The sequence below is a fragment of the Nicotiana tabacum genome, chromosome 2, assembly GCF_000715075.1.
Source record: "Nicotiana tabacum cultivar K326 chromosome 2, ASM71507v2, whole genome shotgun sequence".
NCBI lineage: Eukaryota > Viridiplantae > Streptophyta > Magnoliopsida > Solanales > Solanaceae > Nicotiana > Nicotiana tabacum.
Window position 1 is genome coordinate 101,747,228 of NC_134081.1, and position 72,089 is coordinate 101,819,316.

General features: G+C 37.1%; 3 protein-coding genes and 5 non-coding genes across 8 annotated transcripts; 7 read left to right on the top strand and 1 right to left on the bottom strand.

The window, feature by feature from the left end:
* Positions 1–23,412: 23,412 nt before the first annotated feature.
* LOC107784041 (uncharacterized) lies at positions 23,413–43,292 on the top strand. Its single transcript, XM_016605096.2, has 19 exons — positions 23,413–23,803; positions 28,558–28,632; positions 29,894–30,044; positions 30,137–30,205; positions 30,415–30,584; positions 31,731–31,868; positions 32,506–32,631; positions 33,379–33,477; positions 38,022–38,142; positions 38,313–38,376; positions 38,783–38,837; positions 38,926–39,050; positions 39,968–40,041; positions 40,879–40,928; positions 41,571–41,657; positions 41,976–42,026; positions 42,103–42,186; positions 42,698–42,748; positions 42,952–43,292. Exons 1-19 carry the CDS (start codon positions 23,480–23,482, stop codon positions 43,033–43,035), a joined length of 1,998 nt encoding a protein of 665 aa, XP_016460582.1. The 5' UTR covers positions 23,413–23,479; the 3' UTR covers positions 43,036–43,292.
* LOC142174192 (small nucleolar RNA snoR113) lies at positions 25,094–25,188 on the top strand. The gene has a single exon (XR_012703539.1). It is a non-coding gene; the product is annotated as a small nucleolar RNA snoR113 (small nucleolar RNA).
* On the top strand, positions 25,476–25,570 carry LOC142174194 (small nucleolar RNA snoR113). Its single transcript, XR_012703543.1, has one exon. It is a non-coding gene; the product is annotated as a small nucleolar RNA snoR113 (small nucleolar RNA).
* Positions 26,470–26,564, top strand: LOC142174193 (small nucleolar RNA snoR113). The gene has a single exon (XR_012703541.1). It is a non-coding gene; the product is annotated as a small nucleolar RNA snoR113 (small nucleolar RNA).
* On the top strand, positions 27,217–27,311 carry LOC142174191 (small nucleolar RNA snoR113). The gene has a single exon (XR_012703538.1). It is a non-coding gene; the product is annotated as a small nucleolar RNA snoR113 (small nucleolar RNA).
* A 2,144-nt stretch (positions 43,293–45,436) lies between the features above and the next one.
* Positions 45,437–46,298, top strand: LOC107784040 (uncharacterized). Its single transcript, XR_012702078.1, has 2 exons — positions 45,437–45,574; positions 45,864–46,298. It is a non-coding gene; the product is annotated as an uncharacterized LOC107784040 (transcript).
* Positions 46,299–51,929: 5,631 nt separating this feature from the next.
* On the bottom strand, positions 51,930–54,704 carry LOC107784039 (uncharacterized). The gene is made up of 2 exons (XM_016605094.2): positions 53,853–54,704; positions 51,930–52,069 (listed from the first exon to the last, which is right to left on the bottom strand). The coding sequence occupies exon 1, from the start codon at positions 54,538–54,540 to the stop codon at positions 53,863–53,865; it is 678 nt and encodes a 225-aa protein (XP_016460580.1). The 5' UTR covers positions 54,541–54,704; the 3' UTR covers positions 51,930–52,069; positions 53,853–53,862.
* A 13,298-nt stretch (positions 54,705–68,002) lies between these two features.
* Positions 68,003–69,024, top strand: LOC107784037 (fasciclin-like arabinogalactan protein 9). The gene has a single exon (XM_016605093.2). The coding sequence runs from the start codon at positions 68,065–68,067 to the stop codon at positions 68,818–68,820; it is 756 nt and encodes a 251-aa protein (XP_016460579.1). The 5' UTR covers positions 68,003–68,064; the 3' UTR covers positions 68,821–69,024.
* The last annotated feature ends 3,065 nt before the right edge of the window (positions 69,025–72,089 follow it).

The following is a 72,089-nucleotide window of genomic DNA, read 5'->3' on the forward strand; positions in this document are numbered from 1 at the left end:
TTAGAAGTGTTACTTACCTCAAACCGTGTAACTCTTTACTCTGCTATGTCTTTGCCTCGTGAATTGGCCTCCAAACACCTCGAATCTATCCATAATTAATTCGATTCAGTCAATAACATTTATTGGAATTAATTCCATAAGATAATACTAATTTTCCAACAAAATTCGAAATTTAGCTCAAAACTCGCCCGTGGGACCCACGTCTCAAAACCCGACAAAGGTTACAAAATCCAAAATTCCATTCAACCACGAGTCTAACCATACCAATTTTACTTAATTCCGACATCAACTCGACTCTCAAATCTTCAAATTAAACTAAGAGAGTTTTCTAATCTTTCTAACTTAATTCACCCATTAAATGTTAAAAACAACTATGGATTCGGGTAATTTGACCAATAATGAGTTAAGAACACTTACCCCAAACACCCATGCAAGAATCTCTCCAAAAATCGCCTTCTACCGAGCTCCCAATTTGATTTTATGTTATGAACTCAAAACCCCCGTTTTGGAACTTTTAATTCTGCCCAGAAATGCCTCATCGCGTTCGCGACCATAGCTTCGCTTTCGCGAAGCACAAAAATGTGCTGCCAAGATTCCTTCTTTAGCATAGAATAAATCATAGTCATAGGGTCTTGTTCGTAGGTTCAAACAAGGCTCGTTTTTTATGTAATTTTGTTTAAAGCTTGTGGGGGGTTGGTATGACCGGAAGATTTCCTCAAAGTACTTACTTAGATGTTTTTAGATTATAATTTTGTTGAGGGTAGCCTTTAAACAGGTTTGGAATTTTTGAAGGCCTTAGACTTTTGAGTTCGGATTTTGTCTAATAGGCTTTGTACCCCGGGCTTCGATACCCGAGCCATCGAGGCTTTCCTAGGACGACCGTACCCGAGTGGGAGTGGCCGTAGCTTTTAATATTTTAGGCACTACCCAATAGGTTTTTATGTCCCCGGGCTTCGATAACCCGAGCCGTCCGAGTTTGCCTTGGACGACAGACCCCGAGTGGGGGTGATCTCTTTGATCTGGATAGAGGCGGCCCTTGGGCTCAATATCCTTAAGGAACAAAATATAATAGTCTTAAGGGACAAAATTTTGTATCCGCAAAGTAGAAACTTTCTTTTATTTTTGTGCGCAACATACAAGATTGCAAATGTGTACAAGCTTAGTTTTATGGCTCAAGTGGTCTATCTGGGCACAGTTCATTTGACCATTTGGCTCTTACAATAAATCCTATCCACCGAACCCAGACTATTCAAGCACAAAGTTTACTTCCTTGCTAAAATCATTATCGAGGGGTAATGGCCCCTAGTATTCGAGGCCGATCATAGAAAGGGTCCGGTTACTGTTGATGTGATCCTCAACTCCAGGTTCATAACTGGTCTTTAATTCTAATTTAGCATGATTTACCATTGCCTCATTAAAACTCTTGCAGGAAAACCCATTTGGGACAAAACCGGTTCAAGGAAAAAAGAGTGCAACGAGTGCTTTCAGGCCTAAAAGTTGCATCATTCTTTGGTCGTTGCCTCCAAGCGTTAGTCCAATTCATAACACATGTAAGGAAAAGAATGAATGGGGCTGTACCTTAGCAGCAGTATCGTTTTAAGTGGGTTACGTTCCAGTTGTTCGGTAGTCGCTCACCGTTCACTACTTCGAGTTTGAATGATCCTTTGCCGGTGACCTCGATAATTCGATATGGACCTTCCCAATTTGGTCCCAGCTTCCTTTCGTTCAGGTTCCGGGTGTTTAGTGTCACCTTTCTTAATGCCAAGTCCCCGATATTGAAGTGTTGGAGGTTGGATCTCCGGTTATAATACCTTTCGATTCGTTGTTTTTGGGCAGCCAACCGGACGAGTACAGCTTCGCACCTTTCGTCCAACAGTTCCAGGCTCGTGCTCATAGCCTCATCGTTTGACTCTTCGGTCGCATATTAGAACCTAAGACTCGATTCTCCTACTTCGATCGGTATTAGCGCTTTGGCATCATAGACCAGCGAGAACGGGGTGGCCTCGGTACTAGATTTTGAGGTTGTATGATATGCCCATAGGACTTCGGGCAAAATTTCCTTCCATTTTTCTTTGGCGTCGGCCAACCTCTTATTAAGATTTTGGAGTATGGTTTTATTCGTAGACTTCGCCTCCCCATTCCCACTAGGGTGATAGGGTGTTGATAGGATCCTTTTGATCTTATGGTCTTCGAAAAATTTACTCACCTTACTGCCGATGAACTACTTCCCATTGTTGCACACGATCTCGACCGACATTCCGAACCGGCATATTATATGTTCCCAAATAAAATCAATAACTTCTTTCTACCTGACTTTCTCAAATGCTTGGGCTTCCACCCATTTATAAATATGATCAGTCATAAATAATATAAATTGAGCCTTACCGGCAGACCATGGCAGGGGGCCGACGACGTCCATTTCCCATTTCATGAATGGACGGGGTGACAAGACCGAATGTAGTAGCTCCCCGAGCTGATGAATCATCGATGTATGCCTCTGACACCCGTCACATTTTTGCACGAACTCCTTTGCATCTTTCTCCATGTCAATCCAGTAGTAGCCGACTCTGATTATCTTACGAACCAATGATTCGGCGCTCGAATGGTTCCCACAGCTGCCTTCGTGAACCTCTCTCAAAACATATTCGGTATTTCTCGGTTCCCAGATATATGGCGAGTGGTCCATCGAATGTTCTCCTAAATAAGGTGTTGTCCTTGGACATGCTGAACCTGGCTGCCATTGTGCGTAGAGCTCTCGATTCTTTAGGATTCGATGGCAGCTTTCCGGTCTTCACGTAATCTATTTACTTGTTTATCTAGTCTCAGGTTAGGCTTGTCGAGTTTATCTCGGCGTGGCCTTCTTCCACTACCGATTTCATGAGCCGTACAACCATTCCCAAGCTGAATTCATCGTCATCAACCGACGATCCCAAGTTAGCAAGAGCATCAGCTTCGTTGTTTTGGTCCCTAGGTATATGTTGCAAGGTCCATTCCTTAAACTGATGTAGCATTACCTGTAGCTTATCCAGGTACCTTTGCATTTGTTCCTCTTTGACTTTGAAAGTCTTGTTGGCTTGGTTTACCACGAGGAGGAAATCGCACTTAGCTTCGATCACCTCGCCCCCAGGCTTTTAGCCAGTTCAAGACCTGCAATCATGGCCTCATACTCGGCCTCGTTGTTAGTCAATTTTACAGTTCTAATAAATTGCCTAACTATATTACCCGTCGGTGGTTTCAACACGATGCCAAATACGGACCCCTTTGCATTCAAGGCACCGTCCGTAAAGAAGGTCTAGATTCCGGAGGAAGTCCCCGAGTTCAACAACAATTCCTTTTCAACTTCGGGCATTAGAGCCGGCGTGAAGTCGGCCACGAAGTCCGCCAAAATTTGAGATTTGATGGCAGTTCGGGGTTGATATTCGATATCGTACCCGCTAATTTCTAAGACCCATTTGGCCAATCGTCCCGAGATCTCGAGTTTATGTATTATGTTCCTCAACAGGTAAGCAGTCACGACACATATGGGATAGTATTGAAAATACGGTTTTAACTTCCTAGAGGCGCTTAGCAAAGCGAACGCCAATTTTTCCAGGTGAGGATACCTAGTTTCAACCTCGCCTAGAGTCCAGCTAACATAATAGATAGGAAATTATGTACCTTCCTCTTCCCAGACTAGGACTCCACTTACCGCTATCTCGGAAACCACTAAGTACAAGTACAAGTACAACTGCTATCTGCCTTCGGAGTATGAAGCAAATGCGGGCTCGAAAGGTACCGCTTGAGTTCTTCCAAGGCTTGTTGGCACTCTGGGGTCCATGAGAAGTTATTATTCTTCTTCAATAACGAGAAGAATCGATGGCTCTTATCAGAGGACCGTGAAATGAATCGACCCAATGCGGCTATGCGCCCGGTTAACTTTTGAACAACCTTGACATTGTCCACCATGTAATGTCCTCTATGGCCTTGATTTTATCGGAGTTGATCTCGATTCCCCGGTTAGACACCATGAATCCGAGAAATTTCTCGGACCTGACTCCGAATGCGCATTTCTCCGGGTTCAGCTTCATATTGTATTTCTTCAATAAGGTTTCCTGTAAATATTTCAAATGGTCCTCTGCTCGCAGGGACTTAAATAATATATCGTCAATATAAACCTCAATTGATTTTCCTATTTGTTCTTCGAACATCTGATTTACTAGGCGTTGGTGAGTGGAACTGATGTTTTTTAGTCTGAATGGCAATACGTTATAGCAGTAGGTGCCGTATTTAATAATGGAGGAAGTTTTTTCCTGGTTGCCCGGGTCCATTCGAATTTGGTTGTACCCGAAATAGGCATCGAGAAAGATGAGGATCTCGTGGCCGGTCGTCGCATCGATCATGCGATCGATGTTGGGTAAAGGAAAAGAGTCCTTGGTGCATGCCTTGTTCAAGTCTTTGTAGTCTACACACATTCTTAATTTATTCCCCTTTTTAGGGACTACCACTATATTTGCTCACCAATCTGGATACTTAACTTCCTAAACGAATACTATTCTAAGAATTTTAGATACCTCGTCTTTGATGAATGTATGCTTGACTTCGGATTGGGGCCTCATTTTCTATTTAACCGGGTTAAAATTCGGATCTAAACTCAGCCTGTGAACAGTTATTTCTGGCGGGATCCCTGTCATGTCAAGGTGGGACCAAGCGAAACAATCTATGTTAGCTATAAGGAATTTAATGAGTTTTTCTTGAGCTCGAGGCTTAACCCCGTGCCCAGGTATACCTTACGATCGGGCAAATGTTTGATCAGTATGACTTGCTCCAGTTCTTCGAGATTTGATTTGGTGGGATCGAAATCGTCGGGAGCTATGAAAGATCTGGGAACTCCGTAGTCGTCGTCCTCGCCCGTCCTCTGTCTTTCTGGTTCGATCGGGGCCGGTGATTGCTATTTGGTCTCTTTCTTGGTGACCAAGCTCGGATCCTTTGGTGTTGAAAGTGCGAATATGAGGACCACCTCGTCGACCGCGAACATCTATTTTGCAGTCGGTTGTTCTCCGTAAATTGTTTTAATCCCTCCCAGCATTGGGAATTTCAACACCTGGTGCAGTGTTTAGGGCACTGCCCTCATTTTGTGAATCCATGGCCTACCCAATAGAGCACTGTATCTCATACGTAGAACTTTGTTTCTTGAACGGTTCCGACGATGTTCACCGATAGCGTTATCTCCCCTTTAGTGGTATCACATGCCATGTTGAACCCGTTTAGAACTCGGACTGCATGTACAATTTGGTCTTGTAGACCTAGCTATTCTATGACCCTTGATCTGATGATATTTGCTGAACTACCTGGATCAATTACCACACGCTTAACTCGAGATTTATTTATGAGTGCATATATTACCAAGTGCATCATTGTGTGGTTGTACGATGCCTTCAGCCTCCTCACCGTTAGGGATACAGATCCTTCTGTCATGTAATCCGAAACCCTTTTCCCCTTGTGATGGACACTTTGGTGCGTTTCAGCATCGGTCCCTGGGGGACGTCGACCACACCAGTAATCATATTGATGGCGTGTTGAGGTTCCTCTTGCTCGGTCTGCTTTGGAGTCCCTATTACTGAAGTGAATTTTGGCTCTAACGCTGAGGAACTCCCGGAGGTATCCATTGTCGAATAACCAGGCTACTTCCTCTCTTAGTTGTTGGCAATCTTCGATTTTGTGGCAGTGAGTGCCATGATATTTGCATATTAGATTGGGGTCCCTTTGAGCAGGGTCGGACTGTAGAGGTTGAGGCCACTTCATGTCTTTGATGCGTCCGATGGCAGATACGATGACAGCAGTGGTGACGTTAAAGTTATACTTTGATAGCCTTGGCGCTTCCTTAGGCGCGACGGATCTGTCAAAATCGCTTTTGCTCATGAGACCCCGCCTCTTTTAACTTCGGTCATTCCTCCTTTCACTTCTCACAGGGTTTTGTCCAAACACGTTACCTCTTCGATCTCCATTGTATGGTTGATACCGGTCCCTATTCTATCTTGGTTCATGATCAATGTCTCTTTTGGATCTGTCACCAGCTCTAACGTCGTAAACGGACCCGGAAAGGGCCCTAAGCTAATCATCTTCGACACTAATTTTTGATTGGTACCGGTTATGGACGATGGCCCAAGTTACCGCCAGATATTCTATCAGATTTTGCTTCAACTACTGTGAGGCCAATGAGCTTCGAGTATTGAGTCCTTAGGTGAAGGCCCGAACGGCCCAATCGTCCGCGACTAGAGGCAGGTCAATTCGTTCCATTTGAAACCGAGACACGAATTTCCTGAGAATCTCATTATCTCTCTGTTTCAGTTTGAATAGGTCTGACTTCCTCGTCTCGACCTTGATGGCCCCGGCATGCGCTTTCACGAAGGAGTCTGCAAACATAGAAAATGAGTCAATAGAATTAGGGGGTAAGTTGTGATACCATATCATAGCTCCATTTGACAAAGTGTCTAAGGCAGTTTCAGCAGGACGGACTCGGTGTCATCATCCTCCAAGTCATTCCTTTTAATGGCGCATGTGTAGAAGGTCATATGCTCATTGGGGTCAGTTGTCTCATTGTACTTAGGAATCTCGGGCATGCAAAACTTTTTTGGGATTGGCTTCGGAACTGCGCTCGGAGGAAAAGGTTTTTGAACAAACTTCTTGGAATCCAGACCCTTCAATATCAGTGGTGCTCCTGTGACTTGGTCGACCCTAGAATTATAGGTTTCCACCTTTTTGTCATTGGCTTCGATTTTCTTTTCCCCCGATTCTACCCGTTTTGTCAGTTCCTCAAGCATCTTTATGATCTCAGGGTTGGTCCCGGGTTCGGCTTCATTGGCCTTTCTGCAATCGGTTCATTTCTGCGAGTGTTCACCCGGGATAGTTTGGTCTCGACTCTGCTGGAGGTGCGACTCTGGTTCTGCAACTAGGCTATCGCTGCTTGTTCAGCCTGCAACATTTCGAAGATTACTCGCAAGTTAATTCCATCGCCTTCACCATCGTGTGTATTTTGGGCTATCGAACAGACTCCCCCGCCGATGCTGTTCTCAGGATCGGTAGGAAAATTCGCATTGATGGCCACATGTGAGTTAGCATCGATCAGGTCCACAGTCGGAACTCTGTTGGGGTCAATAGGGGACACCTCGTTACTGAGTGCCATATTGTTGTTCTCGCCATGGTGGCCAGACTCAGCATCCACGTTCAGAGGAACAGATTGGGAGTTCGACATTTTAAACTATGACCTAAAATTAAAAACACTTAAAAGAACAAGTGTAAAATAGAGTGTGTTATGGAGATTTGTATCAAATTGCCACTATTATCCTTAGTCCCACAGTGGGTGCCAAACTGTTTACCCTAAACAATGGATAACAATTAAATTTGTTAGTGATTTTAAGCATATGTGGATTAATTTAATACGAACGGTAAATATTTCTATGTTGAACAGATAAAAGATGTAATAAATTGTCAAACCACTCGAAAGCAAGGGAAAAAGATGACTCTGGACTCGACGGCATCTGCAATAAGATATCGGTCTTCGATCCCAAGGTTATAGTAATGGAACATTGATCAACAAGTGTAAGAACTTTGAATAACAGAAAAATAATAGTATATTGCCTTGGTATGCATGCTACAATGTGTTTAATGAACAATCACCTACTCTAGGTACAATTCCATAAAAGGTAAAAAAAACTTTCGTTTAACCAATCATAGGATTTCTGCCGGTACGTGCCGAGATCTGCGCCGTGATACCCGGCCGGTCACGGATATCACGGCCCTTTGTTGATCGTTTTCGGTTGCTCGATAATGTTCTCTGAAGTCTTTTGGGATTTGGACCGATCCCGGGGTCATGGCCCCGATATTCCCGAAGGCGGGTATCGTGTCCCCGAACCCTGTCTCGATGAGACTCTCGATTCCGGCTCCTTATCATCACGTCTCTTGCTTGATTCACCTTATCAGAAACCAGGGTGTCCTATAGGCCTGGGTTCACCCGTATATAATTACTAAAAAGTGATGAACTTGTATGTGAATGGCATGGAAGATATAGAGGTAAGTACGAAGATCTCTACATGCTAACTGTAATATACTATGATTATAGACTCAAATCTAACCACAAAATCAGAAAGGAAGTTTACAGTATTCATTAAACATTTAAAGTAATAGGTTATCATCAAATTCAAATACGAGCTAAAAAAGCGCATCTATTTCATTTAGTTTGTCGGAAGCATTTCGAAAGAAGTAGATGAGACGTATTTATGAGGATAGACTACCACAATTTGATTGTCAACTACAATGCTAACCAATTCATTTCATCTTTGCCAAGCCATACCAGTAAAATCAATTTGTTTGTTTTTTTTGCCTAAAAGGGGAAGAGTACTTTGATGTATATCGAGCCAAACTTGTCATATTAAATAGTTTGTGATAGTTTTATGTAATGGCTCATGTTATCTACACGGTAAAATCAAAGGAATACATGAAAATTTCAGTCATTTTGTCATGTCCCGAACCTGGGTCTGGACGTAACACGGCACTCGGTGCATGACTACATATAACCGAGCGAACAACTGTCTGGTTGAATCAACATATGATATCATAACATATTAAATGCGGAAGATAAACTAACACATATTGATATACTGTAAGTCTGAATTATATAAATCAATGTGCGAAAACATTGACACAAATTTGTAACATATCTGTAGTCAACATTGCTTAACATGAAAAGCATGTGATTCTTTCTAACTATTACTCTAGTCTATGAAACCTCTAATGAAGTACTGAAAACACTGGATGTCTGTAAATATTGAAAGACTTTAAAGTAATGATAATTCCCCGAAGAACTGGGGCTCACCAATTAGCTGGTACGAGAATCCTAGCGATGTGAATTATCTGCCTAAAAATTGTTACTTGCATCGTGAGATGCAGGCCGCGGGCAAAAGGGACGTCAGTACATAATAAATATAAATGCTGAAATTGAAACTGAGCTAATAACTGAAAACTGATAACTAATAACTGAAATGATAACTACTGAAACTGAAATGATAACTAATAACTGATAACTGATAACTGAAATGATAATTGATAACTGAATAAAGGAAGTAAGGATATGTATGCTCCCTCTTCTGAATGATGAACCACCTGTTTATCTGAATAAACTACGGCCTCGAGCCCAATATATATGTGCACAAGCTACGGCCTCAGGCCCAAGTATACGTATACATAACTACGGCCTCAGGCCCAAAAATGCATAAAGCATAAACTACGGCCTCCGGCCCAATCATGCATAAAATATAAACTACGGCCTCAGACCCAAACATGCATAAAGCATAAACTATGGCCTCAGGCCCAAATATAGGTGTTCAACATTCAGGGATTTAAATTCAGGAACTGAGAATCATACTGCAATATGTGATGCTGGAATACTTAATCATATTGAGTTGCATGATACTAGAATACTGAATATGACTAGACTGAGATATGTATTCTTGAACTAATTATGAACACCGAAACTTCAATTGCTTATGACATGCTGAGTAATCTAGACTGAGACTCATGGGCATCAAACCCAAGTATATATTGATTACGCACTGAGCTCACAACATTTAGAACGAAAGTCAAGAATGAATTATGAAGCTAGAGAATATAAGTTCTTCAACTATTCAAGGAACTAGGCTTAACTATATTTCCGAGGTAATTAGTAATGTCGTAAAAGAAACGAAGTGTAGGGAGAATTATTAGCATTACCAAACATAGAGAGTTAGCCTTACATACCTTGACTCTGGTCCTTTTAAGCGTATCATAATGTTCGTCACAACTTTCAACGATAATCTATGGCAACATATATCAAAAGGAACCATTATTAGCACTAATGCTCATGTTTTAGTCACGTAGGCATTTTATCAAACATCTTATGGGCGTAAAGCCTCATAGCTCTTAGTAATTGGTCTTTTCTTCACCAATTTCTCATTCTACTACTTCTAGGTGATTCTAAAATCCCAAATAGATGTAACTAACACCATTTCTCATCACCCAAATATTTACAACAATCATAAGTCAACAACCCAAAAACCTAGCATAGTTCATATGATTCTCTTTATCAAACCCATTTACTATTCTCCCAATAACTCATCAATACATAGCTATAAATTATTAGGGAATAGACATTACCTTTTTGACGTTCAATCCTCTTGGATTCGAGTTCTAGGTTTTCTTTTCTCAACAATGATGTCTCGGTTGAATATCTAATGATTTGAAGGATTTTCCCATATTAATAAGGTGTTGGAGAATTGAAATTAACTTAGTATCGTCATTAGAACTTACCTTGGATGATGGAGGGACCTTGGGGAAGTTAGGTTCTTGAGAGCTTTCCTTTCTAGAGTAAGTTTTCATGTTTGGGGTGTGGGGGACGAGGTAGAGCTTTTAAATAAGTGAACACGAGCCAAAATTGAGGAGGAAAAAAAAGTAGCTCGGATAAACATCGTCGACGCGGGGCATCATCAGAGGCACCAAAATAACAGTGCAAGGCGCCATCAGATGCGCCAAAACTACAGTGCCTTGCACTGTTAGGGGCGTTAAGGTTAATGCCCTAGGCTGCACTATCATGCCCTAGGCTGCACTATCAGGGACGCTGAGGTTAATGCCCTGGATAGTGCCTTGAACTGTCTATGGCTGAGTTTTTATGGCCTTGCACTATCTATGGTTGTGAATTTTCATAGCCTTGCACTATATAAGGTTGTAAGAAGGACCTCCCACAAACTTAGTCGATTCTATCAAATTTTATGCACCTCACTCTCGGTCTTGATTCCAAAACAACTATTTCCACCTATACTCATCCTGATAGGATATCTGTCATAGGTTGCTTTCCATCATCGACCCATGACCCCTTGGACGCACCCCGTGGCATCCCGGCAAGCCTCCCAATGCCTAGCGCCACGGTCGGCCCCATGGTCTCAGCAACGCCAAGTGACAAGCGCGCATGCGCCTCTGTCGCCCCACCGATAATCAGTGCCAGCGCCCAGCGGCTGGCGAATGCCATCAGTGCCGCGCGCACTGACAATGCCGCGCGCACAAACCATCATGTTGCCAATAGCGCCGCACGCACAGACAGTGCCCCGCGCGCAGACCCTATGCTAAGCACCAGCGCCCAGTCGCTGGCAGATCCAAATAGTATCGCACGCGCCAACAACAATGCGCGCGCATACCCTGATGCTCATGACAAAGTTGCTTCCATCAGACTTGTTTCCATAGAAGACTAAGTCCTTTTCATTGTAACTATAGAGTAGTTTTACTTCATTCATTTTCAGTGTGCTTCTACAGCTTTCTTAGGTCAACTCATGTAACTTTAGTTTATTTTTTTTAAGCATTATTAAGGGGGACCAAAGCATTCAAACAATTCTCTGTACTGGTGTCTCTCCCTCCCCCCCCCCCCAACACCACATTGCATCTTGTAATAGCTTTCATCATCATCAATAAAATCATCAGCTTTCATCATCAATTGCTTATTTTTCGCTACTCAATTGCTCACGACATTGGTTTTCCCGTACGGCACTGACAATCTAGTCTAGCGTACGGCGTGGACCTCAGTTGGTGCATAGCAACCGCACTGACATCGGTTGCTTAGCCTTACATCGCCCTTCCAAGGAACTTCAGGAAGGCGCCGCATAACAGTTGGTATCAGAGCCTAGGCTAGACATCGGACGAGGGAACCCATTGCCATCATCATCACCATTTCTGACCATGGTGAATTACGCGGATCGCATCACGACCCTAGAAGAGATGGTTGACGCATTACGGCCAATCGTGGATATGTTGCCTAATCTAAAAGCCAGCTTAGTGCAAAGGTTGGACGACCTGGACCGTAGAATGCGGCAGGTAGAAATTGAGATAGCAAACATCAGTCGCGACTCTGAGGAAGACCGGCAAACGGCTGCCGTCGAGGCAACCAAAATTCATGGCAAATTCGAGGACCTCCAACAGGAGCGTGCTGAGGATTTAGCCCATCGGGAACTAGAGGCAGATAGACTGACCGTTATGCAGCGAACCATAGACAACTTGACATGCCAGCTCAATGTTGTCAATGTTGCCCTTCAAAGCCTGCTCAAAGGAGGCGAAAACCAAATCAGGGGTGCCATGAACATCACCCCCATGCCACAAAAGCTGAAAATTCCGGAGCCCAAGCCATACAACGGAGCCCGGGATGCTAAAGAAGTGGAAAACTTCATCTTCGACATCGAACAATACTTTGATGCCGTGGGACAATTGGAAGAATCCAAAAAGGTAGCAACTGCTTCCATGTATCTTCAGGGTGATGCAAAACTCTGGTGGCGAGTCAAATACGAAGCCATCAGGGCTGGTGAAGATACTCTCAAGACATGGGCAGAAATGAAGGCCGCCATACGCCTACAGTTCTTCCCCGAAAACGTGGAATACAATGCACGGAGAAAGTTGCGTGAACTCCGCCACACCAAGTCAGTGCGGGACTACGTGCGTGAATTCTCCGCACTCATGCTAAACATACGGGATATGGGGGACAAAGACAAACTGTTCACATTCATAGAAGGTTTGAAACCTCATGCTCGTATGGAGCTGCAAAGACAACGGGTAGATACCCTGCCCAAGGCCATTCAAGCTGCAGAGTGCCTTGGAGATTATCAGTTGGAAACTCAGAAGGATAGGCCCCAGTCGCCTGTCCGAGGGGGATACAACGGGAGCCAACCTAGCAATGGTGGCCCCAACAGAAACGGAGGAGATCGAGGTGCATCCAAATCTAAGACTCCTTCCTCAAGCAGCAACAGTGCTGCATCAGTCAACAACAATCAGGGGAGAAAGCCCTCATCAGAATGTCGTCATTGCGGCGGGGAAAATTGGAACAATCAATGCCCTAATACCCAAATCAATGCTCAACAGACTGTTGACGATGATGAGTCAGATCAAGACGGCTCAGTCGACGCAGAACAAGTAGGGGCCTTCAATGTATTTGTTGGCTCCATTCATGATACCTTGGCGGGAACTAGTGCTGGCAACCCCAAGAAGAACACATTCCCAATCGACAAAAAAGGGAAAGGAAAGGTGGACGAGAGGCCTCCCACATCACAAAAGAGGACCTTAATGTTCGTTGACATGAAAGTAAACGGCAGACCTATTCGGGCATTGATAGACACGGGTGCTAGCCACAACTACCTGGCCTTAACTCAAGTGCAACGCCTCGGTCTAGCAGTGCAAAAATGCAAGGGTCGTGTCAAGGCTATCAACTCTCCATCTCAGCCAGTAAGTGGAATAGCCAAAGAAGTGCCAATGAAGATTGGCCCATTCAGGGGAATATTCGACCTACGCATAGCTATCATCGATGACTTCGAACTGATAGTGGGATTGGAATTTTTCAGGCAAACAAACACCATCCCGGTACCATATGCCAACATGCTCCTAATGATGGGAGACAACGGGGCCAACCCACGTACCATACCGTGTATACCCATAAAGTTGGCCGCTGGAAACATCTCGGCCATGCAGTCAAAGAAGGGAACCAACAGACCTGAACCTACGGTTCCGGCTGCCCTCAAATTCATCAATCAAACATCAGGTCATCGGCGTCCAAAAACTCATGGCGCCCCTCATTGTGTGAAGACTTATCAAGTATTCCAAAGGGACAAGTCGGATCACTCAGCACAAGTGTGACTCTTGGAGTCGCTGCCTGTCCCACAGAGACCTTGGGAAAGCATTTCCCTGAATTTCATCACAGGATTACCCAAGGTCGGAAATCATGCAACCATCATGGTGGTAGTAGACCAATTTTCCAAGTATGCTACCTTCATCGCAGCCCCACAGAACATATCGGCAGAAGATACAGCTCGACTCTTCTTCTCTCATGTTGTCAAACATTGGGGTATGCCCAGCAACATCATTAGTGACTGCGACCCACGCTTCACTAGCAAGTTTTGGACCCAACTCTTCAGTTGCCTCGGATCCAAATTGAGTTACAACTCAAGCCATCATCATCAGCAAACATATGATCAAACAGACCGGTTCAATGACATGCTGGAGGAATATCTCCGCCAATTTGCAACCGGGTCACAAACACATTGGGTGAGGCTTCTGGATGCTGCTCGGCTGTGTTTCAATTCACAAAAGTGTGCCCATACAAACAAAAGCGCTTTTGAAATTGTTACCGGATAGCAACCGCTACTCCCACAGAATGTGAATGCACCAAACATGCCAACATCCCATCGACCTGCCAGTTTCTCGACAGAATGGGAGCAAACTTTGAAGATAGTGCGGAGCTATATTATCAAAGCCCAAGACAGGGCAACGGGGTATGCCGAACAAAATCTTCGCTTTGCCCAACATCAAGCAGGGGACAAAGTGATGGTAAGAACCCCGAGGCAGAACTTATTTGCAAAGAGGACCCAAGATCCTCGCCTATTGCAAAGCTACATCGGGCCTTTTTCCATTGAAAGGTGCATCGGGAAATCCACATACTAGCTGAATACACCAGCCTGGTGGAAAATCCATCCAGTCTTCCATGTCAGCCGCTTCAGGCCATTTCAGAAATACATGGAAGATCATTCAGAAAGCAACCTCACAACACCGAGGGGAACAGACCTCCCAACTATCAAGAGCCTGACCAATCATCATCATCCTGCAAGTAAGGCTCCAAGGACGTCGCCAACTCAGGTGGGGGAGAATGTCATGGGCTGCTTTCCATCATCGACCTATGACCCCTTGGACGCGCCCCGTGGCATCCCGACAAGCCTCCCAACTCCTAGCGCCACGGTCGGCCCCATGATCTCGGCAGTGCCAAGTGACAAGCGTGCATGCGCCTCTGTTGCCCCACCGATAATCAGTGCCAGCGCCCAGCGGCTGGCGAATGCCATCAGTGTCGCTCGCACCGACATGCCGCGCGCACAAACTGTCATGTTGCCAATAGCACCACACGCACAGACAGTACCCTACGCGTAGACCCAATGTCAAGCACCAGCGCCCAGCCGCTGGCAGATCCAAATAATGCCGCGCGCGCCAACAACAATGCGCGCGCAGACCCTGATGCTCATGACAAAGTTACTGCTATCGGACTTGCTTCCATAGAAGACTAAGTCCTTTTCATTGTAATTATAGAGTAGTTTTACTTCATTCATTTTCAGTGTGCTTCTACAGCTTTCTTAGGTCAACTCAAGTAACTTTGGGTTTTTTTTAAAGCATTATTAAGGGGGACCAAAGCATTCAAACATTCAAGCATTCAAACAATTCTCTGTACTGGTGTCTACCTCCCCCCCTCCCGACACTGCATTGCATCTTGTAATAGCTTTCATCATCATCAATACAATCATCAGCTTTCATCATCAATTGCTTATTTTTCGCTGCTCAATTGCTCACGACATTGGTTTTTCCGTACAATACTAACAATCTAGTCTAGCGTACGGCGAGGATCTCAGTTGGCACTTAGCAACCGCACTGACATCGGTTGCTTAGCCTTACGTCGCCCTTCCAAGCAATTTCAGGAAGGTGGCGCGTAACATATCCCATGTTTAAAGGTCACATTAACACTCATTTAATGCATCCACAACTAATTCAGATTTACGGAGTGTTACACATTTATGGGAACATAAATACAATTGAAAATGTAACTGTGACGAACCAACACCTGAAACATGAGACATGAGCTGCACTCTAGCATTTCGTACAATATATATATAGTATGGCGATGAGTCAGACACCGGAGTTTGGATCTTAAAAACATCTCCTGATCTCATGAAATTCAACTACTATTAGCTGTTAAATATTTTTTTTCAGTTTAGACAAAATAATATGACTTGTCAAGACTTTATTTCTTGTAATTCGGTAGCATATTTAACAAGGAATAAACCATAACCATGCTTTTGGAAGGCTATATTAGTACTAAATAGCATAACTCTTTGCGGAGATATTTAGCAAATATCTGAGTTAGCTAATGCTTGGTAATACTGGACAGTACTTCTCATTACAAAAATTACACCAGTACAAAAAATTTCTCCTGATTTATTTTACTTTTAATTAAACCATGCATCTGACGGATTACACGGCTAACCCATCTTTGGAAACATCATATGCAACGCCATTTCGGTCAGCCAAAGTCAAGCGAGTCTAAGAGCTTCCTAATTACCCAAACCAACAAAAGCATTCCAAAAATTTCAATTTTCACATAGAGAATATGTTTGTATTCCTCGTTTCAAAAAGATATGTACATAAAAATACGAATATGTTTGTATTCCTCATTCCAACCCCATAAAAAAAAATGGCCAACAATTTTACACAATTAAACAATTTCAATATGGTAGAACTGGAATTTTGAAAATAAAACTAACAATAGTAAACGCGTGCAGACAAAAAAAAAAACTTGAATAAATAAAGGAAAAACCCAGACAAAACAGAACTGACTGTATAATTGTATAATAAATTGAGCAGTGCAACAAAAAAGATTGAAATGAACGAAAAACGGAGGATTAGCTGGGACAGTATCAAAATATGAAGAAAGAAGAGTATAGAGGCAGGTCGTTGAGTTTGATCTAATTGGAAGAATTTGATTTTTGTTCTAGATGTGTAAACACTGGGGCGAATGTGATAGTATGTGTTTGACTCGTGCAATTATGCGGTGCAATCATAAATCAAAAGAGACTTCTTTTTATGTATATATATATATATCCAGTAAAGTAGAAGTACAGTTCCAAAACACCCTTACGCCCCGAAGCTCCTCTCGTTAGCAGCTTATTTATAAGTTCCAACAACATTCAATCACTTAACTACAACTCCAAAATACCCTTACGATCTGAAACTCTTCTCGTTGGTGGCTTATTTATAAGTTCCAACAATATTCAATTGGTTAACTATAGCTCCAAAATATTCTTACGACCCGAAGCTTCTCTTGTTAGCGGCTTATTTATAAATAGTAAAATATATAGTTATACTTCAATGTATGATGCATGTCTATTGTGATATATTCTTCATGAGGATGTCGATACTCTCTATGAAATGTTTAAGAATAGTCATTGGCAATTTTTCAAAATTGTTCGGTAAAATAGAAAAATATCTTCATATTTTATCTTATATCACTTTCATTTTTAAAACAAAATAAGAATCTTTTTCTTTTGGTCAACAGACCAAATAAGAATCAATCAACCAAAAAATATATATATCAGAAAAATACATTTCAAAATTTTTTCCATCATTTTCTTCCATAGTTTAATAAAAATATATTTTATAACTTGGGTGTTGCCTAATGTGAAGTGAGTAAGAATCATGTTCAAATTTCAGTTAGAGTTAAAAAATATGAGTGGTTTCTTTCATATGTACAAGCCTTATAGCTTGTTTGGCCAAGCTTCTCCAAAGCCAAAAAGCACTTTTTTTTTCAAAGTTGAAGTGTTGGCCAAGCTTTTAGAAGAAAAAAAATGCTTTTGAAGAGAAGCATAAGCAGTTTTGGAGAAGCAGAAAAAGTACTTTAAAATACACTTTTTTGAAAAACACTTTGGAGAAAAATACAATTAGAAACAATTTTTAAAAGCTTGGCCAAACACTTATTGCTGCTTAGAATTTTTAAATTAATTAGTCAAACACAAACTGCTTCTCACCAAAAATACTTTTAAAAAAAACACTTATCAAAATAAACTAATTTTTGTAGTCAAACAAACTACTAGTCGAGGCGCGCCTAAAATACCATTGTTACAAAAAGAAAATAATGTTATAAAATAAAGACCGTAAAGTAAAAACAAGTATAGAGAGAAACTGATATATTATTCAAACTTCAAACTTTTGTACATAATGAACTGAAAACTCATCTATTTATAGAAGAAAGGAAGCTGATATGTAAGCTGCTACTGCAAGCTACTGTGTAAGCTGCTATTCCAAGCTGCTACTGCAAGTTGTTGTGTAAGTTGCTGTTGTACCAGATATAGATAATCTTCTACCAGGGGTAATATTTATCCATAACGGAGTACCAAAATGATAAGCTTCTTCAGGAGGCTTATTTCAAATAGAGTACTAAATAGATAAATATATTTACGGCGGAGTCTCATATGGATAAATTTCTTCAAGAAGCTTATTTATAACGGAGTACTAAATGAATATCCATAATATAATATATTTATAACACTCCCCCTTGGATGTTCATTAAAAGATAATGGGCCTTATTAAAACCTTACTAGGAAAATCCCGTGGGAAAAAAATCCTAGTGAAGGAAAAAGAGTAATACGCATTGCTAGCTGCCTCATTAAAAACCTTATAAGGAAAACCCTGTGGGAAAAAACCTTAGTAAGGAAAAAATAGTACATCGCCTATTTTACTCCCCCTCATGAAAATCTTATTTCAAATATTTGAGTCTCCGCATTCCAATCTTGTATACCATATTCTCAAAAGTTGAAGTTGACAAAGATTTAGTGAATAAATCTACCGGATTGTCACTTGAACGGATTTGTTGCACATCAATATCACAATTTTTCTGAAGATCGTGTGTGTAGAATAATTTTGGTGAAATATATTTCGTTCTATCTCCTTTTATAAATCCTCCCTTCAATTGGGCTATGTATACAGCATTGTCTTCGTATAAAATTGTGGATCTTTTATCACATTCCAAATCATATTTTTCTTGAATAAAATGAATCATTGATCTCAACCATACGCATTCCCTACGTACTTCATGAATAGCTATTATCTCGGCATAATTTAAAGAAGTAACAATAATAGATTGCTTTGTGGAGCACCATGATATGACAGTATATCCACATGTAAACCCGTACCTGGTTTGAGATCGGGCTTTATGGGGATAAGATAAATAACTCGCATCTGCATAACCAATAAGATCTGCACTACCTTTGTTAGCATAAAACAAATTCATATCAAGAGTTCCCTTCAAATATCGCAAAATATACTTAATCTCATTCCAATGTCTCTTTGTAGGAAAAGAGTTATATCTTGCTAGTAAATTAATAGAAAATGTTATGTCAGGCCTAGTAGCATTAGCAAGATACATAAATGCACCAATTGCACTGAGATAAGGTGTTTCAGGACCTAGGAGTTCCTCATCCTCTTCTGGAGGTCGGAACGGGTCCTTATTCACTTCAAGTGATCGAACAACCATTGGTGTACTCAATGGGTGCGCTTTGTCCATGTAAAAGCATTTTAAGACCCTTTCCGTATAGGCAGATTGATGGATAAAGATCACGTCTGCTAAATGTTCAATTTGCAGACCAAGAGAAAGTTTTGTCTTTCCAAGATCTTTCATCTCAAATTCTTTCTTAAGATATTCGATTGCCTTTGGGAGCTCTTCTAGAGTTCCAACAAAATTTATGTCATCAACATAAACAGCAAGTATAACAAATTCAGATGCCATTTTCTTTATAAAAATACATGGACAAATAACATCATTTATGTAACCCTCTTTCAGCAAATATTCACTGAGGCGATTATACCACATGCGCCCAGATTGCTTTAAACTGTACAAAGATCTTTGTAATTTGATTGAGTACATTTTTCGAGATTTTGAATATGCTTCATGCATTTTAAATCCTTCAGGGATTTTCATGTCAATTTTATTATCAAGTGACTCGTACAGATAAGTTGTAACCATATCCACTGGATGTATTTCAAGCCTTTCACGTAAGGCTAAACTAATGAGATATCGAAATGTTATGGCATCCATAATGGGTGAATATGTGCGACAAGGCGAGCCTAGTGTCTTTCAACTTCATTTTTGTCATTTCTTTTTCGCACAAAAAACCATTTATAACCAACTGGTTTTATACCAGCACGTGTTTGGACTACTGGTCCAAAGACCTCTCTTTTAACAAGTGCGTTCAATTCTGATTGAATTTTCCCTTGCCATTTTGGCCAGTCAAATCTTTGTCGGCATTCTTCGACGGATTGGGGGTTCAAAATCCTCACTATCTTCCATAATGTTAAGTGCAACATTATATGCAAACATATTATCCACCACTATTTCAGATCGATTTAAATTAATCCCATCACCAGTAGAACTTATTAAAAGTTCCTCGCTCACTTGAGTCTTGGGTTCATTGATTTCTTCAGGAATCTCAGAACTAATCAGATCTTAGGTCTCTTCAGGAGATCCCTTCATAGTATCGTTATCATTTGTCGATTTTCTTTTTCGAGGATTTCGATCATTAGAACCCAAATGCCTACCACGTTTCAGGCGTGCTTTAGGTTCACTAGCTCTCATGCTAGTAGATGGTCCTGCTAGGACACCAATTCGGATATGCACATTCTCTGCAGGGATACATGACTTAGTTATCATATTCAAATCAGTAAATGTGTCTGACATTTAATTTGCTATATTTTGTAAATGGATGATCTTCTGGACCTCTTGATTATACATAGGGGTACGTGGATCAAAATGAGATAACGATGAAACTTTTCACACAATTTCTCTTTTGATTTTCTTTATCTCTCCCCATAATTGTGGGAAATTTATTTCATCAAACCAACAATCTGCAAATCGAGCAGTAAATAAATCTCCCGTCAATGGTTCAAGATAGCGAATAATATAGGGTGATTCAAACCCAACATATATTTCTAACCTTCTCTGTGGGACCATCTTACTACGTTGTGGTGGTGCTACTGGCACATATACAACACATCAAAAAATTCGTAGATGGGCAATATCTGGTTCATGACCAAAAATTAATTGTGACGGAGAATATTTATTATAATGTGTCGGTTTGAGACGGATAAGTGATGCTGCATGCAAGATAGCATGGCCCCAAACAGTAATGGGCAGTTTTGTTTTCATAAGTAATGGTCTTGCTATCAATTGCAGACGTTTAATAAATGACTTTACAAGGCCATTTTGAGTATGAACATAAGCTACAAGATGTTCAACTTTTATCCCAACTGATAGACAGTAATCATCAAAAGCTTGAGATGATAATTCTCCAGCATTATCAAGGCGAATAACCTTTATAGGATAATCTGGAAATTGTGCTCTTAATCAAATTATTTGGGCTAATAGCTTTGCAAATGCAGGTTGCGAGATGATAGTAGGCACACAGAGACCATCTTGAATATGCATTTATTAGGACCATAAAATATCTAAACAGCCCACTTGGTGGGTGAATAGGTCCACATATATCCCATGTATACGTTCTAAAAGGGTAGGGGGATTCAATGCCAACCTTCATTGGTGATCTAGTGATCATTTTGCCTTGATAACAAGCATCACAAGAAAATTCATTATTTGTAAGAATCTTCAGGTTCTTTAATGGATGCCCACTCGAATTTTCAGTAATTCGTCTCATCATTATTGATTCAGGATGGCCCAAACGGTCATGCCAAAGCACAAAAATATTTGAATCAGTAAACTTCTGGTTTACGATAGAGTGTGCTTCAACTGTACTAATCTTTGAATAGTATAAGCCAGAAGATAGAGTTGATAACTTTTTTACAATGCACTTCTAGACAGAAATATTCTTTGTAATGCAAAGATATTCCATATTCATTTCATCTATCATCTCAACATGATACCCATTTTGGCGGATATCTATAAAACTCAACAAGTTTCTTCGGGACTTGGAGGAGAATAATGCATTGTCTATAATAAGTTTTGTTCCCTTAGACAGAAATATAGTGGCTCTTCCGGAGCCTTCAATCAAACTTATATTATCAGAAATTGTTGAAACATTTGCTTTTTCCTTATGCAAATAAGAAAATTATTTATGATTTTTGAATATGGCATGGGTTGTTCCACTATCAATTACACAAATATCTTCATAATTGGTCTTTGATCCAAACATAATTTGAGGATTATCCATATTCTTCAAAATGACACAAACAGAATAAATATAATAGTAAACATCATTATCAAAGCATAACTTTTATTTATGTACAACAATTACATAACCATACTATCTACTACAAACAACAAAAATTAAAATATTTACGTCTCTACAGATTCATCACCGATCACATTACTTGTTTCTCCTTCTGGGAGTGCAAAGTAATCAGCTACATCCAAATGCATGAAGTCTAAATTATCTTCAGAAATAAAATTTGATTCAACATTTTTCTCTGTCTTCTTCAGGGAGGCTTGATAAAGCTCAACCAGGTGCTTTGGCGTACGACATGTACGTGACCAATGCTCTTTTCCTCCACATATATATATTTTCTGGCTTTGCTGCTTGCACTGCTTCATGCTTTTGTTCCTTCCTTTTCCACTGCTGGTAGTGAAGAGGGTTCTTTGGTGCATTATTATTACCATGATTAGAGTTTCTTCCCCGAACATGGCCATGACCACGACTGGGGCCACGTCCTCTTCCACACTTAGCTTGGTGGAAGTTCGTCTCATTCACTTTAGGGAATGGACAAGAACCAGTAGGTCGGCTTTCATGATTTTTATTAATAGCCCATTATGTTGCTCGGCTACAAGAAGATGTGTTTTGAATCCCATCTCTCGATATTGCTGATGCAGTAGCATATTCGAGGCATGAAAAGTGGTGAAAGTTTTCTCCAACATATCATGATTAGTAATATTATCACCACATAGTTTCAATTGAGAAATAATTCTGAACATAGCAGAATTATACTCACTGATAGATTTAAAATCTTGTAGCCTTAGATGAGTCCAATCATAACATGCCTGTGGAAGAACGACCATCTTTAGGTGGTCATATCTATCTTTCAAATTATTTCACAGTATGACTGAATCTTTAATAGTGAGATATTCCATTTTCAAGCCTTCATCAAGGTGATGGCGTAGGAGTATCATTGCTTTGGCACGGTCTTGGTTTGATGCTTGATTTTTGTCCTTGATGGTGTCTGCCAAACCCATCGCATCAAGATGAATTTTAGCATCAAGCACCCAAGACATGTAGCTTTTGCCCGATATATCCAAGGTTACAAATTCAAGTTTAGAAAGATTTGACATTATTTAGAAAAAGAAAGTTCGTACCTCTGATATTTTCAAAGTATTTGCTTGAGATGGCAGAGTCTCGTGCCGATAACGTGTTATAAAATAAAGACTGTAAAGTAAAAACAAGTATAGAGAGAAACTGATATATTATTCAAACTTCAAACTTTTGTACATAATGAACTAAAAACTCCTCTATTTATAGAAAAAAGTAAGCTGCTACTGCAAGCTGCTGTGTAAACTGCTTGTAAGTTGCTTGTAAGCTGCTACTATACCAGATATAGATAATCTTCTACCGAGGTAATGTTTATCCATAACGGAGTACCAAAATGATAAGTTTTTTCTTGAGGATTATTTTCAATAGAGTACTAAATAGATAAACATATTTACGGCGGAGTCTCATATGAATAAACTTTTCAGGAAGCCTTATTTATCAACGGAATAATAAATGAACATGCATAATATAATATATTTATAATAAATAATAAATTATATTTTTACTATTTCTACTTTTCCCTAAAACCCTAAACCCCTATAAACAGAGGACTCGGATTTAGCAAGGAGCAGAAGCAGCCATTTCTCTCATCCGAGTTCGAAATGGTCGGTCTGTTGCTTCGGTCTCTCTGGTCCACTACTAGAAACTCCTTCTCCTCTTCTTCCCATTATTCCCGTATCAAACCCTTATCCTATGCTCGAGCTTTTTCCACCGCCACTGCCACCGCCACCGCTGCCGAGTCCGCCCCCGGCGGTGCTCTGGATCCTGGCCGGCTCAGGAATGTCGCGGTTATAGCTCACGTCGATCACGGCAAGACTACTCTCATGGATAGGCTCCTCCGCCAGTGTGGCGCCGATATACCTCACGAGCGTGCCTTAGACTCCATTGACCTCGAAAGAGAGCGCGGCATCACTATTGCCTCTAAGGTATAGGACTCTATATATACACACACACACGCTAACCTTGCTACTTTGTGTATGTGTTAAAAGGTGTAATCACTGCATTTAAATCTGGATGGACAAAAAAGTGCTTTTTGAATAATTAACTCTTTGCGTTTGTTGGGGCTAATCATAGTTGCTGCAAGCCTCACTAGGATTCTCATGCTAGAAGAAATGCGCTAGATCAGTCAAATCTTTTAACGGGCTAAATCCAAATCGTGTCATTGAAAATTAAATTAGAAAATGTTAATTTAGTAGTTTCTTCTGTATTGCTTACCTATACTAAGCTATATGTGTGTATGTGCAATATATGTACATATATGTGGTTGTGTCCATACATATTGGATGTATCTGCTAGTGGACTTGAAATGTTGCTAGAGAGTTTTTTTTTCGTGTGTGTGTGTGTGTGTGGTGTTTTGGGGTGTGTGTGTGTGTGATGATGGCCACGAGGAAGGTGCTGTTTCGTCAGTTTTGATAGTTCGAAAGGAGGGTCTTTTTTATAGCATACTTGTTACAGTGTAGCTGGAAATGGATTTGGTCCGTAGTTTTTATATCAGTTGATTTGATTAGGAGGGGATTTGGGAGGGGGGTGTGATGGTGGACATGAGGAAGGTGCTGTTTCGTCAGTTTTGATAGTTCGAAAGGAGGGTCTTTTTTATAGCATACTTGTTACAGTGTAGCTGGAAATGGATTTGGTCCGTAGTTTTTATATCAGTTGATTTGATTAGGAGGGGATAGATATTGTGGAATAAAGACACATAAGCATGTAAAAATGGTTTAGGAAAAGGTTCACTTTCTGCCGCCCAAATAAACGACGAAGGTTTTATCTCAGAGTTGTCTGTGCTTTTTCAATTTGTATTACCATGGAGCTCCCTATGTGCTCTTCCTTAAGTATTCACTGTCTTCCCTTAATTGATAGCAATATTTTATGTTTTGTTCAAGTCACCCAATTGTCCCTTACACCTATTAAATTAAGATAAAAACCCTTGTTGCTAACCATCAGATGGAATTATCACAGTAATTAGACCATGAATTCCTCTGTCATTTGAAGATGCTTTATGAGTTTGAGTCACTACTCACTATAGTAGCTTGTACCCTGATTCAACCAGATTTTTGGCTTAAATGTTCGTGGTATTCAGAGTTGCTCTGTGATTTTGAAGATGCATGTTTTTTCCCCGGTTTTCATTAGATGCATATTGGTTTTCAAATACATGAGGTGATGTAGGATATCAGAATTGTAAGGTTGTTACTATGTGAAGTCCGAACTACTGTTTCCACTGGCAATGATGAAAAAAAGGCCGGACTTACGGCTGCTACCATGTGGTTGGTAGTAGAGAGATGAAAGTTACTGCTAGGTATATTTGCTGAGCCAGATATGGATGATATTAATCTTAGAAAGTTTTAGCTACTGAGTTGGTTTTTTTCTCCCAATCTTTTGCCTAGTACTTAATTTCTATATTGATTTGATTTTTTCCTTCTTAGACTAAGAGGTTTCATGATGACCACCAATATAATTCTTTAGCTTGACAGTCGTGGATTAGGAACTTCTCTGTGATTTTGATTTTTCAAGATGTATATTGTTTTTAAAATACATATGGTGATGGAGGATATAAAAAATCTAGAGCTTGTTACTATGTGAAATGCAAGCTACTGCTTCCTTTGGCAATGATGAAAGAAAGGCGAGACTTACGGCTGCTACCATGTGTTTGGTAGTAGAGTGATGAAACTTACACCAAGGTATATCTTCTGAGCCAGATAATCAGATATGGATGATATTGGTCTTAGAAAGTTCTAATTAATAGGGTATGTGATGGTGGACATGAAGAAGGTGCTGTTTCGTCAGTTTTGATAGTTCGAAAGGAGGGTCTTTTTTCTGGCATACTTGTTATAGTGTAGCTGGAAATGGATTCAACTATAAATTTTAAATTGGGGCCGACTTGGTCCGTAGTTTTTATATCAGTTGAATTGATTAGGAGGGGATAGATTTTGTGGAATAAAGACACATAAGCATGTAAAAATGGTTTAGGAAAAGGTCCATTTTCTGCCGCCCAGATAAAAGACAAAGGTTTTCTCTCAGAGTAGTCTGTTGCTTTTTCAATTTGTATTACCATGGAGCTCCCTATGTGCTCTTCCTTAAGTATTCACTGTATTCCCTTCATTGATAGCTATGTTGCGCAGACTCTCCAAAATGCTGCCGCACCCGTGTCGGATCCTCCTAAAATACACTACTTTTGGAGGATCCGACACGCAGCCGGCGACATTTTCGGAGAGTCCGAGCAACATAGATTGATAGCAATATTTTATGTTTTGTTCAAGTCACCCAATTGTCCCTTACACCTATTAAATTAAGATAAAAACCCGTGTTGCTAACCTTCAGATGGAATTATCACAGTAATAATTAGACCATGAATTCCTCTGTCATTTGAAAGTGCTTTATGAGTTTGAGTCACTACTCATTATCGTAGCTTGTACCCTGATTCACCAGATTTTCGGCTTAAGTGTTCGTGGTATTCAGAGTTGCTCTGTGATTTTGAAGATGCATGTTTTTTTTCCCGGTTTCATTAGATGCATATTGGTTTTCAAATACATGTGGTGATGTAGGATATCAGAATTGAAATGTTGTTACTATGTGAAGTCCAAACTACTGCTTCCACTGGCAATGATGAAAAAAAGGCCGGACTTACGGCTGCTACCATGTGGTTGGTAGTAGAGAGATGAAAGTTACAGCTAGGTATATTTGCTGAGCCAGATATGGATGATATTAATCTTAGAAAGTTTTAGCTGATGAGTTGGTTTTTTTCTCCCAATCTTTTGCCTAGTACTTAATTTCTATATTGATTTGATTTTTTCCTTCTAAGACTAATAGCCTGTTTGGCCAAGCTTTTTTTTGGGCCAAAAGTGTTTTTTTTTTTTGCCAAAAGCACTTTTGGCCAAAAATTGAGGTGTTTGGCCAAGCTTTTGGAAGGAAAAAAAGTGCTTTTGAGGAGAAGCAGAAAAAAGTAGCTTCTCTCCAAAAGTACTTTTCTGAGAAGCACTTTTGAGAAAAATACACTTAGAAGCAGTTTTCAAAAGCTTGGCCAAACACTAATTACTGCTCAAAAGTGCTTTTCAAATTAATTAGCCAAACACAAACTGCTTCTCACCAAAAAGTATTTGAAAAAAAGTACTTTAGAGAAAAACACTTTTCAAAATAAGCTGATTTTAGAAGCTTGGCCAAACAGGCTATAAGAGGTTTCGTGATGACCACCAATATAATTCTTTAGCTTGACAGTCGTGGATTAGGAACTTCTCTGTGATTTTGATTTTTCAAAATGTAGATTGTTTTTAAAATACATATGGTGATGGAGGATATAAAAAATCTAGAGCTTGTTACTATGTGAAATGCAAGCTACTGCGTCCTTTGGCAATGATGAAAGAAAGGCCGGACTTACGGCTGCTACCATGTGGTTGGTAGTAGAGTGATGAAACTTACACCAAGGTATATCTTCTGAGCCAGATATGGATGATATTGGTCTTAGAAAGTTCTAATTAATAGTTTGTTTTCTTCACCCTTATCTTTGTCCCCGTTCTTAATCTGTATATTGCTTTGCTTTTTCCTCAAACCGAGAGGTATTATGAATGCCCCGATATGATACCCCTTTTGTCCACTTTATTGTGACGGTTGACTGTGCACCTATTTTAACAAGTCTTGGAAGACCTGTACACATCAGCTAAAAGTACTGTCATTTTTATGGGTATCAAAATTTGAAGTAATATTGTATCCTCTTATGATTTTTAGGTTGTCTTTTTTATGGAAAATTTATAGCAAATTCTTGCTCCTCTTTTGTCTTATCGTTAAGCATTTTGGACTTGCAAGTTGTTAGACCACTTTTAAATGTATGATCGAGTAGTTCGAAGAGGGTAAAATTGAAAGAAAGAAAATGTAGTTTCCCTAAATGGGAAGGGTGTCAATGTTTTTGTGGTAAGCTACAAAGGAAATAACGTCATATAAAAAGAAAAAAAGGGAGTAATAGAAATATGGTGCGCATATAGAATTAGAAGCTGGAATAAAGTGCATGATTCTTTTTTTTTTGGTCCTTTCCCCTCCGAATGGAAAGTTTCCGTGGAGATTTCATTGTGTTCTTCTTTGCGGAGTCATTGACCAAGTTCATTCTTTGGATGAGATGAATTTTTGGATGACGATCTAATACTGAAAAGTTTATAGGCATTAATTAACAAAGCAAATACAGATTTAGGATAATGTGTGATGTGCTTGGGTAATATTGTATTTTATCTACATCTTCTACGCTAAAAATAAATGACTTGGTTCAGTTACAAGGTTAGTTTATTTATTTTCAGTTTAAGCGAGATGTTCATTGATTATTCTCTTCAAAAGAAAGTATATGGGTTTAAAAATTATAAAAGATTTAACAGTTGTTGACAAATCATGGTGAAGGAGAATTTTTTTTTCATCTGAATAATTTGAGGTCATCAATTTGGGAGGAATGAAGTTTAGACCAAGGGGTCTAACTTAAAGATGTCATTATACTTTCCGAAGAAGAGGTTATGATTGTCTTATTTGGGGGCCATATTCTTTTGATTTAATTTTTTTATTTTTGTGACTACAAATTGGGTCAACATGTTAGTTTAAACATTGTTTTGATTAGGTAGCACTCCTGGTGTCCTTTCAAGTGAATCTCCTTTAATAGAATTACTTGGACCAAAATTTGGGTGAGCTCTGATATGCTTTTAACACCTTTAAGGTTACATCCATCTCGTGGAAGGACAAAGAGCTTAACATGGTGGACACTCCTGGACACGCGGATTTTGGTGGTGAAGTAAGTATTTCTTTTGTTGTAAATTTTGTGATTTTCCTTATGTAAAATCACCGATATATAAATCACGTTGAAGTTGCCACAAGAATTGGTAATTTACTATTACCTTGGGATCAAAGTGTGTAAAAAGTGTTAAAGATAAATTGAACATTACATATAAAAAGCGTGAAAGTGTTGAAGTTTTTGAAAATTATTTGGATTTTGAGGGAAAAGCTAAGTTGCTCGGACTCTTCACTTTCAGTGCCGCACCTGTGTCGACACGATGTGGGTGTGGGTATGGGTGTGGGATCCGTGTCGGATCTGGTCAACCGATGGAGAAATTTGGGACAGACACAATGATTTTTGAAAACAAATCAAAAGCTAGGGTGATATGGAAGAAAATGGAATACCTTGTATATATAAATTTCTATGTCAGTCCTTTTCTTTTTATCTCCTTCTAAAATTCTACTCTTGTTCAATATTTTCTCCTTCTTAGAATACCTTGTAAGTTTTCCACATAATGTCTCATAATTTAGACATATTTTTATAACTCTATTTTTAAATAATTGAATTATTTTTAGCCGAGTCGCCGCACTCGTATCTGGATCCGTACCCCCGAATCTTTAAATTTAGATCATGAAGGATCTGACCTCTAGATCCGCACCCGTATCGGACACCCGCACCCGAGTACGAGCAACTTAGGGGAAAAGTGATAAATTGAGTAGAAAACATTGGTCTGCTTCGAAATAGAATTACCACTGTAATTTCTTTCTCAAGTAAGAAGTTTTCCGGTGTCGGATTGTCCATAATCAATAAATGGATCAGCTGGTATAGTGTTAAAGAATCACAATAATTTCAAGAATTTGGGAAGTCCGTCAGGCTCCAGTTGTAGCTGTTATTCTAGTCTTCTTCTCCTTACATCCTTTAAAGTAAGATTGCTGTAAAAGCAATTTCTTTGTGGTAAACTTTAATTTAAATTTTGGTAGGTTGTAGAAAAGCTGATAAGACTGGATATTGAATGGGAGTGAAATATAAGAACAATAGTCCATTTTACCCTAGTGACTTGGCAATAGCTTTTCTATTGTTTTATGTCATCTTCATCTAAAAAAATATGGAAAGTGGATAATTGGTGCAGTTGGTTGCTGTCAAATGCCATCAACTTTGACTTTGTCATGCAGTGTTTTACTGTTTTGACGGAAGTTTTTTTTTGAATTTATACTGAGTGTCACCTCATATTTTTAGGTTGACATGACAATTATAAGCTTTACTTTTCTTTTGCTTACAGGTTGAGAGGGTTGTTGGGATGGTTGAGGGAGCAGTACTAGTTGTTGATGCTGGTGAAGGTCCACTTGCTCAGACAAAATTCGTTCTTGCCAAGGCCCTAAAATATGGTTTACGCCCCATTCTTCTTCTCAATAAAGTAGACAAACCTGCAGGTATTATGGTTTCTAAGGTGATTCTCAATTTCTCTGTCATCACAAGCTCTTTTAGTAGTTTCATATTTAACTGTTCAACTGTACATGCGCAGTGACTGAAGAGAGATGTAATGAAGTCGAGAGCCTTGTATTTGACCTTTTCGCAAACCTTGGCGCTTCAGGTTCTAGACACATCGCCTTTATAAAATTTCGAAGTTCCTTTTTCCAATCTTTTGCTTGGGCTCTCTCTCTCTCTCTCTCTCTCTCTCTCTCTCTCTCTCTCTCTCTCTCTCCACACACACACACATGCAAACTCTATATCTTCTATGTGATGGATTTTAAATTTAACCTCCAACTATTTTCTGATCAAGCTTGTATTCTTTTGTTCCAGAGGAACAATTAGATTTTCCTGTTCTTTATGCCTCGGCGAAAGAAGGATGGGCATCTTCCACATATACAAAATGTCCTAATGATGTGAAGGATATGTCACAGTTGCTTGATGCGATTATTGGGCATGTTCCTCCTCCAAGTGCCAGCATAGATGCCCCTTTTCAGATGTTGGTTAGTATCACATTTGGATAACTTTGTTTATGAATCTACATCTGCATGAAATAAATGATTTAGATGAATAGCTGCATATGCCACTGTGCAGAATTTAAAGCGTAGCAAGTGCAAAAGCTGGTAATAGGTCTCATATATTAAAGCTTACATACATTTAGCTCTTGTACAATTTCCTGCACTTAGTTAAGATATCTTCATTTTTTCAAATTACTTTTAGCCATGGCCCATGAGTAAGAAATTCATCCATCTTTTTTTTCCCCAAGAGATTGTAGCGTGAATTCCTTCATATTTGGATGCATTGTCGGTGAGTAAGTGCAGATGAATGTTTGTTCTGAGAGCATTATTTTGTAGGACAATTGAAGTAATGGCCAATAGAATATTTATTTGATGAGTTAGCAATAGAGATGGAAGAGAGAAGCGAACACATGATCATATGGCTATGAGCTTATAAAATTCAAAAAGAATCGGATGCTCACTGTTAGAGTCAAAGAAATCTTGGAGGCCGGTTTATGCGAACAGATTAAATAGTTTGGGCTGTTTTGTTATACAGAGCTAAGCTAGATGTATCTATGATGGATATAACACTGCAAGATGAGTTGGGAACGAGAGCTTTATACGTGGAAAATGAGTTGTTTAAACAATCAATCAAAGAAGCCCAGCTTAGGAACAAGTCAGGCAGGCTGGTATATAGCCTGGAAAGCAAGCATTTAACAGTAGGCGAGAAAGCAATCCAAATAGAAGGAAAAATGTTGTTTGGGGGTGGGGGGGGGGGGGGTTCAGGTGTTAAGGGGCTCAAGATTTAGGATTTATACAAGAAGAGCCAATATTCCTCTGACCAATCCGTTAATTACGTACAACAGATGAGGTAGTTTTAAAGCTTGTTATAGTGTCTAGATTTCTGGTACTATCTTCTTTGCAAGGTGATCTCAACTTAAGAAATAAGTTCTCCATCTTTTATGTGACTCATTGGGTCCAAACATTTAGGTTGGGGTTCCTCATTAGATGTACTGAACCATTGACGCACCAGGTTGATATCTCTTTTTTCTGGTCACATTCTTTTGATGATTTTTATTTCTGAATCATTTCAGAATCTTTGCAGTTCTATGTTTTATGAGCATTGAGAAGATGCTTAACAGTTGCTTTCAGGTTTCCATGATGGAGAAAGATCCTTACCTTGGTCGTGTTTTGACGGGCCGTGTATCTTATGGAGTTGTTCGTGTGGGTGATAGAGTACATGGGCTTAAGAAGACAGAAGATGGAACTGTAAAACTTGAAGAAGGAAAGGTTTGTTGTCTAAAAGATTAATGGAAAATCTTTTATCTGTTCAAACTTTATTATTATCTTAATATGTTTTAAGATGCTAGAGTAATATTTGAAAAATCCAATAAATTACTGTATGTGGAACCATTAAATTAATTTTCAAAGTTTCAAGTTTTGTCAAAGTTCGAGTTAGTCAACCTAAACTGAAATCCAAAATTGGTTACTTTTTGGTGTCAAATAGTCAAAATCATGTAATAGAGAATTAGGTGTTGTTTTATCATGGGATATTATGATATTGTTTTTTGATACTTCAATTAACGTAGGAGATTAATAACTTAAAGAATCTATTGTTAGAGGAGTGTTGATTGTAATGTCGATGCCAGCTTTATTTTATGTCAAGTTTTTAGAGGAAAGCTATAATTGGAGATAGCTCATGTAGATCTAGATTAAGGTATTTCATTTTATGGTTTACTAAGCTAAGTATCCGGACAACTTATTCAAGCGTGAACAATTAGGATTATATTCAGGATCCTACTATTTATTTATTTACCTACCTATTGGTGGAATAGGAAGTCTGAACTAGTGCCATGCCTTGATATTATCCGCTAATGTTCACTTTGTGTTCTTTCCATGTTTAATGGTCAAACATGCGACTTTATAGATTGTAAAGCTGATGAAAAAGAAGGGTATGAGACCAGATCCAGTTGATAGTGCTGGTGCAGGTGACATAGTGTCAATGGCAGGGTTGTCTAGTCCGACAATTGGACACACAGTTGCAAATGTGGAGGTATGTGAATTTGTTATCACTTTGCGATCCAATGAAATTTTAATTGTTTTATGTGGCATACCTTCCTTTTTAATTTGTTCCAAAAAGAATGCCACCTTTTCTATATTTAAAAATGGTTAACTTTAAACTTCCCAATTTACCTTGAATGTGATAATCAATAGCCACACAAATGTTTATGGCTTGTTTTAGACTACAAGTTTCAAAAGTTTTTCTTTCTTACTTAAATTACGTGCACAGTCAAATATTGCCACGTAAAATTGGGACGGAGGGAGTAAGATTTATTAAAAATAGACAGGTAGCTCCTTTTATAAGTCTTAAGTTGTACATCTTTAAAACTAAAATCAAAGTATTGAGATATCCAACGTAGATGATTGTTGAAGTCTAACAAGCTACTAGTGATCACAAAACAACTACTATGCTTCGGTCCCAAACATGTTGGGATCGGCTATAACAAGCTACTAGTGATAAGGTGTGTAATTCAATGTACATTCTAGTCAGTTGATTCAGACCAAGCAAGAGTTGATATCTAATTCATTATGTTACTGCTGTTTTGCTTCCTTTTCCTTTATATGTTGACTAGTCTTTATTATGTTTGTCGGTTGATACATTTTAGTACTTGTGACTTGTTTAACTATATTTTCCTGTATGTGTTTCCTAGCTTATGTACGCACGGTATGTGGTTCTTGATCGGTGTTACATTTTAGTGACCCTGAACTCTTTGTGAGTTTAACTTCTCAAATTTGATAGGTTATGACAGCATTACCTACTGTTGAGCTTGATCCCCCTACCATCTCCATGACTTTTGGTGTCAATGATTCTCCCTTGGCTGGTTCTGATGGTATTCATGTAAGTCTGTAATTTTGTTCCACTCATTTCATATCTGTGCGATCTCTGTGTCTAGACGTCTAGTTGCATCTGCTTTCCATCTGCGACTGCTGTGGTGAATGATAGTTGATACTCTTTTGTCCCTATAATACTCCGAGAATGTGGTTATCAAAAATACTTGGAGAATGTCTCTAAAAGAGACGCCCATCTCATGCACTATTTTTGTGTTTAAGCATGTATGATCTTTGTATGTTTGATCCTAATTGGGCAGCCCGATGCACAGAGCATCCCGGATTCACGCACGGACCGCGGGGGCCGCACCCAAGGGGTGTGACGTAGATAACCTACCCTAATGTAAGCATTAGTGGCTGCTTCCACTGCTAGAAACCATATTTTATTTCACTTCTGTTTTATGTTAATCATTACTTTTGATTGTGACCGAGGTTGATGAGTTGTAGTTGTGAGCTAGGTTCTGAAGGTGAGGTCTCTTTTAAACTTAACGAAAATATCAAATGCTAGTGTTAGGTCCCACATTTGTTGAGGGCATTAGTTGTGGTCTCCTTATATGATATTGGGGAATTCTCCTTCACGAGCTTACTTTTGGGGGGTTGAGTTTGGTCCAAGGTCCATTTTTTCAGATGGTAATTAGAGCCAGGCACATCGGTCCCTTTTATTGTGTTTCTCAATTTTGGGCCCCCGTGTTACGTTATCCAAGTTCTAGCTGTGTAGTCCTAGGTGTGTGGTGGAGTCAGTGTTATCAAAGGTACGCTTAAAGCGCACTTAAGCCCTGAAGCGAGGCTCAAAACATGTTGAGCGCTTCGCCTCGCTTAGCACGTGCTTTAGTGTTGTCATCAAGGCTCTAAGACATACTTTTCCTTGCCAATAAGCGTAATCTTAAAGAGGTGACATTAAATAATTGATATTTTACTTTATCGTAAATTTTCTTCAATTTCTTTGTCCATATATTTGGTATTCATGCTTATAGATATTAATCTTGGACTACACATACATATTTGTAGTTTTTCTCCATTTGCGACTTTCTTCATTAAAGCCCCAACAAACCTTAGAGTTTTTTTGCGCTTTTCGCTTTTGATAACACTGGGTGGAGTGTTAACTCCCACATTGGTTGACGGAATGGGTTATAGTCTCCTTAGATGGTCTTGGATGGTAATTGTGTGCTTGACTACAACAAAATCTCCTCTGCCATTATCTTTTTCCTCTATGTTAAATTTAATAATATTGTCAAGTTTTGTTTAGACCACCGTCTATAATTAGCCTTGAAAGATTTTTTCAAAATGAAAAGGAAAAGAGCATGATGGTCACCGTCTATAATTAGCCTTGAAAGATTTTTTCAAAATGAAAAGGAAAAGAGCATGATGGTCTGAAATAAAATAATTCATTAGTTAGAGTATAAAAATGACATTCTTCATGTTCTATGCCAGTTCTGTTCCCTTTCCTATTTACCAGTTAAAAATGAAATTGATATTAATTCTTCCTTACATTCTCTAACAAAAAATCTATGTGATACTAAAAACGCGTCTGTATGGATGGTCACCTGATTTATGGAAATATCCTACCAAAATCACTTTTATTTCTTTTAGGACAACAAAGTCACCCAATTATTATATTTTGATCCAAAAAATAAATACCACACATTTAACATGTCATGTCATATTTAAATCCTATTTTTTAATGATAAAACTCATTTAACCCATGACCCTTATACCCATCTAACCTACCCAACGATTATATCATACAATTTAATGAATTAATTATACTGCTATTATTATATTTTCTTCAAATATTCTTTTATCTCAATTTTGTACTTTTTTTATTTGAAATGATTCAAATATTTTGAACTATTCTGTTTTCCTCCTCACGTCGCCCCATTGTTTTTTTATTACTTCATATGTTTCAATTTAGATGATCTAGTTTGACTTGGCACAAAGTTTAAGAATAAAAAGAAGACTTGTGAAACATTTTTATTTTTTGATGGGTAAGAAGACTTTTGAAACATGTGATCCTAAAAGCTCAAGGGTCAAATTTTGCCATGACATTTGTGTGGCTATAAAAACTTCTCATTAAGGGTAAAGTGGGTAAAATAAAAAATTTAAAGTTAAAGTGTTTCAAAATATAGAAATGTGTCATTCTTTTTGGAACAGACTAATAAGGAAAATGCGACATTTTAATTGAAAAGAAGGGAGTATTTGTTTTAATATTTCTTGTTTTTATAGTTCTATTCTTATACTCCTAAAATTATTAATTTACTCTAGTTTATAATTGGCAAAACGACCTCGTAACCACTTAAACTTGCACCGGTATCCCGCTATATGAACTTTTATTTTTTCCATTTGGACACCTCTACTTGATGAACTGAATACTAATAAACACATCCGACTGAGCGTGTTCTTCACTCGTTGTGACATGACTGACACGTCATATACTAAGCCTTTTATTCTTTGACATGTGTAATCTGTGAGTCCTACTTTAAAAGAAAAATCATTTTGCCAGATTTTTATTCTCCTCTTTAAAAAAATTAATTTTTGTCTTCTTCTTCATAGTCAAAGCTCTTGTCGCTCCACCACCATTCCACCATATTCAATACTCGGCCATCATTATTTTTTTTTCCATTCTCTTCATCTTAAAAATCTTTTCTCAAAAGACCTCTTAAATCAGTAAAATTAGCCATTGCCTCAACAAGTCACCATTGAAAGGCTGAAAATTTTTATTTGCCATGGACAATCCCTCAAACAAGAAAAAATTAAAGATGATATTTATTTTAATTTTTTGCAGTGAAGAGGTTGTGAGGTTTTGCAGACATGAGTGGGTTGCTTTAAGGGTGAGCACCCTCTACTTCCAACCAAGAGGTTGTGAGTTCGAGTCACCCCAAGAACAAGGTGGGGAGTTCTTGGAGGGAGGGAGCCGAGGGTCTATCGGAAACAACCTCTCTACCCCAGGGTAAGGGTAAGGTATGCGTACACACTACCCTCCCCAGACCCCACTAGTGGGATTATACTGGGTTGTTGTTGTTCTTTTTGTAGTGAAGCTTTTAATGAAGAAAAATGGATGTCTATTTGGATTCCTAAGGATGATGTGTTTTTGGGTATTTTTCAGCAGTTTTAATGGGGAAGGAGACAAAGGTTAGTAGGTCTAGGAGATATTGTGATGTTTGGGAAACCAGACTATTGGTTTATTTGAGGTATTTTTATGGAGCATAGGTGCACCATTGTTGTACGGTGAAGAGCTTCAAAGACTCTAATGGAGATGGAAAAAAAAAAAGAGAAACATAAGGACACGTGATTTCAGGGGAAAGAAAAGAAAAGAAAAGAAAAGAAAGGGAAAGGGAATGGGGAGATGGGGTGTCGGGTGGGTTTTTGTGAATTGTTTGTTCTTTTTTACTTTTTATCATTTCTTTTCATTTTTAATTACTCAAGCAAATTGCTTTCACGCGTTTGATTTGCGTGATATGCACACACTGTTGCCACGTCACACATATTGTTGCCACATAGGTTTGGTCAATGGTCAGAGGTGTTTATTGGTACTCATTCCGTCAAGTACAAGTGTTTAAATGGAAAACTTGTAAGTTCATTTACCGGGTTGACAAACGGGTAAAGTTTAAGTGGCCCGGAGGCCATTTTGCCTTTATAATTCTATTCTGGTCTATCAATGTTGTTTGAAATGATTAGTTTACTATAATAAACATGTTAACTTTTGTAAATTTGTTTAATTTAATGAGTATATAGTGTTGAGTATTTTGCTATACATTGAATTGATTTTTGTTAAGTAAAATTTCAAAAGTTCTTGAAGTTTAATAAATTGACAAATTTGAAAAAGTAAATAGATATGTTTTTAACTTTTATTACTTTTTAAATTTTTTAATTGTCGTCAAAATAAAGAGGTAATGAACGTCAAGGGGTTAGATTAAATGAGTTTTATTATCAGAAAATAAAATTTTAATATTACATGGCATGTCAAATGTATGGTAATTATTTTTTGAGTCAAAATGCAATAGTTGAGCGACTTTGTTCTCGTAAAAGAAACAAAAGTGACTTTGGTAGAATGTTCCCATAAGTTGGGTGACCATCCAATGAATATACTCGTTATTGTACTATGCAGCCTTATAACTTTTTCTGGAAATTAGAGACATACAGTTGGGACAGAGAGTGAAGATGTTACTTTGCTTCTCTTTGCTGTTAAGTTGCAAGAATTTGGCATCTTGTAATGCTTTTGCATGCAGAGGAATTGGTGGGGCTTGCTAATGTCTCAATTTGCTTTTTTATTTGATATTTGGGTGAGAAATAGTGAACCTATATATTGCTCCTTGTGTAACCAATAAGAATTTTATTCCCATAAATGTCTACCATTTTGAGATAGAGCATTTTGGAACCAGTGTCCATAAATTTATTGAATTTATGAGGACAAATTTGTCAGTTTTGGCTTTCAAGAATTCCGTTAGGTATCTTCGATTTTTGTTTGTGAAAATTGCCTGGGAAATAGGATTTGCTAAAACCGCAGCTTCTTCTGTCTGTTTTGATGTCATCTAAAAGGCCTTGAAATTTTTATAGTTGACTGGAGGGAAAATTGGTGACCGGCTGCTAGCTGAAGCAGAAACAAATCTCGCCATAAATGTTCTCCCCAGTACGTCAGAATCATATGAAGTGCAGGGTAGAGGTGAACTCCAATTAGGTGAGTTGTTTAGGTGTAACAATTTCTAACAATGTTAATATTCTTGCGTATCTCCTCCGATATGCTTAAGGGACAATAATTAAACCAGATCAAGCATGCCACCTGAAATATTTCTCTCTAGAGTTTTACATACAATCTAACTCTTCTTTCTGTTTTCTTGTCCAAAATAGGCATCTTAATTGAGAACATGAGACGTGAAGGATTTGAGCTCTCTGTCTCCCCACCTAAAGTCATGTGAGTTTCTTTGTTATCGTTCTAGGCTGGTTTGCTAGGGAATTACACTTTGATATGCCTGCATACTCTTAATTCTGTACTGTAAACTTGGTGACTTGGTAAATATTGTTATGATTACTCAATACTTCAGGAATATATAGAGCATTTAGCCAAAAAGAGCAGGGGGATTATGGAATGGTCTGTAGATTGAAGTTTACCATAACTATACAAGCATGTTTACATGCACATCCCAGTACATACATGATACACATGCATATATATGGTAGACATGTATAGCTTCATTTAAGACAAGTATCTTTTTGTGTCTTGAGTTGTCTAATGATCACCCTGCTATTAATATCGATTATTTACCAGTAATCTAGGCAATACACTGATAATTTTGCATTTGCAATGTCTGTATGCATAGGTACAAAGTAGAGAAAAGTGTGAAGCTTGAGCCAATTGAAGAAGTGACTATTGAGGTGCACAAGTCAAATGCATAAGCTTATTATATTTTTTTACTTAATTAGAACTTATGCCAAACCTCTAGGCCACGTTTTCTATTTCCAGGTTGATGACGAGCATGTAGGTTTGGTCATGGAAGCACTTTCTCATAGGCGAGGTGAAGTTACTGACATGGGCCCTGTTCCTGGCAACACGGGAAGGACAAGAATGTGTCTTACATGTCCTTCAAGGTATTTCTTTTCACTTCTTCTTTGCAGGTTTTATTACTACATCGAGTAATGATGATACGTAATTAGAAGATTGGTTTTACTCCCCCCCCCCCCCTCTTTGTTTTTCCAAGAGTATTCTGCTCATCCTTCCCTTGCATTACCTGGATACATCGTGTTACTGATATAATTTAAAATGCCAATAATGATTTCTCTTTTTAGTATATACTAGAAGGTTAGTTATCTGAGCAAATTTTTGTTCTCCATCCTCTTTTTTTCCGATAAGTAATCAAAGAGTTTTATAAATACTTGCACTAAGCCAGTGCTAAAAGACATAATTACTAAAAGTGCAGTTCCTCTATTGTATCCAGAAATCCAACTTCATCATGCACAATAAGCAGGTTGCACCAAAAAGCTAGCAAACAAATACATCTTTGTTTAAGGCTATGTATGTTTCTCCTGTTGCCTTCAATAATTCTGCTATTTCTTTCAAGCCAAACAGTCCACCAAATGGCTTGAGGAATTGCATACCAAATCTTTGGGATTTCTTGCGTAACCCCTCTTTGTTCCAGCATTGCAATAGCTCAAAAATGGATTTTGGCATGGTCCAAGACATCCCAAGTATTGCCAAAAACATGTTCCTTTTATCTGGTCTTTGTTTCTCTAGTGTACCCCAAAACCCTGAAACAATGTGAAATTAAAAGTTATTGGATAATTTGGTTACTGCATTTGTAAAGGTAAATGTCAATTTATTGAAATGATTAATCAATGAATTTTCTTCAAAGATTTTATCGAAGGTAACCAACAAATTTGTGGATTTCAGTTTCATGTTACCTTTTCTGTATTCAGACATTCTCCATATACTGCATATTCATCAAGCTTGTCTGATTGATTCCATTGTTTAGTTTGTCTAATTTTTAACATTCCCTGACATAATGCAGAGGGCTAGTTGGCTATAGAAGCGTGTTCAGCAGTGACACCCGTGGCGCTGGATTTATGCACCGGGCATTTCTAAGTATACTTTTCATTAATACTTACTTTTTATCCTACAAATTTATCTGACCATTTCTCCAATTTCCTGCTGCACATTACAATAGGATCTTTCTGCGTATTTCTGCAATTATGTCCTCTCTCCTATTTTAATACAATTTAATAGTAGACTGAAAAAATGTAACTGTGTGCTAGCATTAGCAATATGTGGATCTGAGTATATCAGCTAAAATTGTCTGTAATAACACATTCTAATCTGGTATTGCAAGGTCTCAGAATTTACACGTATGTTGCAAATGTGGTCCTCTTTATATCCTTGTTCTTTCCTCGGATCCACATCGGGCAAACCATTCCGTCCTTTTCTTTCTTATTTTTGATCTTCTGAGCTTTTGGTGGCTGAGGTTCTTCATGAGCCTGTTTTTTCTTTGACAGGGAATACAGTGTTAACTATATTTTCAGCTTTGAGGAAAGTCTTCAGCATGTGTGGATTCTCAATTTTTATTGAACAGTCAAGAATAAGGAAAATTCTCAATTTTAATTGAACAGTCCAGATTCAAGAATAAGGAAAAGCTTGTCCTTGTTGTGCTGATTTTTGAATGGCACTTCAAAATGAGTTTTTGCCCTCTTTTCTGTTTTGAATAGATGCAAGCGAGGATGTATCTTTGCTTAATCACGATCAACTCCCAAATACATGTGTATAGAGCAAACTTTCATTTAGCAATTGCCAAGTCTCTGGTTCTATTGTAGTTATTCTTTAGCTTTGTTCCTTCTTTGCTTACTTGACTGCTTATGGCACATGCTTGTTGAATACTCACATATGGTTAAACGTTCATTGAACTTAGCATTTTTCTTCTTGGTGCAGCTTATGAAAAATATCGTGGTCCTCTTGGAAATGTCAGGAAAGGAGTACTAGTAAGCATCTTTGTTACCCTGCAAAGACACATTTGAGATCTTTTCTTCAGTCCCCTTGTTCTGTTTAACGTTGCTCTATGTTTCATCTTTGTTAAAGTATATATGGTGGGTTATGTCCCTCTGTTCTGCCAGGAATGTTTTCATCTTAAGCTTGTTCAGCCAATTTTCACTTTAAACATTGGTACTATGTAGTGTTGTGTGAATTGGTGTCACTTGGCCAGGCATTTCAGTGTTTTTCTGTCTATTGTCCTTCTACAACTTGTGACTTTCATGCTTCATGCTTCATAGTACCACCTTGAGATGCGTTTACTTACCTGCTTAAGGATGCTAGGTTTGAAAAAATAACACATTTTTCCTCTAGATTTTCTCATAGTATTTTCACGGATGACAATTCGGTCAATTGTAACATTGAAAATCTTTGCAAAGCATCCTCGTTGAACCCAGAATTCCCTTGGACCTTATTCTATTGCCAATTATCTTTAGCACATTTGTTATGAGTACATCTAATTCAGCTTCCCTCTTACACTTTGAGGCAGTTTAGCTTCAGATTTGAATGTCTGGAAAATCTATATACACCACTTGTATTTCGATATAATATCCTCTTTCCATTTGTGGGTAATTGTGCCTCTATTGGTTGAACAGGTATCGATGGGCCGCGGGTTAATCACTGCTCATGCTCTTATGAATTTAGAAGCTCGTGGAATTCTCTTTGTGGCACCTGGGATGGAGGTGGTTCAACTGAACTGTTTGTCAACTTTTTCTCTTAGTTTCTTTCCTTACACTAGGTTCCTATTGGAAACTCAAATATGTACAACCTGGGGGTGATGGCTCTGAGATGTTGTTGCCATTTAAGTTGTGATTACTTATTCATAAAAAGAGGGGGATATGTTTTAAGGCGTGGAATGTATAATAGACTATAGTACTAGAGTCCTCGTAACGTGAAGGCTTTTAAAAACTGAAATGTCGAAGTAAATGAAGAAAGCAAAATGGACATGCTTTTATGAACAATATAAAAATATTCTGATCTTTGTCTTGGATAATATGCAGACATATGATGGCATGATTATTGGAGAGCATTCTCGAGATACCGATCTTGATGTAAGGAGCTATTGTTTCTTATCGTAGTGTATTTGTCATGTGCATCTGTGACTCTTTGGGTGATTGCATGAAACAGGTCAACCCGGTTAGGACAAAAGAACTCACCAATGTAAGGGCTGCTTGCAAGGATGAGAATGTGAGGTTAACTCCTCCCCGCCTTGTAAGTATCTCATTTTGCTTTTACTGTTTTTTTTTTTGGGTCGAGAAATATCTCATTTTGCATTTTACTTTATCTTCTAGTCGAGGTAGGGGTTCATTAGAAACAGCCTCTCTGCCTTTACTAGGTAGGGGTAAGGTTTGTGTACGTACTACCTTCCCCAGACCCCACTTGTGGGAATATACTGGGTTGGTTGTTGTTGTTGTTGTTGCATTTTACTTTATCTAGTTACAAAACTTTGTGCTGTTGGCATCTTGGATATGCCACTCTTAATCATATTTCCTTGTGTGAAGTGGTTAAAGAATGTCCACAATGAAGATCCCTGCTAAAGGATGTCAGGAAATATAGTTTAGTATCTATGTGGAATGATCCTCTATATTAGTTTTCTCCAATAGTGATAAGTTTCATTCTTCACTGGATAGTTCATCTTCGAGATGTCTTAGCTAAAGGATTTGATGGGTTTTACGTTGTGCTCCTCTGAGTTGTATTGATCATGTTGCTGATTTTCTTGCAGATGAGTCTTGAAGAAGCCATAGGATATGTTGCTTCGGATGAGCTTATTGAGGTATGTTTGGTATTTTAACTTCTCAAACCTGATAAAATGACGTAACTTGTAGTATTACTTATTCTGAATCATGGGTTGCTTGGTCAATAAAGCTTTACTGACTTGCGCAATGGAAACAGAACTGATTTGGAATTATATATTACTAAACAAAAGGAAATAAATCTATGCTAATGGCTCATTTCTTGTAAAAAAAATTGATGCAGGTTACGCCAAAAGCCATTAGACTAAGGAAGAGATACCTGGAAGTGAACAAAAGAAAACAAATGAGCAAGAGACCCAAGGATTGAAGCCTTTTTCTTTACCTTTCCTCGATACCTGTCAAAGCTTGTGCCACCGTTTGTATACGTGAAGCTTAATTATTTTCACCTCTACTTAGGTGTTTCTCATTTATAGATTTTTACGCTTATATAGATAGAAAAGAAAAATGTATCATACAATATTCTTTTTCAAACACTGGATACCAGGAAATGTATTTCGCTGTAACACCTGAGTAAAGGCAGAGTTACTGAAAATAAATGCTCGAACGCAATAAAATTTTGTCCAACTTTTCACTCTTCCCCTTCTCATCGTTCAACCAATTCACTTTCAATTAATGTTTTACTTTATCGTGATACCCTCGAATGTTTTGTTTCATTTATTTATGCTAATTACTTTTTTCCTTTAGTGATGGTTTTAGTATCGATTTACAGCACCTTCATAAGTCACAAAAAAGATAAAATGGTAAGGCAGCTGGTGTTTGAAGCAAGTGTAGTCACGCACCAACAATAACGTAATTGACTTTAAAAGAAAAATTGAATTTTTAATTATATCCATCTTCTTCATCTTCCCCAAGTTGTACCACCGTGGCTGCCCCCTCCCAAGTGAGTACTTCTGCACCAGCATCAACCATGAAACCTTTATTTTTAGTTTCGGTTTTTAAAATATTAGGATGGCATTGAATTTATATCATCATTATCGATTAAATATTTTCCTAAAGTTTCTCGTATTTGTATCGTCCCTCTTTCAGATTGACCTAACTGATAATATAGTTGAGTACCAAAGTTACTTACACTAACAACAATAAGACCAAAAAAGAACCAAAAATTTCTAACCCATCAATGGCTGAAATGGAAGAAACTCCACAAACCCAGTTCTCACGACACACATACGAAGAACTCCATGAATTTTTCCTTCAGATTTGGCCACCCATGAAGCGCACCTGTGACGCCGTCATTCATCGATTCCCCATGTTGAATGTAAAACTCTGATTTTTTTTTATCCTCCTTTAAATCTTGGCAAAAATATTTGGTGGTATGGTGGTAGAAGAAGGTGATAGTGCAGTAATTGGAAGAAGCTGGAAAAGACTTGGTAGAATTTTTTCTAAAAACGAAAGAAAATGATTTAGAAAAATGAAAAAAATGAAAAGGATGGACAATTGGGCATCAAAATGAGCCTTTAGACACAAAATTTTAATTGTTCACTCGCCTCTCATGCGTGTAAAACACAGGAGTGACATGTAATAAAAAATGTGTGTCTTAGACACTTTCAAAAGTTGAGTGTGTAAAAAAAATTCATGAATAAAAATGTGTAATAAGTTCAATAGGTAAACTATGTATTTTGCCGTTTACTCGTGTTCATGTCTTTCCGGTAAAAATGCTATACAACTCATCTCAAGCTGCAAATGAGCAATAAGGTCGCATTTTCAAATTACCTGTCCGCTTTCTTTCTTTGCCTTCTACCTACCTATTGCTTTCTGTTTTGTCGTTATTATGTTCCTAACCCATTTTTACTGTTTCTGTTTCCACGCTAATTAAAAATTCGTCTCCTACTTGAGTTTAAAAAAAAAGAGTAGTTTTCCAGAGGCACCAACCCTTGCATCAGTTAGCCGCAACTTTCGATTTTCACCAACTCTCTTTGGTCTTCAAAAACAAACTACTTAAGAAAAACTACTATAAAATGCAATAATGTGCCAATTTTCTTGATCTAAATTGAATAACATAAGGCACCATTTCTATGTTTTTATTAGTGTGTTAGTTTAAATTACTTGGCAATTGCCATCGATATCAGAATATATGCCAGTGTCACAACAGATATTGACCGAGTTCGTTTAGTGTTAACCTACTTTAGCTCTATCCAACACGTAAAAATAAGTTTGCCTTTTAATACCCGAGAAATCAATTATCACGGAGATATACAAATTATCTTAATTCACATGTCAAATGACAAAGCCAAAGCAAATTTTTGTCCGATAATATTGTGACTATTGTCCATGATGTAATACCAAAAAAAAGTAATTTGAGAAAAAAAAAAAAAAAACCTTTTTTCATCTTTTTCCCTTCTTTTTCAAATTGTTTATTTTGAACTGTTGAGAAAATGAAGGTGAGAGAGAGAGACTTAAGGAGGGTTTATTAGTTTTAGAAAAGTAAAATAACCTTCTTTCTGCCTAAGAAAAGAACTTTAAAAAGTTTGAATAGTAATGCTTTGAATAAATCTCCCTCTCTGCATTTCTTCCTTCAACATTTATCGTACTCTGTGCCCCCAATCCCCATTATCCTCTCTCTATCATATATACAGCTCATAACGCTACGGAGAGAGGGTTTAATATATATTGGTTAAAGCATAAAAAATGGGGGCATACAGAGCAGACGACGATTATGATTACTTGTTCAAGGTAGTTCTAATCGGTGATTCCGGTGTTGGAAAATCGAACCTACTGTCCAGATTCAGTCGCAATGAGTTCAGCCTGGAGTCAAAGTCCACCATCGGCGTTGAGTTCGCCACTCGTAGCATCCGCGTCGAGGATAAGGTCGTTAAGGCTCAGATTTGGGACACCGCCGGCCAGGAACGGTATCTTCCTTTTTTTCCTACTCACTTCCTATTATTTCATTTCAATTTGTAGAGATATAAGTTATAGTAGTAGCCGAATTGTTTGGAACTTTGAGATCTGATATACATTTGAGCGTATTTACGTTACGGAATGTCATTTTTGTGTCAAATTAGATCTGATACGTCTCTTATGTATATTGAGAGTGCAAAGTGTAGGAGCGGTTGTAATCCGCTTTTAAGTTAAGGATGGAGGCTAGATCCAGTATTAGGCATACTTATATGTAAATTATTTTGTCTGTATTTTGCGCAGAAAGCAGTAGGTGTTGACGCACCTGCTGCACTATACTGTGGCAGCTCCTGGTCATCACTGTGGTTAAGTTTGTGGATCTCAAATGCCATATTCAAATATGAGAAATACTTTTCTTATTTGCATAAGGAAAAAGCAAATGTTTCAACAATTTCTGGTAATATAAGTTTGATTGAAGGCTCCAGAAGAGCCACTATATGTCTGTCTAAGGGAACAAAACTTATAATAGACAATGTATTATTCTCCTCCAAGTCCCGAAGAAACTTATTGAGTTTTATAGATATCCGCCGAAATGGATATCATGTTGAGACGATAGATGAAATGAATATGGAATATCTTTGTATTACAAAGAATATTTCTGGCCATAAGTGCATTGTAGAAAAGTTACCAACTTTATCTTCTGGCTTATACTATTCAAAGATTAGTACAGTTAAAGCACACTCTATCGTAAACCAGAAGTTTACTGATTCAAATATTTTTGTGCTTTGGCATGTCCATTTGGGCCATCCTGGATCAATAATGATGACATGAATTACTGAAAATTCGAGTGAGTATCCATTAAAGAACCTAAAGATTCTTACAAATAATGAATTTTCTTGTGATGTTTGTTATCAAGGCAAAATGATCACTAGACCATCACCAATGAAGGTCGGCATTGAATCCCCTGCCTTTTTAGAACGTATACATGGGGATATATGTGGACCTATTCACCCACCAAGTGGGTTGTTTAGATATTTTATGGTCCTAATAGATGCATCTTCAAGATGGTCTCATGTATGCCTACTATCATCTCACAACCTGGCGTTTGCAAAGCTATTAGCCCAAATAATTCGATTAAGAGCACAATTCCTAGATTATCCTATAAAGGCTATTCGCCTTGATAATGTTGGAGAATTCTCATCTCAAACTTTTGATGATTATTGTCTATCAGTTGGGATAAATGTTGAACATCATGTATTTTATGTTCATACTCAAAATGGCCTTGCAGAGCCATTTATTAAACGCCTGCAATTGATAGCAAGACAACTACTTATGAAAATAAAATTGTCTACTGCCATGCTATCTTGCATGCAGCATCACTTATTCATCTCAGACCGATACATTATAATAAATATTCTCCGTTACAATTAGTTTTTGGTCATGAACCAGATATTGCCCATCTACGAATTTTTGAATGTGCTGTATATGTGCCAGTAGCACTACCACATCGCAGTAAGATGGGCCCACATAGAAGGTTAGAAATATATGTTGGATTAGAATCACCCTCTATTATTCGCTATCTTGAACCATTGACGGGAGATTTATTTACTGCTCGATTTACAGATTTTCGGTTTGATGAAATAAATTTTCCACAATTAGGGGGAGAGAAAGGAAATCAAAAGAGAAATTATGTGAAATTTTTTATCATTATCTCATTTTGACCCACGTACCCTTATATGCAATAAGGAGGTCCAAAAGATCATCCATTTACAAAATATAGCAAATCAAATGCCAGATGCGTTTACTAATTTGAAAAGGACAACTAAGTCACATATCCCTGCAGAGAATGTGCCTATCCGAATTGATATCCCAACAGGACCATCCGCTAGTATGAGAGCTAGTGAACCTAAAGCACGCCTGAAGCATGGTAGACCTTTGGGTTCTAAGGATCGAAATCCTCGAAAAAGAAAATCGATAAATGATCAAAACGATATTATGAAGGGATCCCCTGAAGAGACCCAAGATCTGATTAGTTCTGAGATTCCTGAATAAATCAATGAACCTGAGACTCAAGTGAGTGAGAAGCTTTTAATAAGTTCTATTGGCGAAGGGATTAATTTAAATCGATCTGAAATAGTGGTGGATAATTTTTTTGCATATAATGTTGAACTTAACATTATGCAAGATAGTGAGGATCTTGAACCCCGATCTATCGAAGAATGTCGACAAAGATCTGATTGGCCAAAATGGCAAGAGGCAATTCAATCAGAATTGAACGCACTTGCTAAAAGAAAGGTCTTTGGACCAGTAGTCCAAACACCTGCCGGTGTAAAATCAGTTAGTCATAAATGGATTTTTGTGCGAAAAAGGAATGATAAAAATGAAATTGAAAGATTCAAAGCTTGCCTTGTTGCACAAGAATTCTCACAACGACCTGGAGTCGATTTTGATGAAACATATTCATCTGTTATGGATGCCATAACATTTCGATATCTCATCAGTTTAGTACTACATGAAAAGCTTGAAATACATCTAATGGATGTAGTTATAACTTATCTGTACTTGATAATGAATTTTATATGAAAATCCCCGAAGGACTTAAAATGCCTGAAGCAAATCCAAAATCTCGGAAAATGTATTCAATCAGATTACAAAGATCTTTGTATGGTTTAAAGCAATTTGGACGTATGTGGTATAATCGCCTTACTGAATATTTACTGAAAGAAGGTTACATAAATGATGTTATTTTTCCATATATTTTTATAAAGAAAATGGCATCAGAATTTGTTATACTTGCTGTTTATGTTGATGACATAAATCTTGTTGGAACTCCACAAGAGCTCCAAAAGGCAATTGAATATCTTAAGAAAGAATTTGAGATGAAACATCTTGGAAAGACAAAACTTTGTGTTGGTTTGCAAATTGAACATTTAACAGACGTGATCTTTATCCATCTATCTGCCTATACAGAAAGGGTCTTAAAACGCTTTTACATGGACAAATCACACCCATTGAGTACACCAATGGTTGTTCGATAACTTAAAGTGAATAAGGATTTGTTCCGACCTCTCGAAGAGGATGAGGAACTCCTTAGTCCCGAAATATCTTATCTTAGTGCAATTGGTGCACTTATGTATATTGCTAATGCTACAAGGTCTGACATAACATTTTCTGTTAATTTACTAGCAAGATATAGCTCTTCTCCTACACGGAGACATTGGAACGGGATTAAGCATATATTGCGATATTTAAAGGGAATACTTGATATGTATTTATTTTATTCTAACAAAGGTAGTGCAGATCTTGTTGGTTATGCAGATGTAGGTTATTTATCTGATCCACATAAAGCTCGATCTCAAACCAGGTACGTGTTTACATATGGAGGTACTGTCATATCATTGCGCTCCACAAAGCAATCTATTGTTGCTACTTCTTCAAATTTTGCTGAGATAATAGCTATTCATGAAGCAAGTAGGGAATGCGTATGGTTGAGATTAGTGATTTATTTTATTCAAGAAAAATGTGGTTTGGAATGTGATAAAAGATTCACAAATTTATACGAAGACAATGCTGCATGCATAGCCCAATTAAAGAGGGGATTTATAAAAGGAGATAGAATGAAGTACATTTCACCAAAAATATTCTACACACATGATCTTTAGAAAAATGATGACATTGATGTGTAACAAATCCGTTCAAGTGATAATCCGACATATTTATTCACTAAATCTTTGCCAACTTTAACTTTTGAGAAGATGGTATACAAGATTGGAATGCGGAGACTCAAATATTTAAAACAGTGTTTTTATCAGGGAGAGTAAAATACGCGTTATACTCTTTTTCCCTTACTAAGGTTTTTCCCACAGGGGTTTCCTTATAAGGTTTTTAATGAGATAAAAAGTTATGCGTATTACTAAATATGTGTACTCTTTTTCCTTCACTAGAATTTTTTCCCACGGGGTTTTTCATAGTAAGGTTGTAATGAGGCACATTATCTTTTAATGAACATCCAAGGGGGAGTGTTATAAATATATTATATTATGGATGTTTATTTAGTACTCCGTTGTAAATAAGCTTCCTGAAGAAGCTTATCTATATGAGATTCCGCCGTAAATATGTTTATCTATTTAGTACTCTATTGGAAATAAGTCTCCTGAAGAAACTTATCCTTTCGGTACCCCGTTATGGATAAACATCACTCGGTAGAAGATTATCTATATCTGGTACGATGAGCTTATCCTTTCAGTACCCCGTTATGGATAAACATCACCCCGGTAGAAGATTATCTATATCTGGTACAATGAGCTTATCCTTTCAGTACCCCATTATGGATAAACATCACACCCGATAGAAGATTATGTATATCTGGTACAATGAGCTTATCCTTTTGGTACCCTGTTATGGATAAACATTACCCCCGGTAAAAGATTATCTATATCTGGTACAATGAGCTTATCTTTTTGGTATTCCGTTATGGATAAATATTACCTCGATAGAAGATTATCTATATCTGGTACAGTAGGAGCTTATACAGCAACTTGCACAACAACTTGATTTCTTCTATAAATAGAGGAGATTTCAGTTCATTATGTACATAAGTTTAAAGTTGAATAATATATCAATTTCTCTCTATACTTGTCTTTACTTTACGACCTTTATTTTATAACAATTTTAGATTTTTACACCATCCTCCCGCAGTCCCTCTCTGAGTCGCAAATAGTATAAGAACTGTATCAGTATAAAATACTGTATCATTAATCGCAGAGACGGATCCAAGATTTAAATTCTATGGGTTCAACTTTTAAGAGTTTTAATATTGAACCCATTATATTATAAAAGTTATGGGTTCGTATCTACTATTTTTTTAATTTTAATAAATTTTTATATATAAATTTTATTTCACGTCGAAAGTTATGAATTCAATTGAACCCAATAATAACACTGCATCCACCACTGATTAATCGAACAGTTGATTAGCATATTGTATATAGTTTATGCACTGAAAAGTATATTAGCAATATCTAGACAGAAAATTGCGTTCTAAAATTAAGCAAATTGTTTTACTAAATGAAGATATAAAAACTATGATAATGTTGTGTGTAATTCATAGTAATAAAATTGACTTTGACTTTAATTTTCTTTAAAACTAGGATTTTGCTTGCACGCAAATGATTGAAGTCCACTTGGATCTTGTTGTCACACAAACTGACAGATATCATTGCTTTTATGTAGACCTTTTTAGTGTTTTAAAGAATCCAAAATTAATGAAATTAAAGTATGTAAATTCTCTTCTTCTTCTTCTTCTTTTTTTTTTTAAAAGGTAGGCCGCTATTTGGGTTAATTTTTTTTATTTTTTGTCAGAAATTTTTTCATTTCTTTTTAATTGAATGTTAACTTAGAAATGGGAGTTGCAAATTTAATTGTATACTATAAAGATTTTTTTATTAAACCGAATGTTTATCCAACAATATGTTTAACTGTTTAGTTTTTTACCTCAGCTTTCTCGGACTGAAATAACTTTCTTCCTGTAATGAGTGATGAATAGGACAAGAGCACCAACATCACAAACTGTTCCAAAAAATTTTTATCTCGTTGAAGTTGTTTCTATATATTGTAGAAGATTATCTCAGCCACAGCGTCTGGCACTGCTTGTCAAAACGAAATTTTTGAGATTCATTACAAAGAAAAAGAGCAGACTCACTTTCAATAAGATTACTTGGTACGTAACGGAATTAAGTGGGAAAACAAGCAAAAAGTAAAAGACTAGAGAACGAGTCTTCGTATAGTGAATTAGTGATCGTCAAATCAATTTGTCTTTAATTGTAAGGATTCAATTTCTGAGTAACTTGGTGTTTTATATTAGTGAAATCATTGAGTTATCAAAAGAACATACAGACTAAAGAAGCGATTGACTCAATGTATCCTGAACCTCTTAGAACCGAGCTTGATTATATTCACCTACTAGGTGTAAATTAGACAACAAAAATGGGTAGGGGCATGGCCAACCGGCAAAAAGCACTTAGAAAGAGAAGAAACCCTGAAAATAGAAACAAATTCATATCCACTGTAATACAGACAGTCTGAAAGTGCAATATGGTGATCGTGGTAGCAAACCATCAGAATACACCAATTTATGGTATTTGCACAATATAGCGTGTAAAGAAAAACATACAGTACACTAAATTCCATTTAAACCTTCTCTCTTTCTCAGAGAGTAGGTAGTGGAAAGCAAAAGAAAATTACAAGGCAAGAAATGAAAGAAACAATTCGATCGAGCTTTGATCCTTGAGAGTCTTCTTTTAACACCAGCAAGACATTATTTGGTTACTGGAGTTACTGCAGACTAAAGGAGCAACCTGGTCATAATCCAACTTCCATGACTTCAATAACCACTGCATTCCTGAAAGTAAGTAACATCCATCCGCTGCTGATCTTGCAAGCATATTTTTGCCTCTGAAAAGACCTTCCCACCCTCATCGGCAAAGTGGAGCCCAAAGCTCCATCAAGATCTGTATACCAAAATCAAAATATGGATCAGAAAAACAGCCCTCTCACTATTATATTATCTTCCATCTGTTTCTAACAGTCCAGGGGAAGTGGTGAAACTGACACAGTTATCATTGACTCCCATCATTATACAACACACTTAATGTTTGACAACCTCTAACTTACACATGCAAAATCAACTGCAGATGACAACTTAAGTGGCAAGATTGCGGTCCCTAAGCATTTGGTTCAACTCTCCCTATGGGAGGACAACAAAATGTATTTGTTCTTCCCTCAATATCATATGACAAATGATCATATTACAAAATGCTGAAAGGTTGCAGGTGATATTACTAGCAATTGCAGGATGCAAATGGCAGAATAAAATACTGTACTTCTAGTGGTGATGCTTATGAACTAACTGCATCAAATTGGAGTTTCCTAAGAGAGACGCTTCTAGCAATTGCATAATGCAAACAGAAGAATAGAACACCATATTCTTTCGTGCTGACACACAAGAGCTAACTGAAATACATTGCATACCCCCCCCCCCTCCCCCAAATCACACACAAAAAAATGCAGGAAGATGAGCAACCTCAATGGTTTGTATTACACTGTACAAAACGTTCTACAGAGAACATTTCAGCTTGTTCAGCGGCTAGCATTCCTCCTATTGCAGAAAAAAAAAATCTTCTTTTACATTTACAGACTAGAGTTTGGTATCAGGCACCACATAAACCAACAACAATCTAATTGAACCTGCACGCTTTTATGAAAATTGTGATGAAAAAGTAAACGGCCTTGTTAACAATTATATGGTTGTGCTTCTCTCCAACCAAACATAATAAAAAAGAATATATTTTGCATGCTGCTCAAAAATAGTAAAAAAGAATATGTTTTGCATGCTGCTCAAAAAACAGGCGATGATAAAATGACAGCCACTCGTCAAGTACTCTTCACCTTCTGGGAGAATGGTCAAACTACATGAGTAATAAATGATATGGCTGGAAGCCTGGAATTATAGATCAACTCAATGCTCAAGAATGGATCGGGCATAAGAGAGAAGATGTACATGAGCAGAATTAACTCGAAAAAATCTTATTACAAGCATCTCAAGAACATGACAAAGGCCTGAATTCGCATGCAACAAGACATGCATGGTCTTACGAGCATGGAACTGGTACTTGCCAACCAATAAGGCAATAACAAAGATAACTCCAAACATAGGCACAAAACAAACCAAGCTTAGATACTCTTTTCACCAAACAATCTCAAATGATTAGGAAAGCAGCACCATTCATCACACAAAAGTTCATTTCAACTGGGCAGCTCTAGCTAGTCACAACGCTCATAATAAACAAAATCACACACTTATGAAACAAATTTTAAACGTAAATCCAAGGGAACTCCAAAAGGAAACTAGCACCAAAAACATGGAAATTTCAAGCATAGTCGACAAAAAGAAAGCAAAGTTCATTCATTTTGAGAAGATTTTTACTTTATTATTTTTATTTTTTTTGGATAAGGAAGCAAAGTTCAGTCATTAGTACCACATTTCTAGAGAAATTCCTACGAGCATATAAACGGAAAAGCTAAACGACCAGGCCCTTAAGTAAATATGAATATGGAGTTTAAGTTGCAATATGAGATCATTTAAAAGGTAATTTCAAGTACCTATATTTAATAAACATTGATTGATAAATTAAATTACACTATCAGTATAAAAATTAAAAATGGATTACATCGTCCGTGCATATAACTTAAATCCACATGAATACGAGAGATGTAGAAAATGAGGCATCTTACCATGATGACATCATCCACTAGAGCTGGGCCGAGCCCCGCTAGAACCAGGCCGGTTCATGAAGTCCACCGCATCAGCCTCACCAAATCCTCTCCTCATTCGTTCATACCCACCTCCCGATTTGGGCCTACCGTTCTCTCCGAACCGATTAGGTGACGACCCAAGATGTGCTCCCTGACGATGCGGCCCAGGCCCAACCTCCTGTTTAGCTCTCAATCCCTGACCATCCGGGACCGGTTTCTCCTCCCGGCCCACAAATCCCGGTCTAAGATGTGGCGGCACGAACCGGTTCGACTTTGGCAAAGGCGATTGCAAAGGTGAAGGCGGGTTCACAGGAGACGAAGAAAGTGTAGCAGTCGGCCCCGACCCAGTACGACCCTGTGGACGAAGCGAAATGGAGTCCGATTCAGCTCGGGTTTGATCCGGTGGGCTTTGTAACTTGGGCTGTAGCTGGATCGGAAGAGGCTGAGGCTGGGGTTGCGGAATGGAGATGGGCTTGGGAGTGGGCCGGCTCAGGACAAGCATGTGGCCATGGATACGTGAGTTGGAGATAATAGTCTTATTGGGACCATTAAAAGAAGATGATGAAGAAGAGTGCGGTCTACCGGAGGTGGCGGAGCTGCTGCTAGTGGTTTTCTTTTCGTAGATGTCGTTGAAGTTAAGGGAGGTATATTTATTGGTTCTTGCCATCCACCGACCGCCGCGTTCCGCCGTAGTAGGAGGAAATTAGGGTGGAGAAATGTCTCGTCCGGTGATCGGAAAATGAAATGCAGTTGAAAAAAGGTGCTGGGAAAGTGGGGAATATTGTGTGAAATTGATATTTACGATCGAGTCTTTTGGATCTGTGAGTGGAGGAAGGCGGAATAAAGTGTGGGGATGTGCACGTTAAATTTGTGGAGTCGGTGAGGACGTTGCTTGTTATGGACAATTTCTGACGTGGCAATAACTTTGACGTTGATTGGTCTGGATTTAAGTGTCTAGATCTTATGCCACTTGGCACTTTTCTTTTCTTTTTGGGTGTTTGTGGCAATCTTGTTCTTCTCTTCTTCTTCTTGTTTTTTTTTAGAAACTGTTTTTGGTTAGGAACACTTGGAGTCATTTATCTCGTTTTAGTTGACTTTATTGTTCCCTTCCTTACAATTCAATTCAAAACAAACTTGATCCTAAAGTTTGGCAACAGTAAGAGGCGTATGTATTTAGTTTACTAGGCGTTGGTCAAGATTCCTTTTGGTATTATATTAATATGTTTAGGGTGACTAATATTCTTTTTTTATAAAAATAAATAATTTGCCAAAGACAACATAACTTCTTGCACTAGAGCTAATGGATAAGGTTTCGATTACTTGAAATTTAATTAGTCTGAAAAAACTTGATTTATTGGGGTGTTTTTTTCCTAAATGTTGACCTATGAACAACAACCTTAAACCTGAATATTGAGTGTATTTTTACAAAACATAGTGACTCAACAGTATAAAATTCGATAAATTAGGGTCCACTTCGAATCAATAATTTTTCATAAATAAACAATTCAAGTCAAACAATCAACATAACAATAGTTAAGGATTCAAGAGTGTTTGTAATGGAAAATGAGAAAAGCTCACATCAAATGTGGATATGGAGTTAATATTATTAATTAATGAAAGATGACAGAGGTGCCTTCATAGCTATGTATAGACTCGGTTAAGTATCTTTCACATAGCTTAATAGCTAAATTATTTTTATAAAGGTATAGTTATATGAAATGTCCGAAATTGATACTCTCTCAGTCTCAGTTTTGTTTTTATTTTTGTATCCAAAGTTAATATATCGAAGTTTGCAAGCTAAATGCACCATACTTTCATTTTAAATTAAAATTTAAACATTCAAATATTACATCAAAGTAGTCCACTACTCATTTAGCCATTGACAAGTGAGAGGAAAACAAATGAAACTTAGCGATGAAGTAGTGCATAATAAATGCTTGATTCCATTATTTGCAACAATGACATAAAACAGTTAATGGAGCAACCTCGATCTCCAGTTCAATCTTGGGCCATATGTATCGAAATTAAAGTAGTCTACTACTCATTTAGCCCTTTGACAAGTGAGAGACCAACAAAGTTGGGCTTAATATCCCCAATGGTTTAGGTTTAGGGTGAAATTCAAAAATATCTAAATATACTATTCGTAATTGAAAAATAATCATAGTTTCAAAAGTAATTGAAATTTAATCACTTTTTATTGTAAATATAAAATCTGAACAAAACACTCTTAAAAATCCGGAAATATTCCTTTGACGTTGATTGGTTGATTAGAGGGTCTAGATCTTATGCCACTTTGCACTTCTTTTCTTTTGGGTGTTTGTGGCAATCTTGTTCTTCTCTTCCCCTTTTTTTTTTTGGGTTTCTTTTGTTTTTTAGAAACTGTTTTTGGTTAGGAACACTTGGAGTCCTTTGATCGTTTTAGTTGACTTTTTTGTTCTTTTTCCTTGCAATTCAATTCATAACAAACTTGATCCTATAGTTTGGCAACAGTAAGAGGCGTATGTATTTAGTTCACCGGGCGTTGGTCAAGATTCCTTTTGGTATTATATTGATATGTTTAGGGTGATTAATATCTATAATCTATATCTATATCTATATATAAATATAAAGTTGAGAATATGTGACATCTTTCTATGTCGAGCAATTGTATTTATCTCTTTTTTCCTTTTTTTTCTTTTGTCAATTTTGCTTCTTAATTTTCTCCCCCCTCTGATGTTGCCCAAAGATCTCTAATTATATTAGTTCTTTTTGAATTCCTTAATTTGCCAAGAAACTGATAAAATTATTGATATATTTTAGTACGTATTTAAAGTCCTTAATTTTCCAAAAAACGGATGAAAGTATAGAAGAATATTAAGGGTTAGGATAACATTTCCTCTATATAAAGAGACATATTCTTCGTTAATCATAGCAGCAGATTGATAGTATGTTCTCCAACTCCCCCTTAACAATGGTCAAAGAAATTATTTTGATCGAATGATAGGGGCCAGTTGTTGTAGGGAAGGAGGAGTCTGTGCGGTTGGCTCTAAATTTTGATCCCAAAAAAAAAAGCATAGATATTTTGCTTGCTCAATTTATTTCTATGATTTATAAGGATAAATTATTTAGCAACTTTCAAGTTGGGAGTATCTTCTGTTTAAAGTGACTCCTACTTGGATTTGGTCTTTTGTTTTTTTCCATGGCTTTTGAGCTACTTGCTTAGGAAAAATGTAGGCCATACTTGGAAATTGGTGTATTCAATTTACTTTTACTAGGAGTTTAGCGCAGTTTGAATACCAACTAAAATTTTAAAGATCTATTCCTATTTCAATTATCTGCAAGTAGTTTTGTATTTCAAGTTTGCCACAGTACTCTAATATAAATCTCTTTAACTTGCTCATTTATCTTTAATTGAACTATAAGTACTCTTTTTCGGATGACTTTCGTTTTATAGTCCAACCTCTCTATAACATCTTTATTTGTTCCGAATATTTTTGGCTATTATAGCGAAGTGATATTATATAGAATATATATTATATCATAGCATGAAAATTAATTCTATAAATAACTTGACTTTTATAATGAATTATTGTTATATATCGATATTATAGAGAGGTCTGACATTACTTCTTTTAATACTCACTTCTTTGTTTAAAATAAATTTTTAGCCAGGGATTGTAGTTGTGAGGTTGATTATGTATTTTTTATTTGGACCTGTGAGATGCAGACTACAATTTTTGTTTCTCGTGTATTCTTTAAGTTGGTTTACATTTTATGCAGAATGCAATGGATTGAAATGTAATCTTGTATGCCCATGTTAGCTTTTGAAAGAAAAATTAAAGGTGACTTTTTGTTTACACAAAGTATATTTTAATTATTTTTAATATACAGATATCAGAAAGAAATTAAACCATAAATTCAACAAGCATTTTACAATTGCGCGAAGCGCGAACATATTCACTAATTTCTTTTTATAAAGATAAACAATTTTCCAAAGACAACATAACTTCTTGCACCAGATCTAATGGATAAGGTTTCAATTACTTGAAGTTTAACCAGTTTGAATTAACTTGATTAATTGGGGCTTTATTTCTTAAATGCTGACCTATGAACAGTAACCTTAAATCTGAGTATTGAGTGTATTTTGGCAAAATATTGTGACTAATCAGTATAAAATTTGATGATTTAGGGTCCACTTTGAATCGATAATTTCGTAAATAAACAATCTAAGTTAAATAATCAATAGAAATAATAGTTAATGATTCAAGAGTGTGGTAATGGAATTATGGAAAATGAGAAAAGCTCGGATTAAATGTAGATGTGGAGTTAATTTTACTAATGGCGAAATACATAAAGCGCCCCTTTAAGTTGTCCCCAACGATCATTTGAACACCTCAACTGAGGCCTTTTTCATTTAAACGTTTCACGTGACTAAAAAGTGAACTCAATAAACACCCGACCTCACCAGCCCCCGTCGCGTATTTACACCTCCGGATTCGCACGTGTGTAAGTAATCCCAACGGTAATGTAGCGGATTTTTTGTGAAATTCCAAAAAAAAAAACTTAATGAAGTCCTAATTTAAATTCCCAAACCCAACCCTAAAAATTTATTTCACTTCTTTCATCTCTCTAGCTGCGTATATCTTCTTCCTCCCTAGCAAAGCAGCAAAATTTCTTTTCTTTTCTCTCTCTCTACTTCTTCTATATGCAAATGTGGCCAAATTGCTCCTTTAAAACTTTCGTGATCACCATTTAATCCGAATAGAAGATTCTATGGTTGTAGATTTGGAAAAGCCGCCGATGGTAGATGCAATTTTTTCCGTTGGTATGATGTTGAATTGTCCGAACACTATACCAAAGTCATGAATGGATTATTAAAGAGGGTAAAAAAAATCATGAAGAAGAAAAGTCGAAATTGATGAAGAAACAGAGGATTTTGGTGTGGCTGCTTGTAATTGTAACTCTGACTTGATTTTTGAGGGAATCTTCTATTATTTAGGTATATGGTATATGTATATGGGCATGTAACCCCATTTATTTTACTGCAATATTGTTTTTGATTTATGGCCAATGTTGCCTATTCAATACAGTTGAAATTTACAATGTGTATGATGAAGTTTTTAATGATCAAATGTGTTTTAGTTTCTGCAAAAAAAAATTAGACTACTAAAGCAAAGGTGGACTAATCCGATCTCATAATAGCAAAAAACTATACTGCCAATATCATAATACCAAAGGTTGAATAATCTGAAAAACTGAACTAACAAAAAACAGGTTCATATACATCCCATACGAAAGTAAGGTTCATACATATGACCAAATGACCAATATAAGTAGGTTCAAAATACTTCACAAAATATGGTTCATACACATGACCAACAAAATACAAGAAACTTCTTCCTAAATTTGATTTTGATAAGAGTCAACTGGTGTAGATGAAGTAGAGGTTCCAACTTTCATCTTTTTGTTGGAAACTGCAGCATCCCTTTGCTTTTGAAGTTGATTCCCCGTCACAACTATATTCTCTTTCCATTTGAGACCATTTGGTCTAAATCCAAGATCTACATTAGTTTGTGCAACATTCATCAAGTTTGCACCAGTTGAAATAAATCTTTCACTTGGGCTATGAGGCTAGAAAATATACTTAGTTAGTAATGAATCATGCATAAGCATAAGGATCGAAAATACAGTTAATTAATACCGAATAATACTTCTCACACTCATATTAAGGATACTAGTTCTTGTTTGTGTGTCTGTGTACAAACCAACCCCAGAATTTCTGGTTCTTTTCTTTCCAACAGAAGCAGCAAGTAATCTGGCAGTAGCAGAAATAGATGCACCAGATGTAACAGAAGCAACAACTGATCTTCCACCTCTTCCCCTACCAGCTCCTCCACTTCTTTCCCTACCACCACTTCCTACAGTTCCTCTACCTCTTACTATTGGTGGTGTTCCTTCTTATCTTTAATGTTTCAGCACACATGGAAGATGGGGCCCTTGGAGTTTGGGTTGTGGTAGTTGATGTACCTGCAGCTTGGGTTGTATTACTTTGACTGCCAGCTTGTGTGCTTGATTGTGTTGTTCCATTTGACCTTCTTGATTGTGTGCTTGTTTGTCCCTAGTATATGATTGCTATGTCATTAATCAAGTACTATGAAAACAATGAAAACAAATTGAATTGGAAATCATCAAACTTACCCTTAAACTGCATACTGACTTGTTGTGACCAACTTGATGGCAAATTGAACATGACATCTTAGCACCGTTCTTTGACAGTTTTTCCCACTTCTTTGGTTCATCCTTGTCCTTTCTTTTGCATTTTTTTGGCCTATCAGACATTGGTTTAATTTGAGGAGGCTCAATTGATGGATTGGTAGATTCAGTCCACATTTGCATGCTTGGAATTAGATGAATATAGTATTGGTAAGCAACCAGGAAAGTGTCTTTCCTATACCAGTGTTCAACATAATCTTCTGCTTCCTTCCCAATCTTATAGAAGGCACATATTTCATGTTGACATGATATACCTCTTAACTGCCATAATCTGCAGCTGCATTCTCTTTTTTGTATATCAACAGTGTGTCTATACATGCCTTCATTTACTTCAAATCTAGTGTCAGCATTCCACTGTACTTTCAACTTCCTTCCTATTTCTTTGTTTTCCTCTAAAACTAGTCTTGCCATAGGTGATATATTAGAAGCCCATGTTTCAACAAACTTGATCATATCAACTTGCCTACTCATCATTTTGTGCCTCAAGCATAGTGATGACAGATTTATGCCTAGGACTTAATATCCAGGAATTAAATATTTCACACATGTTATTTTTTACAATATCGCATCTAACCTTCTCATTGAAATATGCCCTATGCCAGTATTTTTTATCATAGGACAGTAAACTTTCACAAATACCATTTCCCAATTCATCCAATTTCTTTATTTTTTCTCTTAATTTTACCTGAAAAGGAGCCTTAGCACATCTCCAAAACTATTTCTTTCTCTCCTCTCCCCTCTAAGATTTCTGCCAGTTTGCCCCAATGTGTCTTGCACACATTCTTCTTTCAGCAAGAGGTAGCAAATCAATAACAGCAGATGACAGTCCCTAATAATAACAGTAGCAACATGCAATATTAGTGAGATACAACATCAAGTGATCTGGCAATAATAATGATAACAAACAAACAACATAATAAATGGATTGCAGTACCTTTTGCATGTCAGACATGACTGTTAAATCTTCACCATTCCTCAACTCTAAGTCTGTTTTGAGATAGTTGATGAACCAACTCCATGAATGTGTAGTCTCTTGATCTACCAAAGCCCAAGCAATGGGATACATCTGATTATTTCTATTTTTCCCAACATCCACTAATAATTCACCTTTGCAAGCTCCCTTTAGGAAACAACCTATGATTCTTCTACAACCTGCCATCCATCCCTTCTTCATAGCCTCAAAGCATACATAAAAATATTTAAACAGATGTTTCCCAGGAACTGTTTCTGTATCAGTTCTCACGCAACATGAACTTTCAGGATTGGTAGACTTAATCATGTCAATATAGTCCAGCAACCTTGAAAATTCAAGGTTCCAGTCACCCATAAACTGACTAATTACCTTCATCTTGGCTTTATATACAAGTGATCTTCCTACATACAAACCCCATTTAACCCTTATAACCTCTTGCAACTCATGCACTGTGATGTTTGGAGTTGAAATGATTCTATCTTGGAGCTTTCTTGCAATGTACTTAGTTGTGCAAAGTTTGTTCTTGTTCTTTGTTGGGCATTTATGGATAGGTATATAAGTCTTCAAAGTAAAGTTCCCTGAATCCTTATCTTTACTAGCAAATATTTGCCACTTACACTTTTCATGCTTACACTTAACTCTTACTCTATCTTTCTTATTAGGTCTAAGCTTTAAAGACACGTCATATTGAATAGCATAGTCAGCAATAGCTTTTCTAAAATCTTCTGCATTATCAAAGATCATGCCCAACTCAAACAGAGGAATTTTAGCATCAAAGTCATACATGATCTTTTGACTTCTTCTTCTAGGAGGAAGATCAACACCAGGTTCAGCAAGTGGGTCTAACTCTTCATCACTGTCTACACTCCCAACATCTGAGTTGTCCAAATACTCTTCATCCACACCTATCTTTACAACATATTTATCCTTCTTATTTATCCCTATATCTTCAAACCCCTTATCAATTATAGCCACACCAAGAATTACCTCTTCTGTAAAAATAGTTTTTTTCCTCTACTTCCTCTTACTTTGTGATCCAACATCATTCACATTCTTCTTCAGCCTGTTTCTCTTTACTTCCCTGGTAGCATTCCTCATAGATCTTAACTCATCATCTATCTCGCTGTCATCTTCTTCTGGAATATCTTCAAGGTCATCTTCACCAAAATTTTCATCTTCAGACAGATTTGTATCTGTTTTATTTGTGTTGTCATGCACTGCAGCTGCACTCTCTTCAATATTTATATCATCATCTGAAAATGTAGCCCTAGTTTGTTCTGCATTTACATCACTACCCTCAACAGTATTTACTTCTATATCCTCAACCACACTTATACCAATACCCTCATCAACATTTACTCCAATACCCTCATCAACAGTTACATTAATACCCTCATCAGTATTTACTTGAATATTCTCATCACTATTTACACCAATGCCCTCATCAATATTTACACCAATGCCCTCACCAACATGTACATTAACCCCTGGACCACCCCTAATTTTTATATTAGTTGTAGCTTGGTCACTATCACCAACCTGTGAGGAAGGTAAATATCCCACGGGTACATCCTCCTCCACAACCTCTAAATTATCTATTACATGACTCACATAGACATCAAAGAGATCCCCATCCTTCAGGTCTTTAATCAAATTTAGTAGTTGATAGTCATTTTCAATTGGAAAAAACTTCTGAGTTTTAGGACATTGAACAAAGAACCCACCAACTGAGTTGTAGTGCATTTCAAGGGTTTCTTTTGTATACGACAGAAGCTCGGGCAAAGAGAAATGGTATTTGTCCACCACATGCCCTGTTTTTTCACCCTCCCTCGCATACTTTCCATCAATAAAGTGACCCCTATGATGAAAAACAACACCAATATATTCGTCCATGTGACTCGGTACTGAAAATGATAAAAGAAAACCAATCAATATTCTTGACCTTTTCAATTTTTTAGAAGAAAAAAAACCCTCATCTAATAGCACCATAATAGACATATAGCAATAAAATATAAAAATATATAATCTATACATATCTTTATGTAATAATTGAAGCCACTTGACATCTGACTCCCCTTTTCAAAAAAACTCCACTGTCAAAACCCTAGGACGACCTTCCTTCAAGTGATAAATCTTGAACCAATAATCAATTCGAACAAACCACAACTAATCCTACTTAGTAAGTGAAAGAAATATTGAATTTTGCAACAAAAATGCCGATTGAACCAAGTTTAATCGAAGACATAAAGATGGGTGGAATTCGGTGAGAGAGAAAGAGAGAGAGAGTTAGATGGAAGAAACGATGAAATTAACCTTTATGTTTTATGTTTTTTATTAGGTGCCTTTTAATTCTTCATTTCTTATTGTTTATCCACGTGTCAGCTTCTTATTCGTTCTTATAATAGACACCAGAGGTGAAATGTCACGACTCATTTTCTGAACAAGTCGAGACCGGCACCCGATCACTAAACGTGACCGAGTGAACCATCTGCGCCTATCAAATCTATTATAACTTCAAACTTTATATTCAACCAGGCAATACTTTAATCAAATACTTTTAATTAATTTAAATATCTAAAATAAACCAATTCCAAAACTTTATTTGTAGTAACTAATGAAATATTGCTAAGTTATTATCAAAAAACATCTTAATCTTAACCCACCGACTGTGTCTATGAAGCCTCTACTGATAAACTGACGCACTGCTCAGGACATGAGATTTTCTAGCCAGTTCTCTAAGTAAGCAAAGAAATAGCTAAATAATTACGACTCAAAGGAGTACTCCACGAACAAAAGCGGAGCTCACCAATAGCACTGGAAGTGAGAAAAGTCCTAACTCGTAGCCTGCTCGCCTGCAAAACCAGTTCCTACGTTGTACCCCAGACCAACGTAGGTTCCCAAAAGAGAACGTCAGTACCATTCATTGTACTCGGTGAGTCTCGACAGGGGACTAGACTTTAATAAAATATACATTATGAGCAAAGATTCTAAATGCATGGAAGACATAAGGCTTCTAAGAAGATTTCTAAAATAATTGCATACAACAACAATAATAACAACCCGGTATAATCCCACTAGTGGGGTCTGGGGAGGGTAGTGTGTACGCAGACCTTACCCCTACCATGAGGTAGAGAGGCTGTTTTCAATAGACCATCGGCATCCTTCCCTCCAAGAACTTCCCGCGTTGCTCTTGAGGTGACTCGAACTCACAACCTCTTGGTTGGAAGTGCAGGTTGCTTACCATCAGAGGTTGCATAATAACAATTTATGAATATTCTAAAAGAAATTCTTTTCTCCTTCTTTCTTATAAAAAAAATACTTCACTTTATACTTCGGGAGTTCCAACTATCCTGACTTAATTCTGTCTCAGTCACCGTGTGATCGGTACGGGTTCGAATAGGCCCAATCCATGAGGTGCCACCCGCTTCATGGTTCTCAGCGCTCATGTGTCATACCTTAGATGGCTAGGTCAATTCTCAGCAACGAGACCCTCGGCTTATGTGCTCCCTACTTTAGCACAAGTAGTTTCAGAAAGTCAACGTCTTGATCAGGACCCTCGGCCTGGACGATGACCCCTTCTCAGAATAGAGGATACTCCCAAAAATCTTTTCTTTCTAAAACTTCTTCTTGTGACTTTTCAAGTCTAAATCTTTTCTGAAACATCCTATACATACTCATACTGGTATCCTTAATTGTAAAGCATGGCATAAGAATTAAATAAATATTCAAAAGTATATCTAAAGATTCTTGCTCCTTCATGAATTTTCAACATGAAAATGGCATATAAGAATAACACAAAAATCTGAAAATTTATGCATATGTATCATAATAAATCATCTAAACTTTAGCTAGAACAATTATAAGTTAATAGGTACTCACTCGTTCCAATTAAGTACATATAAACTCTTTTAAGTAATTCATCAAACACCTTGTATGCGTGCTTTTGTGAGTTAAACCACTTTAATAAAGGGTTATATCAACTTACCTCAAAACTCCTTGAGCCAATACGTAGGCTCCGATCCGATTTATACTCGTCAAATAATTGATTCTACAACAATCGGTGTATTTGAATTAATTTCAAATTTTCACACCTAAACATGAAACTTACTGTTGATACAGAGGAAGAAGGGAATTAACTTTTCAATTTTTACCTATTACTACTGTAGAATAATTAACAATAAGGAATTTTGTATACCTGAGTTCAAGAATAAGTGATTTGTAAAGAAACCTAAATATTCCGTTGCATGCGCGAGTACTGAGCAGCAAGGCTCTGTTTCACGATTTTGTGTTTCGTGCGTGAACAGACGCTTGTTCTGTTTCTTTGTATAAACCCTTTTTTAATACTTTTGCCTTCCACGGTCCTTTATGGGCTAAGGCCTTTCACGTGCTCTCTTTTCTTGTTTTTCTTTTGTTTTTTTATTTTTTTATTTTTTTTACTAGTGTTTAAATATACCTACTTTTAATAGTTAATAATATTAAAATTATTAATATTTTCCCTAATTGTATATCCAATTATTTACAAATAGAGAAGTAACTCAAAAATCAATCACAAGGGTTTAAATCCGTAATAGAAGTATAATTTAAGATTATAAAAATAAATTCTATATTTAGCGTATCTTGAAATTTTTATAGATTTGAGGAGTGTTACATGTAACACACGCGACGAGGGCTGGTGAGGTCGGGTGTTTATTGAGTTCATTTTTTAGTCACGTAAAACGTTTAAATGAAAAAGACCTCAGTTAATATGTTCAAATGATCGTTGGAAATAACTTAAAAGGGCGATTTATATATTTCACCATTACTAATCAATGAAAGATGACAAAGGTGCTTTCATCAAGTAAAGTCAGAGCTGTTGGACTCCCTATGGCAAATATAAGTATAGATGCTTCGTTAAATATCTTTCACATAGCTTAATAGCTAAATTATTGTTATACGAGTATAGTTATATGAAATGTCCAAACTTGGAACTCCCTATGTCTCAGTTTTGTTTTTATGTTTTTATAGTCCGGTGACCGGTGCACAAAATATTCCGTATTTATGTAGGGTCCAGGAAAGGGTCACGCTCCTAGGAAGTGTGATATAGATAATTTACCCTAATGCAAGCATTATTGGCTACTTACATGATTCGAACCCATGACCTATAGATCACGCATAAACAAGTTTATCGTTGCTCCAAGACTTTCCTTCGATGCTTGATTCCATCAATTGCAACAATGACATAAAACACTTAATGGAGCAACCTGATCTCCATTTCAATCTTGGGCCGTAGGTATCGAAATTATAGTAGTGCACTACTCTATTTAGCCCTTGAAAAGTGAGAGACCAACAAAATTGGGCTTATCAGTTCCCAATGGTATAATGTATGGGCCAAGGCAATTGTCCTACCACCTTCTTTAACTACAAAAAGTGCAAGACTTTAACATTAATTGAGGACTTGTTTGATGATTGGATTTATTAGTGTAATAACTATTGCAAGAGCTGGACTACAAACCTCAGCTTTAGAATAGGAAGGAACTGAGCGACAACTTGTTATCTTTATTCCTATTAATGAGATATATCTATTCATATGAGAGAAATGAAGAGAAGAGAGAAGTTCAAAAGGTAACTTTTGGTATGTTGGGAAGCACTAACCCAAAATAGTATTTTCCCTGTTCTTTTAAAGCTTGATAGCTTTCCGGATTTTTTTTATATAAAATATTGTTAGGAATTCAAAGGCTTCCGGCTGATAACCTTATTTCTTCGTTGAGGGTGTGATTTCTGTTCTGTCAATCTACTTTAATTGTTTTGATTGGTTAAGAATAGTGGAATTTTGACTATAAACTATAACAGTTAAAATCACTCTACTGATATCCGAAGTTAATATATCAAAGTTTGGTGCCGCCCTTCTTCGAACACCGCCCCGCCTGAATGTGGGATAGCTTATGCGCTGTACTTTTCAAATCCCAAATGACTGGCCCTAAGACTTGCCATAGTGGCATCTTGTCTGTAAAAGTATTTCTAAGTGGGAAACCATACTGGAAATTACAAAAGTGTTACTGGCTCCTTTCTTTACTAATAAATGATGAGAAGTGATAAAGACATTCCACATAGAATATGGACCTACCTAAAGGATGACAAACTAAGTTGCTCTGTTTCTTAGTTGACATCCAGTACGTTTTAGCACCTATGTCGCATGTCATGTTATGCCACTCTGTCAAAATATCTTTATTATCTCATCTTCATATTATAAAATTCACATTTCAGCTCTGTAGTTGGTAATGCAACTTGGGTTAATTGAATCTGTTCTTTTCAGCTCTAGCCTGGCCTCTTTTAAAATTTTTTTTTTGCTCCTAGAGTCAGCTATATCTTTTATTGCATTACTACACTAGTTCCAATTGCTCGTAGTCTTAATCAGTTGACATAGATTCGATTTGTACACTTTAACTACTAGATTAACAATTAAAGTATGAGGAAATGAGATGTTGCATCCTAATAAGATTTTGGACAATTTTACATTAGTTAATTTTTAAAATTAATTTAGGTCCAAAATCTATTTTTTCTTTACGTAACATCAGAGCCAGATCCATGTCGTTATATTTCTTAACGTTGGACCCAAATATTATGTTATTCACACTTTATTTGTCCAGGTTAAGAAGTGTTAAAGTTTCTATATTGATTAAAAGAATGAGTTGGTTTCTCCTTGTGTCGTCGGCAGTCTGCCCAACGTCTATTTTCTTAACGTTAGCATTATGGAAAGACAAAGTATGTTTTGGGGTTTTATTAGTGATAGTATATTTTATTCTTATAGTCTTTTTATTGGTTGTTATATTTTCGCTTTCAAATAAGATTTGTCTTGATTCAAGTCCATAGCCAGCTCATTCCACCAAGGCTTACCCCACAAAGCTTATCCCATAAATTCCCACTTCCATTCATCTAATCAACACTTCCATTTCCCATATTCTCTATCTCACACTTCTCCTCCAAACCATGGCTCAAAGATCTCTTCCTCTCATTTTTCTATCTTTAATCCCACTTTTCTTTATTCTTTTTCCACAAATTCAAGCTCAATCTCCAACAGCTCCAGCTCCAGCACCCACAGGACCAATAGACATTTTTGCAATTCTCAAAAAACCAGGACAATACAACACATTCATTAAATTTCTTAACGAAACACAAGTAGGAATGCAAATCAACAACCAAGTCAACAATTCAAACCAAGGTATGACTGTTTTTGCACCATCAGACAATGCATTTACCAATCTCCCAGGTGGTACTCTCAACAAACTCAATGACCAACAAAAAGTACAACTTATTCAGTACCATGTACTACCTAAATTTTACAGCTTTGATGATTTACAAACAGTTAGCAATCCTGTTAGAACACAAGCAACAGGACCAAAAGGTGAGCCTTTTGGACTTAACTTTACTGGACAGAATAATCAAGTGAATGTCTCATCTGGAGCTGTGGAAACAAATATTTATAATGCTATAAGAAAAGACCCTCCTTTGGCTGTTTACCAATTGGATAAGGTTTTGATTCCTTTGGAATTTACTGATGCTAAGACTCCATCTTCTGATAATGCACCTGCTCCTAGTAATGATTCTGCTAAAAGTGGTTCTACTGCTGACAAAACCAAAGCTAAAGAACCATCTCCTGCTCCAAATGGTGCTAAGAGGATTAATGTTGGAGCTTTTGGTTTGGTTTCTGGAGTTTTCTTGTTTTGCATGGGAGCACTTTCTTGAGGGCAAACTATATCTTTTATATTTTATTTGCTTATAAAATTCATTCTTGCCATTTGTATCTTCCTCTTTTTCTTTATCTTCTTCAAGTTTGATTGTTGTTTGTCAATTTTATTTCATTCTTTTGTGCTGTAATTTCTTCTTCATATAAGTATTACAGTTGTACACACTCTTGAAAATACAGCTGTGCTTTCTTTTATTATTTTATTTATTTGTTCTCCATTTCTTTTTTACTTTTAGGTGGTGGAGGGTGGGAATATAATGCTTTGAAATATCTTGATTTTTCTCTATCAAATATTGACAAACATGTTTTGATTTAAAAGAAAATCACACGCAGCCTTGACTTGGAGAACTAAAAAATGTCATTATTTGGTTTAGTTGGTACATGAGAGGGCCATGAACTTGGAAGTCATTGTTTGCGGATCCAAGATTTCAAGAAAATTGGTGCACTATTATAAAGATCTGAATTTAAAATTGATATTTGACAAGTTCAACCTTTAGGTTCTTACCATGAATCTATTATCATTTAGAAATTATAGGTTAAAATTTAAAATAATTTCCTGCAATTTTAGTGATTTTTAATAGGGAAAAGGCTCAAAACTGCCCTCGTGGTCTTCGAAATGGCTTATATGTACCCTCCATTTGAAAATGAGGTCACGTGTAACCTTGCCGTTAAACAAGTGGTCCACTGATACCTTTCTCGACTAACGGCTCCGTTTTGGGCCCTTTGTTTTTCCTCAAAAAATTCATACCACGACACGTGTCCTCCGAAATAATACTTCTTGAAAGATGTTACCCACCTTCCGTTGATTATTACAACCCCCCCCCCTCTATTTATGTCTATTATGTCCCGTTAAATTATATTACATGTAATTTCACTTGCAAATATTTAGGTCTCATTAATTATCAAGATAAAGTAACCAGTGCCGAGCCCGAATTGAGTGTCAAAATATAAATAATTAGATATATCGAAAAATCAAAGGGAGTCAACGTATAGTAAATATACATAAAATAAAAAAAGATTATCTAGCAATATGGTGTAATTTTTCGACGAAGGAGTATCGCTTGACACCCCTTGGTTCAATGTGGCTTCGCCATTGAAAGTGACTCTGCTTCGACAACAATGAAAGACTAATGAATGGTAATTTTTGTGGTGAAGTATTGTTTGGGGTGTGATGCGGATGGGCTAAAGGGGGTGGAAAAATGGGGTAAAATAAGTGAGAGGGCATGTAAAAAAAAATGAGGGTGGTTTTGGAGGACACATGTCGTGATGTGAATTTTTTGAGGAAAAACAAAGGGCCCAGCCGTTAGTCGAGAAGGGTATCAATGGACCACTTGTTTAATGGCAAGGTTACACGTGACCTCATTTTCAAACGAAGGGTACATATAAGCCATTTCGAAGACCACGATGACAATTTTGAGCCTTTTCCCTTTTTAATATAAACACTTATACTCCATATCAAAAATGTTGGAATCATTGAACCATGCTATATCATCTGTTATTGTTACTTTTAATTATATAAAATTTTGCGATGACAAAAGGAGATCATGGATTGCGATAATGTATTAGATATGGGAATTTTGAATGAATAAATCAACTAAAAAAGAAAGAAGAAAAAAAGAAATACTTAATTAAAATACAAGAGGGACACTGAAGATGCCTACAAACTGTATGTTTGAACCTCTAATTTCACTTGTAAAAGTGTATTCAATAATCATTACTCCATAGGACTCTTTGAACTTGGGTACACACATGTGTATTTAAAGAATTTTTAAGAAGTATAACATTATCATAAATAGTATCGAGAGAGGAGCATAGGTTCACCTACCCCATGCTCAACACATAGATATGCCCCTGGTTTAGACTTAGGGGTCGTTTGATTGGGAAATAAGTTAACTCATGATTAATTATCTCGTGATTAGTTATTCGGGGATTAGTTATTCTACCCTCCAACGAGGATAAAAAATACTGCAATCCGAGAATAACTAATCATGAGATTAGTTATACCACGATTTTATCTCAACCAAACGTGAAATAAATTCATCTCAAATTTAATTCCGGGATTAATTATCTCTTATTTCTCGTACCAAACGAGTCCTTGCAGATCAAACTGGTTTATACACAAATGGAGATTTTAAACTATATTTTTGCTGGCTTTTGTCAACTCTTATTCTTGGCCTTTGGAAGATCAATGAGTCGGCTTACTATTTTTTTTTTTTTTTTTTTTTTTTACCTATACCTTTAATAGGCGCAAATAAAATACGCACTTTAACACAAATAGAAAAGGGCCGAATTGAGTGGTGAGTGTTTTTTAGCCTCTTTTTAAAAGGCACTCATGTGGAGCTAGCATGGCTTACTATCACTGTCTAGCTGGAGATGTTAGGATTAAGGGAGTTCAAGTTCAAATTTCGTTGAAGATATAACCTTTGTTTTACTTTGTATATTTCCTAATATTCTTCTACCTAGCAAAAATATTTCTAGCAATAATATGTCTTCAATAATTTTTTTCAAATGATTCAACATAATGATCATGATAAGAGCTTTTCTGGAAACACAAGGGAACAACATATAACAATAGTTGTGGCCAGTGGCCAGTGGCCATGTGGCAAGATTTTCTTACTAATAAATCATATCTAAATTTAAAAAAAAATAGTGAATAGTTGTTGATCAGAATGGATATGTAGATATGACACTTCAAATTATTACACTTGGGAATATGTTGATAATCTGAGAGAATATCTCATGCTGTCAAATTAACACTTCTTTTCCTAAAGTACTTGTCTGTTTCTGTTTTGAAAAAAAATAATCTCATTGTTATTCCGTTTAAAAGTGGTATTTACATTTCGTTTATATAACGAAAAAGTTACGGCGAATATTTTTGTTTTTCTCTTTTTTGCAACACAATTTAATCTTTATTGTAAAAACATAAAAAAAAAAAATCCAAAACTTTCAACTTAATTCAACTTCACGTACATATATATTTTTTTCTTCAACTCAAATAATAACCAAAGACCTTCTAAGCCAATCAATGAACAAGGTATGCATGGGACATGGTATGCTCATCTTTCAAGCGCTACGCTTGTTTACCCGTAAAATGATACAGTTGAATTTATACGTGGTTTATAGACAAGTGAATCAATTTGATCCCATAATGATAAATAAATTAAATAAAAATATAAGACTTAGCGTAAAGATTGAGATAAGACAACATAAATCTTGGTTCCTGGAGCAGAGCTTCCGGAGGCAGTAGTAACAATATTAATAAGCAATA

Bases quoted from the DNA above. Each gene is read 5' to 3' on its own strand.
- LOC107784037 (XM_016605093.2), top strand. From the start codon at position 68,065: ATGGCTCAAAGATCTCTTCCTCTCATTTTTCTATCTTTAATCCCACTT.
- LOC107784039 (XM_016605094.2), bottom strand. From the start codon at position 54,540: ATGGCAAGAACCAATAAATATACCTCCCTTAACTTCAACGACATCTAC.
- LOC107784041 (XM_016605096.2), top strand. From the start codon at position 23,480: ATGGTCGGTCTGTTGCTTCGGTCTCTCTGGTCCACTACTAGAAACTCC. The intron at 40,042-40,878 runs GTATACTTTTCA...TTCTTGGTGCAG, and splicing joins TATGCACCGGGCATTTCTAA to CTTATGAAAAATATCGTGGT. The intron at 42,187-42,697 runs GTAAGTATCTCA...ATTTTCTTGCAG, and splicing joins GGTTAACTCCTCCCCGCCTT to ATGAGTCTTGAAGAAGCCAT.